The following is a 72,089-nucleotide window of genomic DNA, read 5'->3' as shown; positions in this document are numbered from 1 at the left end:
AAAGTGTACCTGGAAGAAAGACTGGAAGGAAATAAACAAAATCATTCATAGAAATTGACTCAGGGTCTAGTGAGATTAATTCATTTACCAATGCTTTTTTGTACTTTTGGTAATTTCCAAATTTTGAACAATGACCAGTCATTTCCTGACCAGTAAGGAAAATAAAAAATAAAAGGAGGAAAAGCTCTTCCTATCTTAAGCACCCAGTTTTCTTTCTCTCAACCCCCAATGGAAGTGAGAGACCAGCAAGCTCACTTCCAGGAGTAGCTTGGGTTATGGTCTCAGCAGGCCACTTTTACTTAGCCCCACTGAGTGATGAGACAAATGGGTTAAGACCAACAGAAATGAATGCAAACTCCTAACTTGGACCCTACAATTCAATTGCATTAATATAGGATGGGGAAGACCCAGCCAGAGAAAAAAATCATGTAGAAACTGTTTAGCCAGACACAAGCTGACCATAAAACAAACACTGAGAGAGAGCTGCCCCAGTATCTTAGGTCACATCACAAGAAGCATAGTGACCAGAAGGAGGGAGGTGGCAGTCACAGGCAGGCCATATCTGGAATTCAGATTACAAATTTCAGCCCTCCAAGACACTCTATCAGCCCATCCCTTCCCCACTCTGGGAACCAAAGCGACATTTACAGGGGGCCTGGGAAATTCCTTTCTTGCCCTTCCCCAGCTGGTACCAGGGAAGTGGAAAAGGTAGAAAGAGCTCAAAGGAAAAGCTGGCCAGAAGCCAAAAAACTAGTTCCCCTACCACATCGACTGTGTAATTGGGCTAATTCTGCAGTATTTGTATTTCTGGGCTTTTATTTCTCTTTCTCTGTAAAACTTCTGATTGGAACATTTGCTGTGGCTTTTGTGTGGTTCTAAACCCAATCCTCTTTGATGATGTATATGAATGTGTTTGTTTGTTTTTTTAAATTAAATTTATTGGGGTGACAATTGTTAGTAAAATTACATAGATTTCAGGTGTACAATTCTGTATTACATCATCTATAAATCCCATTATGTGTTCATCACCCAAAGTCAGCTCTCCTTCCCTCACCATATATTCGATCCCCCTTACCCTCATCTCCCACCCCCCACCCCCCACCCCCTTTACCCTCTGGCAACCACCAAACCATTGTCTGTGTCTATGAGTTTCTGTTTCTCATTTGTTTGTCTTGTTCTTTTGTTGTTTTTGGTTTATATACCACATATCAGTGAAATCACATGGTTCTCTGCTTTTTCTGTCTGACTTATTTCGCTCAGCATTACACTCTCAAGATCCATCCATGTTGTCACAAATGTTCCTATATCATCTTTTCTTACCAACAAATAGTATTCCATTGTGTATATATACCACAACTTCTTTATCCATTCATCTATCGAAGGACATTTTGGTTGTTTCCAAGTCTTGGCCACCGTAAACAAAGCTGCAATGAACATTGGAACACACGTGTCTTTATCTCTAAATGTTTTCAGATTTTTTGGGTACATACCCAGGAGAGGGATTGCTGGGTCATATGGCAATTCTATCTGTAATTTTTTGACGAACTTCCACACTGCCTTCCATAACGGCTGCACCAGTCTGCATTCCCACCAAGAGTGTATGAGGGTTCCTTTTTCTCCACAGCCTCTCCAACATTTGTTACTATTTGTCTTGTTGATGATCGCCATTCTGACTGGGGTGAGGTGATATCTCATTGTGGTTTTTCTTTGCATTTCTCTGATGATTAGTGATGTTGAGCATTTTTTCATATGTCTATTTGCCATTTGTATGTCCTCTTTGGAGAAATGTCTCTTCAAGTCCTCTGCCCATTTTTCAATTGTGTTCTTTGTCTTTTTGTTGTTGAGTTGCATGAGTTCCTTGTATATTCTGGATACTAGCCCCTTATCGGAGGCACTGTTTGCAAAAATCTTCTCCCATTCAGTTGGTGGCCTCTTTATTTTGTCGATGGTTTCTTTTGCTGTGCAGAAGCTTTTAAGTTTCAAATAGTCCCATTCGTTTATTTTAGCTTTTACTTCCATTGCCTTTGGAGTCAAATTCATAAAATGCTCTTTGAACCCAAGGTCCATAAGATTAGTACCTATGTTTTCTTCTGTGCAGTTTATTGTGTCAGGTCTTATGCTTCAGTCTTTGATCCATTTTGAATTAACTTTGGTACATGGTGACAAATAGCAGTCCAGTTTCATTCTTTTGCACGTGGCTATCCATTTCTACCAGCACCATTTATTGAAGAGGCTGTCTTTGCTCCATTGTATGTTTTTAGCTTCTTTGTCAAAAATTATCTGTCCATATTTATGTGGTTTTATTTCTGGGTTCTCAATTCTATTCCATTGGTCTATGTGTCTGTTTTTCTGCCAATACCATGCTGTTTTGATTATCGTGGCCCTGTAGTACAAGCCAAAGTCAGGAAGTGTGATACCTCCATTATAGTTCTTTTTTCTTAAGATTGCTTTGGCTATTCGGGGTCTTTTGTGGTTCCAAACAAATCTGATGATTTTTTGTTCTATTTCTTTAAAATATGCCATTGGGATTTTGATGGGGATTGCATTGAATCTGTATATTGCTTTGGGTAATATGGCCATTATAACTATGTTGATTCTTCCAATCCATGAGCACGGAATGTATTTCCATTTCTTTGTGTCTTCTTCAATTTCTTTCAAAAAAGTCTTATAGTTTTCAGCATATAGGTCTTTCACATCCTTGGTTAAGTTTATTCCTAGGTGTTTATTCTTTTTGTTGCAATTGCAAAAGGAATTGTTTTTTGTATTTCTTTTTCTGAGATTTCATTGTTAGTATATAGGAAGGCAATGGACTTTTGTACGTTGATTTTGTAGCCAGCAACTTTACTGTATTCGTTGATTGTTTCTAATAGCTTTTTGGTGGAGTCTTTAGGGTTTTCTATATATAGCATCATGTCATCTGCAAAGAGTGATAATTTAACTTCTTCATTCCCAATTTGGATGCCTTTTATTTCTTTCTCTTGCCTGATTGCTCTGGCAAGGACTTCCACCACTATGTTGAAAAGCAGAGGTGATAGGGGACATCCCTGTCGTGTTCCTGAACGAAGAGCAAAGGGCTTTAGTTTTTCTCCATTAATTATGAGATTAGCTGAGGGCTTGTCATATATGGCCTTTATTATGTTAAGGTATTTTCCTTCTATACCTATTTTATTAAGTGTTTTAATCATAAATGGATGTTATATCTTGTCAAATGCTTTTTCTGCATAAATTGATATAATCATATGATTTTTGTCCTTTATTTTGTTAATGTGATGTATCACATTGATGGATTTGCGGATGTTGAACCATTCATGTGCCCTGGGGATGAACCCCACTTGGTCGTGATGAATAATCTTTTTAATGCATTGTTGTATTCGATTTGCTAGAATTTTATTTAGGATTTTTGCATCGGTATTCATCAGAGATATTGGTCTGTAGTTTTCTTTTGTTGTGCTGTCCTTACCAGGTTTTGGTATCAGGATAATGTTGGCCTCATAAAATGAGTTGGGGAGTACTGTTTGTTCTTCAATTTTTTGGAAAAGTTTGTGCAGGATTGGTATTAGATCCTCTTTGAAGGTTTGTTAGAATTCACTAGTGAAGCCATCTGGTCCCGGACTTTTGCTTTTGGGAAGGTTTTGGATGACTGATTCAATTTCGTTACTGGTGATCGGTCTGTTTAGATTTTCCAGTTCTTCATGGTTCAGCCTTGGAAGGCTATATGTTTCTAAGAACTTATCCATTTCTTCTAGGTTGTTGAATTTGGTGGCATATAGTCCTTCATAGTATTCTTGGATGATCCTTTGTATTTCTGTGGTGTCTATGATAACTTCCCCTTTTACGTTTCTGATTTTGTTAATCAGTGTCTTCTCTCTTTTTATCTTAGTAAGTCTAGCCAAGGGTTTGTCAATTTTGTTAATCTTCTCAAAGAACCAGGTCTTTGTCACATTAATTTTTTCTATTGTCTTTTTGTTCTCTATTTCATTTAGTTCTGCTCTAATTTTTGTTATTTCCTTTCTTCTGCTGACCTTGGGTTTTACTTGTTCTTCTTTTTCTAGTTCTTTAAGGTGTAACATGAGGTTATTTATTTGGGAGTTTTCTTGTTTCTTGAGATAGGTCTGTAATGAGATAAATTTCCCTCTGAAAACTGCTTTCGCTGCATCCCAAAAATTTTGGTAGGATGTATTTTCATTGTCGTTTGTTTCTATGTATCTTTTGATCTCTCCTCTAACTTCTTCTTTGACCCAGTCCTTCTTTAAAAGTATGTTGTTTAATCTCCATGTATTTGTGTTTTTTCCCGCTTTCTTTTTACAGTTGATATCCAATTTGAAAGCCTTGTGATCAGAGAATATGCATGGTATGATTTCAATCTTCTTAAATTTGTTGAGACTGATTTTATGTCCCAATGTATGTCTATCCTTGAGAATGTTCCATGTACACTAGAAAAGAATGTATAGTCTGATGTTTTAGGATGAAGTGCTCTATAAATGCCAATTATGTCCATTTCATCTAATGTGTCATTTAGGGCTACTATTTCGTTATTTATTTTCTGTTTGGATGATCTATCCATAGCTGTCAATGATGTATTTAAGCCCCTAGTATAATTGTGTTTTTGTCAATTTCTCCCTTTAGTTCTGTTAGTAGTTGCTTGGTGTATTTCGGTGCTCCCTGATTGGGGGCATAAATATTGATGACTGTTATGTCTTCTTGTTGTACAGTCCCCTTCACCATTATGAAATGTCCATCCTTGTCTCTTGTTATCTTTTTCACCTTGAAGTCTGTTTCATCTGATATCATTATGGCTACACCTGATTTTCTCTGGGTACCATTTGCTTGGAGTGTCAAGTTCCACCCTGTCACTTTGAGTCTATGCTTGTCCTTGTAGCTGAGATGCGTCTCTTGGAGACAGCATGTGGTTGGGTTTAGGTTTTTGGTCCAATCTGCTACTCTGTGCCTTTTTATTGGTGAGTTCAGTCCATTTACATTTAGGGTGATTATTGATATGTGAGGATTTCCTGTCATTCTATCTTTAGTTTTCTGGTAAGGCTGTGTCTCCATTGTTTCTTTGCCTTTTTGTTGTTGTCTATTATTTCTGTGTGGTGGTGTTCTATGATGTTTCCCTCTGTTTCTTCTTTTATTTCAGTATATATTTCAGTTCTGGATTTTTTTTTGAGTGGTTACCCTTAAGTTTATGTAAAAGAAAGTTTGATATTTAGAGTATTCCATTATTTTCAGCACGCTTACTTTCTCCATTCCCATCTTCCGGTTCAGGCCTTTACTCTCTCCCTTTTTGAGTTGTGGTTGCCACAAATTGTCCCTGTTGATGGTGGTCGAATAGCCTCCTTTAGTATTTCTTGTAGTGCAGGTCGTGTATTAGAAAATTCCCTCAGCTTCTGTATGTCTGGAAAGGTCTTTATTCCTCCTTCATATCTAAAGGATATCTTTGCTGGATATATTATTCTTGGCTCATGATTTCTCTCTTTCAATAGTTTGAATATTTGGTTCCACTCCCTCCTGGCTTGTAGAGTTTCTGCTGAAAAATCTGATGATAATCTAATGGGCTTTCCTTTGTACGTTACCGTCTTCTTTTCCCTGGCTCCCTGAGGATTCTTTCTTTTTCGTTGATTTTAGACAGCTTCAATACAATGTGCCTTGGAGAAGGTCTGTTGGGATTGAGGTAACTAGGTGTTCTATTTGCTTCTTGGATTCGAGGGTCCAGTTCTGTCCACAAGTTTGGGAAGTTCTCATTGACAATTTGTTTGAATATATTCTCTGTTCCCTTCTCTCTTTCTTCTCCTTCTGGTATGCCCATTATTCTTATATTGCTCTTTCTGATGGAGTCAGAAAGTTCTTGTAGAGTTCTTTCATTTCTTTTAAGTCTCAAGTCTCTTTCTTCTTCTATCTGTGTCATTTCCAGGTTTCTATCTTCGATGTCACTGTTTCTTTCCTCCATCTGGTCAACTCTACTACCTAAGCTGGTGATTTCACTCTTAATTTCTTCTATTGAGTTCTTAATCTCCAGAAATTCTATTTGGTTCTTTTTTAAGATTTCAATCTCTTTCGTAAAATGCTCATGCTGTTCTTTAATTGAGTTTCTGAGTTCATTTAACTGCCTGTCTGTGTTTTCTTGCATCTTGTTGAGTTTTTTCAGAACTGCAATCTTGAATTCTCTGTCATTTAAGTCACATATTTCTGTATCTTTAAGTGCCTTCTCTGGAGATTTTTCACTTTCTTTCTGAGCTATCTTGTTGCCTTGGTTATTCGTGGCGATTACTGGTTTACTATTTCTCTTCCTAGACATCTACAGGAGTGGCTTCTGCAACAAGTTGATAGGAAGAGGTCTTTCTTTTGTTTTCCAGTACTTGTTGGTAGAATGTTTTACTTTTTCTCTGACTGCAGGCTTTTTTTTTCCTCTCTCACAAGGTAGTGCTATGTTTTCTCTGCACTATTCCAGCTTCTCACACACTGGGGAGATTCTCTGGGAGACGGGCTTCTCCTCTGTTAATAGTTCGTCTAGGTCACAGGGCGCAGTGTCCCGGTGGGTATGTGGAGAGCTTTTGATGTTCCAAAGCTCTTCTAGCTCCTGATTCAGAGCCCGTATGTTTCAGCAGTTCTGTTTACTCCTGCAGGGATCCGCCCAGATAGGTGGGGCCAGGGGCGGGGTGAGCTGTGAGAGGTGGCCCAGAGCAATGGCGGCGACCACCACCACAGCCGGTCCTGCTTCCACAGCTCTCTCCCCTTTGCCGGAACTAGTTGGGCTATGAATTTGTGTCTGTGGGTCACAGTTCTCAAATATAGCAAATTTTCTGTTGTTTTGATCTCGCACTGCTACTGTTTCGCTTCTAGCACCGGGCAGGTGGAGGCAGGGTGAGCTCTGGCAGGGGAGGGAGGGGGCGGCTAGTCTCAGTGCCTAAGGCTCCGTTCTCTGCTCGGCAGTGCGGGCTTAAACCACCGTGTTCAGCCTTTTCCCCTCAGTCTTTTCTCCGAGGTCTCTGCCGTGAGCGTTGGGTTCAGCCGTGTTATATGCTGTCCCCTCAGCCCTGTGGAGCTCTGGTGGAGCCCTAGCAGTCCGAGTTCTTCCCTCTCCCGCAGCTGCGGTAGTTCCGGGAAGCAGCGAGCTCGGCACACTGAGCTAGGTCTGCGTCCTGCGCCCGCGCGGCTCCGTCTCCGCGCACTTCTCCCTTTCCTCCTCCCTCCACTTGCACGAATCTCCCACCTGTAGGTGATTTCAGTCGGTAGTGGGCCTCTTCGTCTTGCCTGTCTGCTGTGCAGGGAGTCCTTTGTGGAGTTTTTGTTGTTTGATTCTTTGTAAATTCCAGGGGAGCTTTACAGAGGCTCACCTCACACCGCCATTTTTCCGGAACTCATGAATGTGTTTTTGATGGATGTTTTCCACAGCTCTTTGTTGCCTCAATTAAGGGATAATGAACAAGAATTGTTCCTATTTGTAAAACAGCCCAGCCATTTCCTGCTTCCCAATTGGTGGGAGAATGTGTCTTAATTAAGCACAAAGACTTGTCACTTCATCTACTGTCAAGATCCCCAGAGAGGCAGTGATGGAGGTGCGGGGAAGGCAAGAAAGACCTGGGAACCTTGGATTGGCCCAGATGGGCCTGGGAAGCACAGTGGGAAACTCCTAGAAGGCAAGGGTTATGGTAGATCAGCTGTGGTGCCAGCAGGGTCCCTAGAAGAGGAGGCAGGGCTGCCTTTCCTGGGTCCCATAGCCCTGGCTTTGCAAGGCTGGGCCGGGCACTCTTTCCCTCCCTTGTGTGGGGTATTTGTCACTAAAAGCACATCTCTGGAAACAAGCTGCCTGGGTTGGATCCTGGCTCCACACTCACTAGCCCTATGTTCCTGGGCAAAGGAGGTAATTCACCTAGAAGATGAGAGTGAAAAAAAATGAGGATGGCCCCACCTCCTGTGGTAAGTGGGCAGCTTGAATGAACTAACACATGGACAGTGCTTAGAACCACTCCAGGCAAGGGTGAGTCCCAATAAATGTGAGCAGTGACAATTTTTTTCTGAAAACACCCCCCTGGTTTTCCTCTGGGACTCCCTCCCCAACCCCCAGTCAGAATTGCTGCTGTGAACTGCTGCCACTCCTGGTCCTTCAGAGGGCTGGACTTGCAGAGGGATCCATGCCAGGTCCATCCTAGTGGCAGGATGGAAACACCAAACATGGCAGGACATTCCTGGAACCTGGAATGTACCTGTCAAAGTAAGCTGCACTGATGGCACCACAGGCAACCTGTGGGTAAGCAGTCCCATGCGGAAAGCCAGGATACATTTTATGGCAGGAGCACTGGCCAACCAGAAGAGACTTGGACCAGTTGCTGGCCTGTGAGCTGTAGGAAGTGGGGAAGCAGAGGGAACCCTGCAGAGGGTCTGGGATGGAGGGACACTCAAGAGCTCAAGGCAGTCACTCTTTCCCACTTTGTGGATGAACTTTAACAACTGGCACAGCCATCCTGGTGCCTGATGATGGGCCCTGATGGAACCCGCATCTATCTGAGTCCTTCCTGCTGCAGGGCAGTCAGTCCCCAGAGCTGAGCTGGAGCTGGATCATGCTCCTTCCCAGCCCAGCTGTGGAGGTCTGGAGCCAGTGCTTCCCAGAACCCCAGATCCCTGAATCCTCAGGTCCACAAATGTAGTAATGTGTGTCCTCAACCAAATCCCAATACTTCAGAAGACCTAATCACATGTGGAGGGTAGACCACAGGGTGTCTTTTGCTTTGGGTGGGAATCCCCTTAACCTGAGGGGTGGCACTGGTGATAGGGGGCTCACACTACTCAGGGGCATACATTGAAGATTGGCTACACGGCTCTGGTTACAAAACTTGTCAGTGTCACCTTTGAAAGAAAAGGTGCATACTTCCTACCAAGCACTGAGCTGAGCTTTTTAATAGACCGTTGCACTGAGTCCTCACAACCATTCTATGAGGTTATCACTGTTACTGTCATTCCCATTTGAAAGATGCTATATGTGCAGCTGAGAGGAGCCTGCCCCAGAGTTCCTGGGAAGTTGTGGAATCAGGATCCAAACTCAGAACTGTCCAACTCAACCCCCATTGGACTGAACCACCGTGCTGTCCTATCATTGTTCAGAATCTCCCACCTTCCATGCCACAGTCACGGCGAGGCTCAGGCCTCCTCCCTGATGGAGCAGGTGCAGGAGCTTCCTGGCCCATCTTCCAGTGTCCAGCCTGCCTCATCCCACCTGACAGAGGAGTTTGGAGTGAAAGACGTTTATCAGAGATGAACCCCTGTGATAAGAGAGCATGACTGGACAGAGGGAGAAGTCAAACTGCAACACAAAACTGGCAGACATCAGCCAACACAGGGAAGCTCTGGAGCAAATGCTGCCCATCAGTGTCCCCAGTCAATAGGAATGGCTGTCTTTTAACCCCCACGTCCCTCAGGGAGGGTGTAGCCTTCGGTGAGGTCTCTCTGCAGCTGAGGCCTACCTTGAAGAAGCTGACAGCTGGAGGCAGTCACCTGCAGCTGGGGTACAAGGGAGCCAGGTGGCACAGCACCATGTCTGCTGTACCTAGTCCCAGACCTAGTTCACAGCCTTGATGATTTCCCATGAAGCAGAACCCAAACAAGCCAGGCCCTCATGGTCCACAGCATCTGGCCTCTCAATCTGCTAGCCTGGCGACCTCTGCCCTCTGCTCCCAAAGCCCTCCGTTCCTCTGGCCACACTCCACCACCAGCAACTTCCTCAATAAGCCTTGGGCTCCCCCACACAGTCTCTTCTCCCATGGGTTAACTCCTACTCACCAGCAGGCCCCATCCTGGGGAACTCCCTGACCACCAGCCTGACTAAGTTATGGGACAAAACTCAGAGCCTCATCCATTTCTCCCCCCACCAGCGGGGAACAAAGTCTGACCCATCACTCTGGCCCCCATGCCCAGCATGGGGCCAGGCACAGAGCAGCAGGGACCCACCAGCTATGGAAAGATGACTAGACAATCAGATCGGCCAGACTCCGATGTCCTTGAAGGCTGCGTGCTTAGAGAGTTGAGAAGGGGGCCAGCAGTGAACAACAGGCACCAGAAGAACTGTCCAGCTCCAACCAACTCTTGCCAGGTGGGGGTGTAAGCATAGCATGGCCAGATCACCCCATTTTTCAAGAGAATTTAGAAATTTAGGTTTTTATGCCAAAGACATTGATTTTCTCGAATGTTGTCATTTACTTTCCAATCAACGGAAAAACGGGGTTATATGGCCCAAACCAAGAATATTGGCTAACTCCATCAGGCCCCAAATGCTGTGGGCTGGAGCGAGTAGCTGGAAGGATGGGTGGATTTCTCCACACCTTCAGTCGCTGGGCTCCTACTTGCTGAGCCGAGAACCCCACCCTCATGAAGCTCACATTTGGGGAAGACAGACAGTACACAACAGCTTTAATAAATGAGTAAAATTATGTGTTAGACAGTATAATGCCTTGGAATACAGAGAACAGGATGTGACTGTCGACAAATATCCAGCCTAGGAGAAAGCTTATAAGAGTTTATTTGAGCCAAACTGACAATTGCTGGGAAGCAAAATCTCAACGGATTGAGAAAATGCTCTTGTGGTTATTTTCAGTCTCCTGACCTTGTCAGGTTTAACCTGTGGCCCCTTTTCCATCCTCAGAATTGTGGGCTTCATTGTGAGTGCAGTGGGTGCCATAGCTCCCTGTGAGTAGGGGAGAGGCCTGTTGTGCCTACGTTTTACAGGCTGCTCGGTGGGAAGCCTGGGAAGCTGTAACAGTCATCCAGTGAGGAAAGGAGGGTGGACATGAACTCCAAGGTCTGGCCTGTAAGGGCACTGCAATCTACTGTGACCCAGGAAGTGGCAGTGAGAACAGCTTTTGGAGGGAAGAGAAGCATTTGCACACACAAAGTGTGTGTAGGGGCCTCCTTGGGAGCTGTCCAACACTTCACGGGTACATGAGGCTGGAGCTCTGATGGGGAGGCCCAAGCTGGACCTTCTGCTGATGGATGGGTGAGTGCTGTTGCACGAGAATTGCCTTCAAAAGACAAGAGGTGGACCAGTTCCCAGGAGGATAGTGCCCCCCCCCCAACCAGGTCATTCAAGAGGTGGGGGCACAGAGCTGCTTCAGACTGGCCACTGCCTTCACCCACGTTGGCATGCAGCCAAGAAAAGGAAATGGTCTTGATGATTATTAGGAGGTAGCCAGGCAGGAATGGGGGAGTGGGGGTGTCTCCCCTGCCCCCTCCCATGCCTAATCAGATTAAGGATCCGCAAGTCACACTGGAGTTGGGCAGAGTCTGCTGGCCCAGTAAGCAATGGAGACCCCGCCTGGACCCTAGGAAGAGCTCTCCTCGTGCATGTGACTGGAGCAGAGAGCCCTAGGTTGCCATGGCAACGGAGCCAAGATGCACCTGAGCCTGTGGAGCAGTGGGTGGTGACCCTCCAGTGACCCCACACACACTGAGAGACAGTGGAATGGGGGCAGGGCCTCCAGGTCAAGCCCACTGGGCAGCTGGTTAATGAGCCTTGTGACTGCTGCAGGGTTTACAAAGGCAGCTGTGCTGGTGACTGGCAAGTGGGTCTCTTTTCCAGTGGGGATAGCAAGCAGTTTGCAGTAATCCGCTGCCTCTGGGCTTCTGAACCCTGGCTCATTAAGGGACCCAAGGATAAACTAGCCAAATGACTCCTGGGAAAGTCACTTAACTTCTGGCCAACTCACCTGGAAAAGGTGTGGGCAGACTTAATGGGATGGTTACTCTCTCCTTAATCTCTCTTAAAGCTTAGCCTGAGTGGGAGTCTCCACGCCTACCACAGCCCCACCAGTTCCTCTGTCCTCTTCCTCCCTCCACCCCACTTCTCCTCAGCAGCCTGTTCTAACAACCTGTCCCAGGAGTCACTGTCCCTTCACTTCTGGGAACAACTGTGTCTACCCACCTTTACAGACCCTTTCAATGCCTGTAAAATGTGGCCTTGACTCATTCCCAGCCAAGGGAAGGGAAAAGAAAGCTGACTTCCTGGAGGAAGAAATCAGTTCACCCCTGGCTGCTTCCCTTCAGCACCTGCAGCTCATTTATCTTGCTCTCCCCTTCCTTCTTCTCTCTCCTCCCTAACTTGCCCCTATCCCCTCTATCTCCCAAAGAACAAGGCGGGCCCTGCAGCTGGCAGCCCAGGTCAGGTGGACCCAGAATGCTTCCACTGCTCCTTCAAGCCTGCAGCCACAGAGACTGTCCATCACCAAATTCAGTAGCCACTGGTAAAAGGAAGAGAAAGGCAGTGCTAGGACATTTCACACAGGATCTTGTCTCATTTGGTCCCCACATTAATATGATCATGTGGGTATATTATTCCCATTTAAGAGATGGGAACAACTGAGGCTCCCAGAGATATTGGACCGCCTTCATGACCGCCAAGGCCACATCGTTAAGGAGTGAGGGAGCCAGGTATATGTGAAAAGGGGTGCTATCCTTTTGGTCCCATTGTAGGGTTTCTCCCTCAACTCTTAATCCTTGCAAATTTCTAATTTTCCTGTTTATTTCTGTCTGGAATATAACTCAGAGCCAAGAGGGCCAAGGGTGTGGCCTCAATTTGGGTGTGGGAAACCAACGAGCTCTGATCCCAGGCTGAGCCTGGACTATGGCTGGCAATTAAGATGTTGGATACTGTCTGAGATTTGCCTTTTTTGCACTCAGATCCCTTCCCCTCCCTTGCCCCTTCCCTACTCTGTATCACAGGGTACTACATGTCCCAGGCTCCCTTGCCCTTGGATTCCTGGTGGGTTCATCCAATGGGAGGCATCGGTGAAGGCTGCAGGGTGGGAGGAGGAGAACAAGCAGAGTATTCCTCCCCCTCTTCATCAGCTGTGGGCAGCATCTCTGGCAATGTTGTGTTTCCTCCGAAGCTCCAGCTTCCATGGTTCCAGCTGCCACTAGGAAGCCACCACTATGGCACGAGATCCTGCCAGGTGCCCCGGCTTCAGGGCTGTGGTGACACTACCTTCTCTCTTTGGGACGGTAGTTGCTAATCTCTGGTACTTGATCACCAGCCACTACGTGGCTTCTTAGCAATTCCATCACTTCTGTAACCAGTTCCTTGGATTAAATCTCCTCTGTTTATAAGACCTAGGGAAGTTTCTGTTAGGGAAGGGATCCCAACTGATACAGTTCTAGACACTCCCCACTATGGAGGAAATAAGAATGCAGTCTTCTCCACTGGGGGAAGGCGTGTCTCTGACCCACAGTGGCATCATGAGGTAGCCAGAACCCACAGCTGATCTGACACCTTCTGCTGTGCAAGACAACAGTGATATTCTTGGTGCCTGCCTTTGTAAGTTAAGCACTGGTTGGTGCTCAGGTAACACAAGGCACTCTCAGGCCTCATGCCCACACCCTCATGCTATCATCTGCATTGTTCTTAGCTGGGGCTGCCTGGCTACAGAGGTGGAAGCATAAGCAGGGATCACACACCTCTGGAGCTTTACTCACTCCAGGTCTTTCAGATAGAAGGCATTTGATACGAGGGATTGGTCATGCGGCTGACAGAGCACTGAACAGCTGAACAACCAGAGATGAGTCCGGTGAAGCTGCTGCCCTCCTGGGACTAGACAGGGGACAAGAGGAGGGGCTGCTGCGGGGGCGGGTAGGCCGGGCTGCCAGCAAAGCACCTGACAAGAGCCTCCAGGGGGAGGCTGGGCCACTACGGGAGATGCCGCAGTGAGACGGAGGTTCTGCCTTTTCTCCTCCTGGAATGCATTCCTCCACTGCAGAGCAGAGTGGGTAACTGGAGCCAACTCATCATGTGGTGGTCCCAAATCCTCAAAAGAGGGGATACAGGCCCAGCTTGAATCACATCCACTCCACAGACAGAGGGGGAATATGAAGCTGATTGGGAAACCCATTGTGGCTGACTTCTCAAGGGGAGGGAGGTCCCCAAAATGGCAATCAGGAACCAGTACAGAATAAGAAAAAGGGATGGGAAGCAGACACAAAGCACAGGCCTCATCTAAATCCACCAGGAACTTAGCTATGGAGCATCCATTTTGTAGATGAAAACTGTGCCTGTGCACACTCCTCTCTCAGACAACTAGGCCTGTCTGGGAACTTCTCCCCTTAGTGCCCACGCTGCCTACTTGGTGGCGGTTTTCATAAAGACTCAAGGAAACTGCCTGGTATGAATGCCAGCTCAGCCCCTGTGCCTCAGTTTCCCCTCTGTAAAATGGGCATAAAGTACATTTGCCCTTCCTTCCAAAGAGTTCATTCAGCATGAAAAGGGAGAGAAATATAACTTCACAAATCAGGAACCTGACAACATGGCCTCAGCCGTGGTCAGGTCAACATTAGCAGTGATGCATCATTTGCTTGCAGGCATCCTTGACATGATGTGATAAAAAAGTCACTTTCCCATTGTATTCTTCTACCCAAAACCTAGAGCCCCATACAACATGTCTTCACATAATGTCATTTCATTATAACATTGATGAGATGCTGCAGGAACTTAACTCTTGTTAATATTAATTAACCTATGGTAAAATTGGTTTCCTTATACGTTGTTTCAATTAAAGTCACAGAACCTATCAATGAAGTTAAGTGGAAATTTACTGTATGATCATGAGAAAACCATCAGACAAATCCTAATTGAGGGGCATTCTACAATATACCTGACCAGTGCTCTTCAAAACTGTCAAGGTCATCAAAAACAGGGACAGTCCAAGAGACTGTCACAATCAAGAGGAGCCTAAGATGTGATGACTGAATGTAATGTGGTATCCTGAGGAGGGTCCTGAGATAGAAGAAGGACAGTTGGTAAAAACTAAGGAAACCTGAATTAACTGTGGACATTTGTTAATAATAATAATGAATCAGTGTTTGCTTATTCACTGTGACAGATGTACAGGGGAAACTGGGGAAGAGGCTCTACTCCTTGCAAGAAGGAACCCCTCTAGTCTCACAACACTGTCCATGCCTTCCCCTGGCCCCAATCTCCTGTACCTCTCTCCTCTTGCCAACAGCCCCAGAAGACCCAAAGACATCTTTATTCTGGGTCATGGGGCTGCTGTCCCTGCCCACAATCGGGACAGCATGGTTCTCCTCCTCCATAGCCAACCTCACCCCATTTGGAGAATCACCCTTCGCATCTACCTGACCTGTGCCCCAAGGACCTGGTGAGAGAGGGGACCACCACTCTCCACCACAAGCTCTTTCCTCAGTATTGGTCTAAGTCCCTGGGGTCCCATCTCCTCTCATTACTCGCTCCTCATTGGGAGGCCCAGCTGTGCAATTAGACTTTTAACTTGCTTCTCTGGCCCACATATAGGGCCAAATTCTGCTGGAACTCTCTTTTCCTTTCCTGTCCTTTCCCTAAATTTCTCCTCCATCCCCTCCTGAAGTCAGTACACAGAAGTCAGTAAGTCTTGAGGCTGGTAATAGTACCCACAGTCTGAAAAAGCCCTGCCCACTCCCATCTCCCCCAGAGGCTCTCCTTCCATATCCAACACCAAAGCCAGGCCTGGAGCTGATCACTGTGGTCCTGTCAGACTTCCCTCTACAGTGTTTCTAATCCCCGCACTGCATGAATCTCCCTGGTATTATGCCGCCTCTGGGCACAGACTTTACCTGTTTCCTCTCCTGCGATCACTATGTCACCTTGAGGTTCACACCTTATTGCACATGTGTGGTCCCACAATGGTCTGGTACCTCTCCCACTGCTCTGCCCTTCATTTCTCTGAAGGCCCATCAGGCCTCTAGAGTCACCAAGGGGTTGTCCCCCCAGTAGCTCTCCTTGGCTCCCAGGCTGCAATGCTATGGCTCCCTGGATTCTGGCCCCTCAGTAAGACTCCTTCTTCGTCACTGTCTAGAGTCACCCCCTCTGCTCCCTGTGCAGTATCCTTGGGCCCTGGGCACCCTCTGCCAGGGAGAATGGTAGCTAACCCCCATTGATGGTTGGTCTGTGCTGGGGCCTGCATACATAGGGTAGTCCTCACACCAGCATTTGAGGTAGGCACGAATTGTATTCCCCTTTCTTATGGAGGAAGAAACAGGCACAGAGAGGCTAAATGACTTGCCAAGGTCAAGTCAATTTGTCCGAAGCCAGTATGTGGTAGAGACAGGATTTGAATCCAAACACTCTGCCTTGAGCTCCCACCTTTAACCCCTACACTGTATGAATTAGTATAAATCTGAGTCATCCAGAGCATTCCAAAGTGGCATGATTCCCTTGCTCTTGTGGAGAGTGGAGGACAGAGGGTGGTGACAAAGTAGGAACTGCCCACCCCCACCAAAGCACACTCCGTAGACTCCACCAGGAACTATTACAAGTAGGTGTGGAAGGGGGTGTTCTGACCGTGTTTCTCACCTCCCCAGAGCCAGGATGATGGGATGAGGGGATTATGGGCAAGGTGACAGCCAGTCATAACCCCATACGTCATTTGAGGTATTCTCTAACTGAAACATTAAACTGCAAGTGAGCATAATTTCTAGGCAGGAAGCAATTTCGCACAGGAATTTTGTGAGCATTACATGTCCTCTTTCCCTGTTGCAATCTGTATAGTTTATTTTCTGAAATAGGGCTAATGACTAAAGAATAAGTCTCACTGGTTGCTGCTCCAAGAAAGGAAAAAATGCATTCCCTAAACAGCAGATATTGAGCTTTCAGACCTATAAAGGGATTTGACTTGAGCAAGGCTCTGGCAGAGCAGTCCCTGTCTTCCCCTACTTCAGTCATGTTTCTTTCCCCTCTTTTTTCACTTTCATCCTTCACTTTCACACTGATTTTAAACCCAGTTCATTCCTACTTGAATTTCTGATGTCTCTATTCCAAAGCTTGGAGCAGTCATCCTGTTTACATACCATATTCTAAAGTGTTCTTTGCTCTCTCCACAGGATTTTCCCAATAGATTGAAACAAAAATGATTTTCAGAATGAGAATGCCCTAGGCTCTGGTCGCCATTCATTTATGCAGCAAACATTTAGCAAGTGCATACTATATTCTCAGCACATTCCAGGTATGGGTATGTAGCAGTGAAAATAAAAAGTCCCTACCCTCAAGTATTGGTACATATTAGTTTAGTGGCTCTTGGCTGCAAGGAACAAAATCCCAACATGCAAAGGCTTAAACTATAAAACTATTTAATTTCTTATTTTCCTACATAATAAAAACTCTGGTGGTAGGACAGGGTCTGATTCAGTGGACCAATGATGGAAAGAACCCAGATTCTTTCCATCTCTCCACTCTTCCATCCTCAGTGGGTTGGCTTTGCTCCTTAAACTAGCTTTCTTCATGATCACAAAATTGCTGCCATAGTTCCAGGTATCAGAACCAGACATAAAAATGTTCAGAAGAAAAGAAGAGTTTCCTCTTTCTGACTCCTATTAAGGACAGTAAAACATCCATGCATAATTAAAAACTTCCTCAACCTGATAAAGGGCATCTATGAAAAACCTCCAGCTGACATCATACTCAGCGGTGAAAGACTGGTTGTTTTCTCTTAAGATCAATAATAAGGCAAGGATATCCACTCTCACTGCTTCTATTCAAAATTGTCTGGGAGGTCACAGCCAATGCAATAAAGCAAAAAACAAAAATTAAATGCATATAGATTGAAAAGATGCAGATGATATAATTATTGATATAGAAAATCCTAAAGAACCTAAAGGGACTGACTACAACTAATGAGTGACCTTAACAACACTATAGGACACATGACCAATGTACAAATATCAATTATATTTTTATATTCTAGAAATGAACAATTTTAAATTGATGTTAAAAAGTACCATTTACAATAGCAAAATTATGAAACACTTAGATATAAATCTTATAAACATGTTCAAAATCTGCATATTGAAAACCAAAAACACTGATGAAAGAAATCAAAGACCTAAAAAAATGGAAACATGTACCATATTCCTAGATTAGAAGATTCAGTATTATTTAAACTGTAAATTCTCCCGTAACTCATCTATCCATATAATGAAATTCCAATCACTTTCCCAGTGGAATTTTTGTAGAAATCAGCAACCTGGTTCTAAAATTGGTATCAGAAGGCAAAGAAACTAGAATGTTAAACAATTTTTTAAAAGAAGAAAGTTGGAGATCAAAATGGCCGCGTAAACCTCTCCATAGCCTCTGTAAAGCTCCCCTGGAATTTACAACTAATCGAACAACAAGAATTCCACAAAGGACTCCCTGCACAGCAGACAGGCAAGACAAAGAGTTCACTACTGAATTCACCTAAAGGTGGGCAAATTACTTGAGCAGGAGAGGAGGGAAGAGAGAAGTACGGTGATGGGGCCAAGCGGGTACAGGACGCAGACCTAGCTCAGTGCTCTGAGCTCGCTGCATCCCATAAATACAGCAGCTGTGGAAGAGGGAAGAACTCGGAATACTAGGGCTCCATTTATGGCCCACAGGGCTGAGGGGACAGCATATAACACGGCTGAACCCAGCGCTCACGGCAGAGAACTTGGAGCAAAGACTGAGAGAAGAAGGCTGAAAACGGTGGTTTAAGCCCTCACTGCCACAGAGAATAGAAGCCTCAGGCACTGAAACTAGCCGCCCCCTCCCTACCCTCCCAGAACTCGCCCCGCCCCAAACTGCCCAGTGCTAGAAACAGAACACTAGCAGTGTCAGATCAAAACAACAGAATATTTGCAGTGCTGAGAAATGTGGTCTACAAACACAGATTCCCAGGAGAACTAGTTCCAGCAATGGGGAGGGAGCTGTGGAAGCAGGACTGCCTGTGGTGGTGGTCGCTGCCATTGCTCTGGTTCACCTCTCAAACCAACCCCGCCCCTGTCCCCTCCTATCTGAGTGGATCCTTGCAGGAGTAAACAGAACTACTAAACACAAGGGCTCTAAATCTGGTGAACGAAGAGCTTTGGAACTACAAAAGCTCTCCGCATCCCCACATGGATGTGGCCCCCTATGACCCAAGTGAACTGTTAGCCCGCCTTCCACGGAATTCCCTCATTGTGTGAGAAGCTGGAATAGTGCAGGAAAAACATAACACTACCGTGTGAAAAGGGAAAAAATGCTGCAGTCAGAGAGAAAATAAAACATTCTACCAAAAAGTAATGGAAAACAAAAGAAAGACCTCTTCCTATCAACCTGTTGCAGAAGCAACTCCTGTAGATGTCCAGGAAGATAAATAATAAATCACTCATTGCCATGAATAACCAAGGCAACAAGACAGTTCAGAAAGAAACTGAAAAGTCTACAGAAAAGGAAATAAAAGATATGCAAATATGTGACTTAAATGACAGAGACTTCAAGATTGTAGTTCTGAAAAAACTCAATGAGATGAAAGAAAACACAGAAAGGCAGTTTAACGAACTCAGACACACAATCAAAGAACAGCATAAGCATTTTACGAAAGAGATTGACATTTTTAAAAAGAACCAAATAAAATTCCTGGAGATTAAGAACTCAATAGAAGAAATTAAGAATGAAATAGCAGGCTAAGGTAGTAGAATTGACCAAATGGAGGAAAGAATCCGTGACATTGAAGATAGGAACCTGGAAATTACACAGATGGAAGAAGAAAGAGACTTGAGACTTAAAAGAAATGAAAGAACTCTACAAGAACTTTCCGACTCCATCAGAAAGAGCAATATAAGAATAATGGGCATACCAGAAGGAGAAGAAAGAGAGAAGGAAACAGAGAATATATTCAAAAAAATTGTCGATGAGAACTTACCAAATTTGTGGACAGACCTGGATCCTCGAATCCAAGAAGCAAATAGAACACCTAATTACCTCAATCCCAACAGGCCTTCTACAGGTCACATTGTATTGAAGCTGTCTAAAATCAACGACAAAGAAAGAATCCTCAAGGCAGCCAGGGAAAAGAAGACGGGAACTTACAAAGGAAAGCCCATTAGATTATCATCAGATTTTTCAGCAGAAACTCTACAACCGAGGAGGGAGTGGAACCAAATATTCAAACTATTGAAAGAGAGAACTCATGAGCCAAGAATAATATATCCAGCAAAGATATACTTTAGATATGAAGGAGGAATAGAGACCTTTCCAGACATACAGAAGCTGAGGGAATTTTCTAATACACGACCTGCACTACAAGAAATACTAAAGGAGGCTATTCGACCACCATCAACAGGGACAATTTGTGGCAACCACAACTCAAAAAGGGGGAGAGTAAAGGCCTGAACCGGAATATGCAAATGGAGAAAGTAAGCGTGCTGAAGAAAATGGAATACTCTAAATATCAAACTTCCTTTTACATAAACTTAAAGGTAACCATCAAAAAAATCCAGAACTGAAATATATACTATAATAAAAGAAGAAACAGAGGGAAACACCATAGAATACCACCACACAGAAATAATAGACAACAACAAAAAGGCAAAAAAACAAGGGAGACACAGGTTTAACAGAAAACTAAAGATAGAATGACAGGAAATCCTCACATATCAATAATCACCCTAAATGTAAATGGACTGAACTCACCAATAAAAAGGCACAGAGTAGCAGATTAGACCAAAAAATTAAACCCAACCATATGCTGTCTCCAAGAGACACATCTCAGCTACAAAGACAAGCATAGACTCAAAGTGAAAGGGTGGAAATTGACACTCTAAGCAAATGGTACCCAGAGAAAATCAGGTGTAGCCATACTGATATCAGAAGAGACAACTTCAGGGTGTAAAAGATAACAAGAGACAAAGATGGACATTTCATAATGGTAAAGGGGACTATACAACAAGAAGACATAACAGTCATCAATATTTGTGCCCCCAATCAGGGAGCACCGAAATACACCAAGCAACTACTAACAGAACTAAAGGGACAAATTGACCAAAACACAAATATACTAGGGGACTTAAGTACATCATTGACAGCTATGGATAAATCATCCAAACAGAAAATAAATAATGAAATAGCAGCCCAAAATGACACATTAGATGAAATTGACATAATTGACATATATAGAGCACTTCATCCTAAAACATCAGACTATACAGTCTTTTCTAGTGTACATGGAACATTCTCAAGGACAGACCATATATTGGGACATAAAATCAGCCTCAGCAAATTTAAGAAGATTGAAATCATACCAAGCGTATTCTCTGATCACAAGGCTTTGAAATTGGACATCAACTGCAAAAAGAAAGCGGGAAAAAACACAAATACATAGAGATTAAACAACATACTTCTAAAGAACGACTGGGTAAAAGAAGAAATTACAGGAGAGATAAAAAGATACATAGAAAGAAATGACAATGAAAATACATCCTACCAAAATTTGGGGGATATAGCGAAAACAGTTTTAAGAGGGAAGTTTATATCATTACAGGCCTATCTCAAGAAACAAGAAAAATCCCAAATAAATAACCTCACGTTACACCTTAAAGAACCAGAAAAAGAAGAACAAGTGAAACCCAAGGTCAGCAGAAGAAAGGGAATAACAAAAATCAGAGCAGAACTAAATGAAATAGAGAACAAAAAGACAATAGAAAACATTAATGTGACAAAGAGCTGATTCTTTCAAAAGATTAACAAAATTGACAAACCCTTGCCTAGACTCACTAAAATGAAAAGAGAGAAGACGCTGATTGATAAAATCAGAAATGAACAGGAGAAGTTATCACGGGCGCCACAGAAATACAAAGGATTATCCAAGAATACTATGAAGGACTATATTCCACCAAATTCAATAACCTAGAAGAAATGGACAAATTCTTAGAAACATATAGCCTTCCAAGCCTGGCCCATGAAGAACTGGAAAATCTAAACAGATCGATCACCAGTAAGGAAATTGAATTAGTCATCCAAAACCTTCCCAAAAGCAAAAGTTTGGGTCCAGATGGCTTCACTAGTGAATTCTACCAAACCTTCAAAGAGGATCTAATACCAATCCTGCTCAAACTCTTCCAAAAAATTGAAGAAGAGACAGTACTCGCTAATTCATTTTATGAGGCCAACATTACCCTGATCCCAAAACCTGGTAAGGACAACACAAAAAAAAGAAAACTACAGACCAATATCTCTGATAAATACAGATGCAAACATCCTAAACAAAATTCTAGCAAATCGAATACAACAATGCAATAAAAAGATTATTCATCACAACCAAGTAGGGTTCATCCCGGGGCACAAGGATGCTTCAACATCCACAAATCCATCAATGTGATACATCACATAAACAAAATAAAGGACAAAAATCATATGATTATATCAATTGATGCAGAAAAAGCATTTGACAAGAGACAACATCCATTTATGATTAAAACACTTAATAAAATAGGTATAGAAGGAAAATACCTTAACATAATAAAGGCCATATATGACAAGCCCTCAGCTAATCGCATAATTAATTGTGAAAAACTGAAGCCCTTGCTCTACGTTCAAGAACACGACAGGGCTGTCCTCTATCACCTCTGCTGTTCAACATAGTGGTGGAAGTCCTTGCCAGAGCAATCAGGCAAGAGAAAGAAATAAACGGCATCCAAATTGGGAATGAAGAAGTTAAATTATCACTCTTTGCAGATGACATGATGCTATATATAGAAAACCCTAAAGATTCTATTAAAAAGCTATTAGAAACAATCAACGAATACAGCAAAGTTGCTGGCTACAAAATCAATGTACAAAAGTCCTTTGCATTCCTATATACTAACAATGAAATCTCAGAAAAAGAAATACAAAAACAACTCCTTTTGCAGTTGCAACAAAAAGAATAAAATACCCAGGAATAAACTTAACCAAGGATGTGAAAGACCTATATGCTGAAAACTATAAGACATTTTTGAAAGAAATTGAAGAAGACACAAAGAAATGGAAAGGCATTCCATGCTCATGGATTGGAAGAATCAACATAGTTAAAATGGTCATATTACCCAAAGCAATATACAGATTCAATGCAATCCCCATCAAAATCCCAAAGGCAGTTTTTGAAAGAAATAGAACAAAAAATCATCAGATTTGTTTGGAACCACAAAAGACCCGAATAGCCAATGCAATCTTAAGAAAAAAGAACAATAATGGAGATATCACATTTTCTGACTTTAACTTGTACTACAGGGCTACAATAATCAAAACAGCATGGTATTGGCAGAAAAGCAGACACATAGACCAATGGAATAGAATTGAGAACCCAGAAATAAAACCACATAAATATGGACAGAAAATTTTTGACAAAGAAGCTAAAAACATATAATGGAGGAAAGACAGCATCTTCAATAAACGGTGCTGGGAGAATAGGATAGCCACATGCAAAAGAATGAACCCGGACTGCTATCTGTCACCATGTATCAAAATTAACTCAAAATGGATCAAAGACCAAGCATAAGACTTGAAACAATAAACTGCATAGAAGAAAACATAGGTACTAAACTTATGGTTCTTGGGTTCAAAGAGCATTTTATGAATTTGACTCCAAAGGCAAGGGAAGTAAAAGCTAAAATAAACCAATGGGACTATATGAAACTTAAAAGCTTCTGCACAGGAAAAGAAACCATCGACAAAATAAAGAGGCCACCAACTGAATGGGAGAAGATTTGCAAACATTGCCTCTGATAAGGGGCTAATATCCAAAATATACAAGGAAGTAATGAAACTCAACAACAAAAAAAACAAACAACCCAATTGAAAAATGGGCAGAGGACCTGAAGAGACATTTCTCTAAAGAGAACATACAAATGGCAAATAGACATATGAAAAAATGCTCAACATCACTAATCATCAGAGAAATGCAAAGAAAAACCACAATGAGATATCACCTCACCCCAGTCAGAATGGCTATCATCAACAAGACAAATAGTAACAAGTGTTGGAGAGGCTGTGGAGAAAAAGGAACCCTCATACACTGTTGGTGGGAATGCAGACTGGTGCAGCCGTTATGGAAGGCAGTGTGGAGGTTCCTCAAAAAATTATGAATAGAATTACCATATGACCCAGCAATCCCTCTCCTGGGGATCTACCCAAAAAATCTGAAAACATTTATACATAAAAACACGTGTGCTCCAATGTTCTTTGCAGCTTTGTTTACATTGCACCTTCCAAGACATGGAAACAACCAAAATGTCCTTCGATAGATGAATGGATAAAGAAGTTGTGGTATATATACACAATGGAATACTATTCGGCAGTAAGAAACGATGATATAGGAACATTTGTGACAACATGGATGGATCTTGAGAGTGTAATGCTGAGCGAAATAAGTCAGACAGAAAAAGCAGAGAACCATGTGATTTCACTGATATGTGGTATATAAACCAAAAACAACAATAGAACAAGACAAACAAATGAGAAATAAAAACTCATAGACAGAGACAATAGTTTAGTGGTTACCAGAGGGTAAGGGGGGTGGGGGGTGGGAGATGAGGGTAAAGGGGATCAAATATATGGTGATGGAAGGAGAACTGACTCTGGGTGGTGAACACACAATGGGATTTATAGATGATGTAATACAGAATTGTACTCCTGAAATCTATGTAATATCACTAAAATTGTCACACCAATAAATTTAAAAAAAAAAGAAAGTTGGAGGACTTGCACTACTTTTTTCAATACTTATGATAAAGCTACCATCATCAAAGAAGTGTGCTATTGGAGAAAGGAAAGACACATAGATCAATGGATCAGAACAGAAAATCCAGAAATACACCCACATATTTATAGTTAATTGGTATTGGACAAAGGTGCTAAAGCAATTCTATGAAGAAAAGATACTCTTTTCAGCAAATGGGGCTGAAACAATTATATATCACATACAAAAAGAAAAAAAGAAGAATGACAACTTCAATCCATATCTTGAACCATATAAAAAAATTAACTCAAAATGGAACATACACCAACATGCAAACTGTTAAACAATAAAACTTCTAAAAGAAAACATAGAAGGCATACAATATTATTCTACTTCAGCTTCAGTTGTACAGCTCATCTTTCAGGCATCTACACAGTCTATGATTGATGTGATCCCCCTGATAAGTCCAGTGCCCATCTGGCACCTTACATAATCTTTACAACATTGTTGATTATCGTCCCCATACTGTATTTCATATCCCCATGACTATATTGTGTCCACTAATTTGCTCTTTCTAATCCCTTCACCTTCTCCATACACACACACACACACACACACACACACACACACACACACACACATTCATGGAAGGTGGAGTATAGCATAAGGAAGATAGTCAATGGTATTATAACAGTCATGTTACAGTTGTAATAATGGTATTGTAAGATGTCAGAGGGGTAGTACCTTGGTGGGGGAGACAGATTATCACTTTGTGAGGGGTGTAAATGTCTAACTATTATCTTGTTTTGTGCACCCGAAGCTACAAAAGAAAGAAAACATAGAAGACAACTTTGTGACCTTCAGTTAAGCAGAGTCCTTAGATTAAATAACAAAATCACAATTCATTTCACAAAAGATAAACTGATAGATTGGATTTGATCAAAATTAAGACCATATACTCTTTAAAAGATACTATTAAGAGAAGGCAAAGACTGAAAGAAAATATGTGCAAATCATGTATCTGATAAAGAGCCTATGCCCAGAATATGTAAAGAACTCTCAAAACTCAATAATTAGGGGAAAAACAATTTCAAAATGGGCACAAGATTTGAACAGATAGTTGATCAAAAAAGATACGCAGATGGCAAATAAAAGATGTTCAGGATCATTTGTCATTACAGAAATGTAAATTAAAATCACAATGATAAGCCACTATCCGGCTATTTCTAGTAGGCTAAAAAAAAGAAGAAAAGAAAAGAAAAGAAAGGAAAGGAAAAGAAAAGAAGAAAATAAAAAGAAACTCACAATACCAAGTGCTCACAAGGATGTGGAGCAACTGAACTCTGTACATTGCTGGGGACATGCAAACTAGAACAGCCACTTTGGAAAACAGTTTGGCAGCTTTTTATAAAATTAAGCATACACTTACCATATGACCCAGGAATCCCACTCCCAGGTATTTACCTGAGTTGACTGGAACATATGTCCACACAAACTCTACAGGAATATTTATGGAAGTTTTATTCCTAATCACCAAAAACTGGTGACAACCAAATGTCCCTTAACTAGGAAATGAATGACAAGCTCTGGTACATCCATACAATGGTATACCATTCGGCAATAGAAAGGAAGAACTACTGATATATAGAGCAATGTGGCTGAATCTCAAATTCCAAGTGAAAGAAGCCAGACTCACAAAGCTACATACTGTCAGATTTCATTTATACATCTTTCAGAAAAAAGGCAAAAATCTATAGGGAAAGAAGTCAGCTCAGTGGCTGCTAGGTGCAGACAGGAATAGTGAGGATGGAGGGCACAGGGAAGTCTGGTGATGGCTGGTCCATAGCTGAACTGCAATGGTGGTTCATGGTTGGGTGAACTTGCCAGTACGCACTGACCTATCCACTAGAAATGGTGATTTTCCTTTGTGTAAGTTATACAGTAGTAAATGAGAGAAAGAAAAATAAGAACAATACAACCTTCCCAAGAGCAGCCTTTCATCTCCTTGACTGGGCTTGGGTCTCCTTCAGGTTCTAAAGCAATCAGTGGGAGGGAATAGGATCATGGGGATTGGTTTAGACCCATCAGGACTTACTGAGAGTGGGAGCATGCAAGAAGATGGGCACTTGTTAGGAAAAAAGGAGATGGGAAAACCCATGTTAAGCAAGCTACTACATGGAAGGAAACAGACAACAGAGGATTGGTAAAGAGAACTGCTCAGGGCAGGGTGTGCACTGCAGAAGGAAACGAGTGCACAGAGAGATGGGGATTGGCTGGTGGCAGGAGAAGGGAGGTAGGGCCTCTCTGAGGAGGTAACCTTGGAGCCCAGACCCACATGAAAGAATGAGTCAAAGCACAGCAAATGCTGAAGAGAAGTGCTTCAGGCAGAATGAGTAGCAAAGCAGAGGCGGGAGTAAGGAGAAAGGACCCACTGCAATGGAAGAACCGAGGGCCAAAGAGGCAAGTGCCAGAAACGCGGCGGAGGAGCAAGCAGCAGGAAATGCCGGCCTAGATTTTGCCCTAAGTGCCACAAAAGCCATTAAAGGCTTTGTGCTCAGGATGATATGATCCCAGTTATATTTTAAGAGGATCACAGCTGTGTAGAAAATGGACTGGAGGACAGCAAAATGAAACTTGAGATGACTATGGTGTCCCAGGCATGAGGTGTCATGAAAAGAAAGATACTGGGTACTGCAGGCCGGGTCTTGGACTTGGGGGCTGGCTGGATGTGGGAGAAGGTGAGAGGAAAAGAGGAGTCCCAGAACGACCCCTGGGGCTCCAGTCTGCTAATCTGGTGCGGGGACAGCTGTTTAGTGCCATCCACAGCAGCGATCACCTTGATGTGGTAGGACCAGGGCTGTACATCAGGAAGTCTGCTCAGGGAGGCCTTGAGACTTCCACCTGGAGGTGTCAGGTAGGCAGTTCACTAATCTGTAGAAAGGGAAAGGGAGCAGTTGACTTATGGGCAAATGGTAAAAGCACTCTCTAGATGGCTTGGACATGCAAATGAGGAATACTAACCTCCTTTCATGACTACCTGCTTCGCGCCTTGCAACTTTGAGAGCCTCACATGAATGACTTTCATAGCCTCCATACAAGGTTATTGGTTTCATTTTATAGATGTGGAAACTGAGTCTCAGAGAGGTTGCATCATTTGCCCAAGGTCACTTGGAGGGTAAATGATGGCACCTGCACCAGAATGAAACCTATGTCTGCAGACCTGAAGAGTTGGGCCCTTCTCTGGGCTGGCCCGGTGGCTCAGGTGGTTAGAGCTCCACGCTCCTAACGCCGAAGGCTGCTGGTTCGATTCCCACATGGGCCAGTGGGCTGTCAACCACAAGGTTGCCCGTTCGATTCCTCGACTCCCGCAAGGGATGGTGGGCAGCGTCCCCTGCAACTAAAATTGAACACGGCACCTTGAGCTGAGCTGCCACTGAGCTCCCGGATGGCTCAGTTGGTTGGAGCATGGGCTCTCAACCACAAGGTTGCCAGTTCGATTCCTCTACTCCCGCAAGGGGTGGTGGGCTGTACCCCTGCAACTAGCAACAGCAACTGGACCTGGAGCTGAGCTGCGCCCTCCACAACTAAGACTGAAAGGACAACAAGTTGACTTGGAAAAAAAGTCCTGGAAGTATACACTCTTCCCTAATAAAGTCCTGTTCCCCTTCCCCAATAAAATCTTAAATAAATAAATAAATAAATAAATAAATAAATAAATAAATAAATAAATAAATAAATAAATGAAAGTTGGGTCCTTCTCGCCTTGCCTCCCAAAGGCAAAGGGTTCTTTTTTTTTCTGTAAAGGAGCTATGTGGGAAACACAGGCCTCCAGCACCACTCCAAGTGGCCAGCCCAGCAGCCTGCTTCCATTCCAGCCTAGAAGTCCAATCTGAGGAAAGAGGCTGCCTAGTTCCACCCTCTAGACAGAGGGAGCAGAAACATTTCTGCAGCTGGGAGTAGTATTTCCAGGAGGCAGAATTAATAGAGGAATTCCCTATGCAGAACTCAGCTGGCTCCTGTGCTAAATTAGCATAGATAAATATTTTTGAGAGACAAAGAAAATAATGTATTTTGTAATAAAGCCAGAGCACAGCCCTCTGCAGCCATCTTGTGAATTTGGATGAAATGAATTTGCACCTGGAGTAATGGAAGGGACCACAGTAATGGCGGCCGGAAGCAGGGCCAGCCAAGTAGATAAATCCCCTCCACTCAAGCAGAGCTAACAGTTATCAAGAGGCTAATCCCTGTGGTGGGCTGGCGTAGGGGTAGGGGGAGTTCCAGGCCTGGAAAGGCAAGGGCCAGTGTTTGGAGGATGGGTAAAGAATAAAGAGAAAGACTGCTCCAAGGTCTAAGAGGGCCGCCCATCAAGGACCCCCAACCTTCCTCTCTCTAGAGGCAGGTGAAGCACCTAGATGGCGCAGTGTGGATGGGTTATTCCCCAGCTAGCTGTCAGAAGGTCTGATGCCCATACCCTACTCCTAGCACCATGGAAAGTGAATTGTGAGGAATTCCTCAGTGAATGACCCAGGAACCCCACTTAATGATCTGGGCCTCCCCTACAAACCTTTGCCCACGTCCTCCAAAAGCAAGGTGTAATCAACCCCCTAAATCACTCTCTGGCCCGAACCCTCCTCTCCATCCCTACTGCCTCCCCCACTTTCACGTTTCATCATCTGTCACATGGATGCCATAATGATCCTCTCAATGGCCTCTCTGCCTACAAGGTCTCCCCCAGAGTGGCCCCCAGCTAGGGGCTCAGAGGACAGAGCTGGTCTTCAGCAATGCATACTAGTATGACTATATCAGCTCTGGAAAATAAGGAAACACTTCACTACTGATCAGCAAATGACCACTGCTCTTTGCCCCTTGAGCACCCTGGCTGCCCCTGAAAGCCTGGGATCTCTGGCCCCTCCAGGAGGCACCAGTGGGCCTACGCAGCACTGAAGGGTCCTGCTCTGGGATGTGGCCCACAAGCTGGGCCCTGGTCCACCAGTTATAAATATTTTTTATATCTCCCCTGGAATGGGAGCTTAGACCATTCTGTGATCTCCATCAATCCCCCAAGCATCCTAGGTAAACATAACACCTAAGGTAGAAGACAGGGGCTACCATCATGTGCCAAGACAAGCCCCTAGCCTCCCTCTAATAACCAAGCTGCCTTCTCCATGCTGCCACCTACATTCCTCTCCCCACACCCACTGGGAGGGGAATTTCCCTAAATCTGGTGGTGTACTATCTGCTCCCCAGGTTCAAGTCGGTCACCATCTGGTCCCTGCTGACCTCTCTGGGTGACAGGCAGAATCATCTGGATTTAGGTCTTGCCTAGGAGACAAATAAGGGAACCTGGCAGAAAACTAAAGAGAGAGGAGCTCAACCAAGAGTGGCCACTGGAAACCCCCAAGCCCTAGGACTGAGGTGCAGCAAAGGGGTTGTCACCTAAGTCCTGTTGTTGAGGCCTGTGGCTAGACCCGACGTCTGATGCAGAGCCCAGGAGATAGGTGGGCAAGGAGCTGGGCATCCACCTGCCTTTGCTAGAACAGGTGCAGCCAAAGCTGCTCAGCGTGGCTCAGGAAGCAGGCGCCCTGCTGAGGCTGCCCCACATCTCCACTCCCACCCTCACCCGTCCTTTCTCTAGGGCATGAGGCTCTTCGCAGGCCTAAGAATTCAGGCGTGTTTGCATCAAAAGTCTTTGCAAATGCTTTTTCTCTAACATCAGTTTTTTTCCATGTCAGTAGCTCTCAATAAGGGAGGAAATATATCAGAATTCCTTGAGGTGCTCTTTTTTTCCAACTACACACTCCAGGCCACTTCCTCAGGATCCTGGAAAGTACTCCCTAGGGAAAATACCAGAATCCCCTGGGTGGAGAAGTGGGGAGAGGATTACAGCCAGTGTAAAAGCTATGTATAAATGTCCTGAAATCCTGATAGCACTCGCCACTCCCTACTACCTCCCTGCTGGGGCTGGGCTAGGGCCGGGGAAGAGCAAGAAGTAGAGGAGCAGGGTTCTTTGCCCTCTGCCTCTGTGAATCACCATCCATCCAATAGCGTGTCTACTCGATGGCCTCCTAACCTCGGGGGCCATTCGGAGGTTGTGGGTATAGTCCACACTTGGGGCTTCCTGCCTGCCCTGTCCAGCTGTAGCTGCTGATCGATTTTGTTGTATCAATCCTCCACAGTGCCAAGCACAGTTCTAAAAGCTCTGTGTATATTAACTCGTGTATTATTTCCCCCCACTTAACAGGTGTGGAAGCTGAGGCACAGAAAGGTGCATAGCCACATAGCTCCCAAGCGACAGAGTCACAGTTGGAAGTCACAGTTGGCTTTGGGGAAGCCCTCACTGCCCATGCGGTGTGAGCCCAGGGACAGGCCCTGGAGCAGCTAGGATTGGAAAACAGGCTTTAATTGTCCCCGGGGCAGTGCAGGACAGCAAGACTTCCTGTCCTTCCCATCCTAAACAGGAGCAGCTGTGCGGGAACTGAACATAGGCCTCTCAGGTCCCTCTGCTCCCAATTTATAGGTACTTCATGGAAATTAGTTGAATATTAAGGAAAAATCCATGTCTTGGCCAGGACATAGCTCATTAATGCACATTTATACAAGTCATGACAATTTTTTCAGAGACTTAAAACGCTTTCTCTGCAGAAGCTGGTCACAAAAATCATCAAAAATAGCAGCCTGCAAAGTAGCTTTGACAACCTGGAGTTTACTTCTCTTCCAGAGCCGCCCCGGTGCTCACAGTGGTTTCCAGGGAGCTGTGAGCTAATGGTCAAGATGCAGAAGGACATCGCTACCAGGCCCTGTACACCCCCAGCACCACTGCACCCTGTTTTTTATGGACTGACTTGGGTTTTTGGAGTGGTTTCATCTAAAAAACAAGCACCTTGACGCACATCCCAGCTCTGCCAGCTGTGAAGTCTTGATCTCTCTGAGCCTCCATTTCACCACCTGCACACTGGGCTCATATTCTCCTCCCTGGTTTGCTGTGGAAGTTATAGGTGGTGTATGAGATGCACATGGCACACAGCAGGAGTATGAAAATCTCATCTACTGTTTTGTTATTTCAAGGAGCAGACAGAAAAGGATACGGTGTGCTGGGGGCTCCAGGAAGGGAAGGGGCTAGGCAAGGTAGGAGATGATGAGTACAATTGAAGATGGGGGCAGACAATGACCGCCATTGCCCACCAAGCATGGCACAAGATTTCCCTTGACCTACCAGGGGGCGTCCCAGAGGGAAAAGGAAAGCACCCTAAGCAGAGAGAGCCAGCAACTCTCTGATGCGAGGGATCCCAGCTGGGATAGATCTACCTGTGACAAGTAGATGGGTGCTGGGTCTGAGAAGCCAAGAGATCCAGCCAGTCCACAGGACTGAGTGGAGGAGGCTGGCCAGCAGGGACAATGCTCAGGTAGGCTCAGGACTGGGCAGGAAATACAGGTAGGTAGAGCCCAGGCAGCTCTCATAAACCAAGGCGCCGAAGGCCCCCCAACCATGCACACATGGTGAAGCTAAACCCCAGAGGAAGGTCTTGTAGCTGGAAACGTAGGGAGCAGGGAGCACAAAGGGCCAGTGTGGGGCCTCCTCTGGTGCCCTTTGAGTCCCAGGAGCTGGGAACAGTTCCTCCTCCCAGCCTGGGTTTCCTAGACAACTGGACAGAACACCTGACCACAAGTGGCCCTTCCCCTATACACCACCATCTGAGGTGAACCTTGATTTCTTCTCCAGGGGTGGGGGCAGAAGGTGGGAGAGCCCCAGGGAATGAGGATTCGGGGGCTGGAAGGCACCCTGCTTACTCGAAGGCACAGCCATTTATTCAGCCGGCCTTGAATGTGGTTGGTTCATTTTAGATCTCAAAATCTCTCTCTCTCTCTCTCTCTCTCTCTCTCTCTCTCTCTCTCTCTCTCTCTCTCTCTTTCTCTCTCTCTTTCCCCCATCTTTTCTCCTTCCCCTCCCCCTCTTTCTACTTTTGAGTATTTCCCAATGTTCTGTAATGAGGAGGTCAGTTTTTAATAGAAACAAAAGAGAATAATCCTGTTTTTTTTTCCTTAGAGAAGCCCCCTTCAACATGTGGAAACAGAGATCACGTATGACCACAGCTCACCCCAATGCAGAAGTCAAGGCTTCCTAGTTATTCTTGATCAGCTCATCACAGTACAGTGGGTCTTGAGGAAGCCAATGACACACAGTATCTTTAATTGCATCTTCTTGACCTTTTCAGTGAAACTGTGGATCTGAGCTCTCCAGCTCAACATAAAACTCTGGGCCCCCAGTGGCCTGACCTTCTAGAAGCGATGAGGAAGTAGACGTCTTTGGACCGTCAGGGCCATTGCTGGGTGCGTGTCTTTTGGACCGCACTCTAGAGCTCTGCTGCCACACACCTCGATCTTAGACTTCTGTCCTCCAAACCTGTGAGAAAATAAACCTGTTGTTTAAGCCACCCACTCTGATATTTTGCTTTGGCAGCCCTGGCAGACTAATACACACACTGTTGTATGTTTACTGCATGATAATGATTATTTACATTGCACTTTGTTTACTTTCCAGATCCCCCCAAACATTTCCTGAGCCTCTACCATGCATCAGGACTTAACCAGGTGCTGGGGACTCTGAGAAAAAAAACAGACCACCCCTTCCCTTAAGGAGCTCAAAGCCTAGAGAAGAAAATGGACAAGGGCATGACTGAACGCAATACAGCAGGTAAATGCTTGAGCTGCAAAGGCTGGGGAGTCAAGGGGGGCTTCCTGGAGACAAATCCTCAGCTGCTTCCTGGAGGGGCTACAGCCGTCCAGAGGCCTGTTTGAGCCTCACCGCCCTCTGCCCCTTCCCTCTCACCACACTCACGTGGTCTCTACACCCCCAAACTCATGGCCTCTGCCCACCTGTCTCTTCTGCCTGGCATGGTCCCTTATCGCTGCTGTCCCTGCAGAGCCAGGTCTTACTCATTCTTCAGATGTTACAGTGTTACTTTGTCTGTGGAGCTTTGCTGACCACAGGCCATTCCAAGGCCCCTAATGGATACTCTCCCAGCACCTTTTCTCTTCCTAGAACCTTTGAAAGTTTGTAATCCTATCATTATGTGAACCAGCCTGTAAATGCTGAGAAGGTAAGGACAGGTCTCCGAAGCTCCTGGATGGGCCCCTGGGCCCGTTGCAGATTGCTAGCATAGTAGGTGCTCAGGGATTATTTGCTGAAGGTAGAAAGAAGGAAGGCACAGAGGAAGAAGGCAGGATGGCAGAAGAGGAGGAGGGAGAAGCCAGGTCCTGAGAGAGGAGGGGGGAGAGGCCTGAGAGTTTGGGGAACACTGGCCTGCCTAGGGGGCTTCCTGTGCCAGGCTGGCTGGGAAGTCATGGGTAGACTTGAGACAACTGAGTGACACATTGGTCTTTGTTTCAGGGAGTTCATGCTGGTATCCAGTGCAGGCAATGGTCTTCGGAGCATCAATCCCCATGGAAAGACACGTGGCCTAAGTCTGCCCACTTTCCTCTGGTAACAACACCTTCCACCTCTGGGGAAATTCTCCCCACTGCCTGTGGCACTGGGGGAGCTGTCCAGATGTGTGCACACATGTGTACACATATGTACACACACACACACCAGACCTGGTGTATGTGTGCAACCTGAGATGGGCCATCCATAAATCACTATCCCACTGGAAACAATGACTGGTCTAAGAGGAGCAAGCTGGGGGTACAGGACCCATTGGGATGCTCGAGCCCTCTCTGGGATTGACCTATGCATACTGAGGTAGAGAAGTTTACTTTCTGCTAAACTGGCAGGAAGTAAATCGGCAACAGCCAACGGCCACATTACTGCTCTTGAGAGTCACAGAAGGAAGATGCCAGCTAGAGATAGATAAAACGAGATACACAGAAGAGTAGCTGCAATCAACTGCCCTGGATCTAGCTGTGCCTAAAGGACTTGCCCTGGCCTTGCCTGGCTGTGCCACTCACAACTGAAAGAGGCTTCGTGAAAACTGACAGTGCTGCCTGGAAATGGGATGTCATGAGACACAGACCCCAAGATATGGAGTTGGCTGAGTGGAGTGAGGAGGCCAGGCAATCATCCAGTCCCTGACTTGTCACGCAGCAGTGAAGCAACGGGCAGTGCTGTCACAGATGTATCTTGAGATCCAGACTGCATACTTCCACAGCTGGGCTGGGGGAGAAAATTCAAAGTGTTGACCACTCCTGCCATCTTCATATGGCACACTGTGGGTAGAGACAGGTCCACCTGAGATACAGAAGGAAGAGCCTGCAACTTTGTTGACAGGTGCCCTTTCTGAGTGCCATATTGAAAACTTCTCAACTCACCTGTGAGGAGGAGGTTGTTAGCGTCTCCATTTCACAGATGAGGAAACTGTGGCTCAGACAGGTGAAAGAATCAGAGCCACTGGGAGCCTTGGTGCTGTTAGGGTTTGAAGTCACAGAACAGAGTGTGGCAAAGGCTGGCTTCAGGGAGCATGGTCCAACCAAGGGAGGCAGGTGCTCAAAGCCCCCAGGAGGTCTGAAGAAGCAGACAGGGCAGCTGAGGCAGGGAGCCATTCCTAAGGGCAGGCAGAGCACCATGATGGGAGAGAGGTATATTGTGCTAGCTGGGCGCAGAGTCTAAGGCGTGGGATTATGGAATCCTACCTGCAGAGGCCATGCAAGCTCAGGGACTGGAAGGGCTGCAATGTGGGGCAGACAGGTGGCAGCTCCAGGCCTCTGCTGAGCAGGTGCAGAGGCAGGGCCAACCCAAGGCCACTTCCTGAATGTTAGCTATCATTGGTTCCTGCTGGGTCCCACAGGCTGGGGTGGGGACAGCGAGGGGCCAGGGGTGGGCTATTCAAGACACCTGGTAGGCTCTAGCTGCATTTGCAGCTTCTACAAGAACCTATCCTGTATCATTATGCTTTACCCCAGCCTGGCCCCGTCTCTGTCATTGCAGCTGCCACTGCCTCTGTCACCACAGGGGACAGGTGGAGCCAGGAGGAGAAATAACAAACAGACCCAATTTCCCCAAATCAACTTGTCACCACAAAGGGAGGAAAATTAAGAGGCCTAGCAAAGTTGACCTTCTGTTTACATTTTCCTTGGTAACGAAGAAATACTTGCTGTTCCTATACAGAGCCATCTTCAGAGGGTCCCCTCCCCCTCCCCTATTTCCAGTCCTATTCAAGAGCAGTCAGAGAAGACACTGACATCTTGAATCAAACTATGTAGTTACTATGGTCTCAGACTGAAATTATGAAACTCCAAGCTGGCCAGCACAGAGGCACAGAGCCAGGAGCACACAATTAAAGCAGAGACCAAGGAGAGAGAAGGCACGTTGAATTTCAATAGCAGCAAAATTGCACTTCCAAGCATGGGAATTAGGAAAAAAAGATGTGCTTAGAAATGCAGTTAGAGGCTGATCAAGGGCCAGGAAAATTCCCAGTTCTGCCACCCATTCATCACCTCCCCGCCAACAATGTCTCCTTCTGCCCTGTGGCCATGGCAAGCTGTGTGGAGCAGGCCTGCCTTGCTCCTCACTCCCAAACATGCTCACTTGTTCTGGCCTGGGGAAACCCTTTCCCACAACAGTGTGGGGACCTGGAACACATCTCTCTTGAGCACCATCCTTGACTCCTCTTTCTCTCGATCCCCATGTGAAACCCCTCCACAACTACTGTCAGCCCTACCTTTAAACATCTGGTATGAGACCTGTTCTCATACCACTACAACTACCACCCTGGTCCCAGCCCCTCATCTGGACTATAGCACCACAAAGAAAAAAAGACAGCTTGAGTGGCCTCCTGCACTTGTTCAGGTCTGCTCTCATTCCTTTATGACTCATCTTCCCCCTCCTCCCCTCTTGGCTCCAGTCACCCTGATCTCCATGCTCCTGGAACATGAAGGACATGCTCCTGCCTCAGGACCTTTGCATTGGCCGTTCCCTCTGCCAGAGGAGCTTCCCCTAGATATCTGTGGCTACAGAAGTCTGTTTTCCTCACTGCTATATTTCCGTACCTAAAATAGCACAAACACGTGGGATTGCTCAGTGAATGAACCAGTGAACCACTCCCCATCTTCTGAGCCCCATTTTCTCCATCTTACCATGAGGGTCTGCACCACATCAGAGGGGCAAACCAGAGCCTCCCATAAGCAAAATGTATTCTGGAATCTTGTTTTGTTCAGCCTATAAGACACGTTGGCCTACAAGACATATATAAACTTGAATTTATTTATGACATAAAAATTGGGAGATTGAACATACAAATCAGGATTTCCAACATAGAAGTTATCTGTTCTTTAAAGGTCTAGTAGAAATTTCCCATAAAAATATTTAGATTTGATGCTTTCTTTTTTGTTTTCTTCTCCTCCCCCTGCCCCCCTTACCTCTTCTTGAATCAATTTTGGTGTGTTAGTCAGAGTTCCTGGTTATAAACCATAATTGGCTAAGTAAGACAGAAAACTGTATACCACAAGGTTTAGAGAGCTTCTTGAACTTCTGTGAGAGTGAGAGACATAGACAAGAGTGAGGAGAAATTCCCAACCCCCCTAAGAAATTATCCTAGTAGAACCCCTACTGCTTCTGCCACCCACCTCTACCTCTACCACAGCTGCACAGCGGAATGGAAACCTTTGCCACAATATCTGTTCTCTCTGCAGACTCCTCCCCACCTGTCATTCTCATCTCTGGAGTCCTGCCTTGGTGCATCTGCTTGGCTGGGTCCAGGTCACATGCTCAATTCTAGCTGGAAGGGAATGTGGGAAATGTAGTTTTTAGCTTTCTCATCTCTGGAGTGGAGAGAGGCATCTAGAAAGGAATGAGATAGAGGTGAGGTGAGGTGAGCCAAGTTGCAGCATCTGCCATTTTGTACATATGTTTGGTGTTTTCTTTTTCCTAAAAACTGTTCATTTTACTTTGGATTATTAAATTTGTTGGCAAAATTTGTATTTTTTTATAATTTAACATATCTGTGTATCTGTAATGTCCCTTCTTCATTTTTATGGTTACTGATATGTTTTCTTGGTCAGACTTGCTAGTTTTGTCTAGTTTATCAATTTTTCCAATGAACTATTTTTCATTTTCAGAGCACCAGTCTACTATTGCTACATTCTATTTCATTAATTTCTGTTTCTTTTCTTCATTAATTTCTTCTTTCTTTAGATTTATTTTGATGTTCATCTTGGAACTTATTGAGGTAAATGCTGTCGACTAAAAAATAATATTGGCTCTCTGCTCCTCCTGTTCAACATGCAGCCACGTCTGCCTGCACAGTGCCAACACAACCCTGAGACACGCTGGTGAAGGTCAGAGTGAACGGATTTGGCCATATTGGGTGCCTGGTCACCAGGGCTGCTTTCAACGCCAGCAAAGTAGATATTGCCACCATCAATGACCCCTTCATTAACCTCAACTACATGGTCTACATGTTCCACTATGATTCCACCCACGGCAAGTTCAAAGGCACAGTCAAAGCTGAGAATGGGAAGCTTGTCATCAATAGAAAGCCCATTACCATCTTCCAGCAGCGAGATCCTGCCAACATCAAATGGGGTGATGCTGGTGCTGAATATGTTGTGGAGTCCACTGATGTCTTCACTATCTTGGAGAAGATAGGGGCTCACTTGAAGGGTGAAGCCAAGAGGGTCATCATCTCTGCCCTCTCTCTGGATGCCCCCATGTGTGTGATGGATGTAAACCATGAGAAGTATGACAAGTCCTTCAGCAATGTCTCCTGTACCACCAACTGCTTGGCCCCCCAGCCAAGGTCATCCATGACAATTTTGGTATCGTGGAGGGACTCATGACCACAGTCCATGCCATCACTGCTACCCAGAAGACTGTGGATAGCCCCTCTGGAAATCTGTGGCATAATGCCCAAGGGGCTCATCATCCCTACTTCTACTGGCACTGCTAAGGCTATGGGCAAAGTCATCCCTGAGCTGAATGCGAAGCTCACTGGCATGGCCTTCCAAGTCCCTACTTCCAACGTGTCAATTGTGGAACTGACCTGCTGCCTAGAAAAAAACTGCCAAATACGATGACATCAAGAAAGTGGTGAAGCAGGCATTGGAGGACCCCCTCAAGGGCATCCTGGGCTGTACTGAGGACCAGGTTATTTCCTGTAACTTTAACAGTGATACCTACTCTTCCACCTTTGGTGCTGGGGCTGGCATTTCCCTCAACGACCACTTTGTCAAGCTCATTTCCTGGTATGACAATGAATTTGGCTACAGCAACAAGGTAGTGGGCCTCATGGTCTACATGGCCTCTAAGGAGTAAAAGCCCCCAGGGAAAGGAAGAGAGGCCCTCAGCTACTGGAGATTCTTTCCCCAAATTGATCCCCCAACACATTGAGAATCTCCTGACCTCCAGTTTCCATCCCAAATCACCTGAAGAAGGGGAAAGGCTAAGGGTGCCCTACTTTGTCATGCACCGTCAATAAAATTCACTGTACCTAGCCAAAAAAGAAAGCAAGAAAGAGAAAGGAAGGAAGGAAGGAAGGAAGGAAGGAAGGAAGGACGGAAGGAAGGAAGGAAGGAAGGAAGGAAGGAAGGAAGGAAGGAAGGAAGGAAGGAAGGAGAGAAGGAAGGAGAGAAGGAAGGAAGGAAAGAAAGAAAAAAATATTGACTAGGTGTTTCATCACCAAAAAAGGATTTATTTGGGAAAAAGAAAGGGTTGCAACCCACTGCAGGCAGACATGGCAAGCCATGTTCATACTCTGGCCTGCCTGCCAGGACGGAGGGGTATTTATATAAGGGAAAAGGAAGAAAAGGGCAGGGGAAGTTAGAACCATGGAGCTTTATTATAAACATAGACTTCTCCCATAAGGTTCTCACATGTAGGGTTCTTGCGATTACCTAGAGCTCAAGAACTTCCAGAAGCCCCAGCTTCTCGTATAGACCCTCCTGACTGATTGTTTGCATAAAATTCAAGTTCATCTTTATCAATACTGAGTTCCCTTATCTTTTCAATTTTTCCTCTAATGACTGTATTTAGAGCTATTCATTTTCCTGTAAGTACAAGTCTTGGGTGTTATCCTGTGGGTTTTATATACAGTGCCTTTACTACTGTTCATTTCTAGATAGTCGGTAACTCAGTTCGGATTTATTGTTTAATTCACATTGTTTAGATTTGTTTTCAAATTTCCAAGAAGATAGATTTTGGGATGCTATCCTCTTATTAATTTTCAGCTTTATTTGCATTGTCTTGGGAAAATGTGGATGGCACGATCTTTTTAATTTTTAAAAAATTGGTTTTAAAAAGCAAAGGCAATATAAAAACATATTCTACCTTTTAAAAGAGTCAATACAGAAGTTTATAGAATCAAACATAAAATAAAGCTTTCCCTTTGTAATTATTCTCATTCTCTCCAACTTCATTCTCCTACTTATAGCTAACCTTTATGAATAGTTTGGAGTGTAGTTTTCAGTTCTGTTTTTTAAAATTTATATGTATATTTATGTATTCATCTCTAGAGTTTTTTAAAAAAATTACTTCTACTTTAAAGTGTGGCTTGGAGAACTCTCAGCTAACTCTTAGTTATTTTCGATCATTTTTATTTCCAAATATATGAATTTTTGTTTTCAAATAAATGTCTGCTTTGATTTAGCAACAGCCCGTAAATTCTGATACATTATGCTCTCATTGTTGTTCATTTTTAAGTATTTTTCAGTTTTTTATTTACTTTTTCATTCAAAAATTGTTTATAAAAGAAAGTTTAAAAAATTTTCCAGTTGTATACGTAGGTTTGAAAGCATCAAGGAAAATGGTAAACTCCGGTTCTTTCTAAGAGAACTAAGCAAGGATGTTTTAAAAATATAAATATATAAACCCATATCACACTTTAAAATTTCCTAAAAATCGAAATAAAACATTAATAAATTATAGCCATACTATAATCAAAAGGTTAATAGTTCATGATCAAATAGGTTGTAATCCATGAGTTGAAGGACAACTCAACATTATGAATGTAATATTATCCACTATGTTAATGGATTAAATAGAAAATTCATATGATCAGTTATATGGATACCCCCAAAGAAGCACTGGATAAAATTTGACATTCATTTCTTACCTGTAAAACCATTCATAAGCTAGGTCCAGAAGGGAAATTTCTTATTAATAAAGATTGTCTAGTAGAATCTTTTAGCAAACTTGATACTTAACAGCAGAACTTGAGAAGGGTTCTCATCAGAATCAGGACCAAAACAAGGATACCCACTTCCACCCCACTCCCCAACCTCAGAGATCCCGCGCATGCAGTGCCCAGAGAGCACACCAGGTCTCATCCCATTCACCTTGGGGCTGTGCTGGCTGTGATGCCTCAAGCTGGATCCTCAGATGCCCTGCAACAAGAGCAAGAAAGAAGAGTCTCTGAAAAGAAAAAAATTAAACTGTCATTGTTTGCAAATCATATAGTTGCCCACCTAATAGGAAAACTATGAAACCAGGTAAGAGAGTTCAGCAGGTGGCTGAACACAACATAATTCCAAGTCAATAGCCATGACCAATTAGAAACTATTTTGGGGAGACGGGGGCAAATTATCCCATTCACAAAATAACAAAAACTAGAAAATCATTAGTAATAATTGCAACAGGACCCACATGAAAAGAATGATCAAACTTTAAAGGAAAACTTAAATAAGTAGAGGAACATACTAGGTTCTTGGACACAGAGATCAGTTCTGCCCACAAGGAATCTATAAATTCAGTGCAAACAAGACACCAAGCACAAACTGCTGGCTCCCTGCCTGAAACCCAACACTGGTGATGCCACAGAACAGAAAGGGAGGCATGAGAAAGTGGTTGAGTTCTGTGGTGTGCGTATCTGAGTGTGTGTGGTGTGTGTTTGTGTGAGAGTGTATGAGGGGTGTCGTATGTGAGTGTGGGGGGGGGGAGAGAGGGAAGGATGGCAATCCATAGTGGAAAAGAGACAGCCATTATGGGAGCAGATGAGGTGAGTGGGATGCTCTTTTCTCTCCCTGGCATACTCGGGGCTGTTGTCAATCCCATCATTTCTATAAAGCAGGAAAAAACAGCAGCACCAGGCCCAGGTAAAACAACACAGGAGAGGTTCTCGTCTTGGCCGCTGCGTAGAGCAAATAAAAAGAGGGGTCAGTCCTGGACATTCCTCCTGCCCATCCCCCTCTTCATACATGAGCACAAGGTCATTGTAAAAGGGTTGATTTTTTTTTTTCATTAAGGATAAAAAGGGTTGATTTTTGATAGTACTTGTACTGTTATCTAATGCTGTGTACTAAACCATCCTAAAACTCAGTGCCTTAAAATAACAATTTACTGATAGTTATCATGGTTCCATTGGCTGATTGAGCTCAGCTGAGTGGTTCTCACTGGGTTCCTCATGCAATTGGACACACATGGTGGCTGGGACCACAGAAGACTGAACTGGACATCCAAAGTGACTTGCTTACATGCTGACAGTTAACACTGGCTGTAAGATGGCAGATCAGCTGCGCAGGTAGTCACAGTGCCTGAACATGGCCTCTCCATGTGTGGCTTGGCTTCTTACTACAGTACTGCAGGACAATTAGGACATGTCAATGAACAAGTTACTTTAAAACAGCAATGTACCTAATAGGACTTATATAGGGAACAAAAGGATGGTTTTGTTACCAGGAGAGGCGGTGTTCCTCAGCTCTTGTCTTCTTGAAGGAAATAATTCAGTCAAGAGACAGAGTCAGGTAGGCAAAAGCGGCAAAAAGTTTTATTAGCAAGGCAAGTACACTCTGAGACATGGAGCAGGCTGACCGAGGGTGGGTAGCAGCCTCTCCTTACATTGGGTGATGGCTTTCATTCTTGTGGGTAGGATATTTCTCCTCCCTCTCTGACACCTCCCCTTTTTCTAACCAACACATCTCCTGTTTCTAGGGTGCAAACACAAGCCCGCCAATGCCCCACAATCCATTTGAAAGCCTACTAAGTGGCCAAACCGCAATGCAGATGTACTCGCAGGCTTGGCCTCTATGCCCGTGCACATGCTCTGAGGTGTGGAAATGGGCGGTCTCCAACGGCAGTGTCAGTGGGGGCTAGTTCCTCCTCCTCCTGTTCATCTTTACCTTCCTGCCTACTCTATCAGTTTAATATTTGAAAATCTATCAGTGAAATCCACCCATTAATAGCCTAAGGGGAAGGTCACGCAATTATCTCACTAGACTTAGAAACGGCGTTTATTAATGTCCAATATCTATTTTTGCATAATAACAACTCCAAGAAAAGCAATAACAGATGGGAACTTTCTCAGCCTGATAAAGGCTGTACACTCAAACCCACAGACCATCATCCTTCCTACACAAACATGTTAGATATATTCTCTTCAAGATCAGAAATCAGTCAAGTATGTACATGTGAAGTCTAAAACTCAAACAAACAAATAAAACCAAAAAACAAACTCATAGAAAAAAAGATCAGACTTGTGACCAGAGGCAGAGGGTAGGATGAGGAGAAACTGGAGGAAGGTGGTTAAAAGGTACAAACCTCCAGTTATGAGATGAATAAGTACTAGGGAAGTAATGTACTAGGGAAGAATGACTGCAGCTAATACTGCTGTATGGTACATGGGAAAGTTGTTAACAGAGTAAATCCTTAGAGTTCTCATCACAAGAAAAAACATTTTGCCTTCTTTTCTTTCTTTTTTCTTTATAATTTCTGTATGAGAAGACGGATGTTAGCTGAACCTATTTTGGTAATCATTTCGCAATATGTGTAAATCAAATCATCATGCTGTATGCCTTAAACTTATATGGTGATGAATGTCAATTATTTCTCAATAAAGTTGGGGGGGAAAATTGAAAAAAGGAAAGAAAAGAAATCAGTCAATGATACCTGCCCAAGCACTTCTGTTCAATATGCTACTGGAGACAGTAGTGGGGAAATGGGCTCATTATATGCAGCAAAACAAAGTTGACTCTTTACCTTTGGCTATATACTAAAGGGCACTTCAACTTCACAGTATACATTGATCATCTTAAGGTGAGCCTGAATACGAAAGAGAAAGCTACAAAGCTAACAGAAAACAAAACAAAAAAAAACCAACGTAAGAGAATACATTTGTGACCTAAGGATGAAGTAAGAGTTCTTAAACAAGACATAAAAGCATAAATCATGATAAAGTAGAAAATAAGTGGATTGGACTCTATCAAAATGAAGCATTTTGTTCAATAAAGTCATTTAGTCTAAGATACAGCCAAGTGATAGACTGAGGAATATCTAAGATCCAAGAATATTAACAACAAATTAACAACAAAATAACAAATTAATCAACCTAACAGCAAAAGGATAAGTGATATGATTAGGCAACTATTAGCAGGGAAAACCCAAAGAGTTCTTAAGTACGTGGAGAGATGCTTAACTTCGTTAGTAATCAGAAAATGCACATTCAAACAATTATCCCATCACAGGCAAAAATTAGGAAGTCAGAAAATATCCTGCACTGGCAAAGGAATCAGGAAGACCCAGGCACTGGGTGGGAATGAAAATGGGCACAGCCAGTATGAAGAGCAATCAGACAGCGTTTAATAAAAATTAAGTGATGCAGCAAGCACATTCCTGGTGCAGGCCCTTGAGAAACATGAACAGCCGCAATCCACAGGAGAACCGTGCAAGGAGGTTCAAGTGTTGTTTATGGAATCACATGGCTGGAGGCATCCTTGATACCTGTCACCAGGGGACTGTGTAAGAAAACTGATAGATGCTGCCAAAGAGATGCTATGCACCTGCTAGAAGCAGCAAATTAGATACTCATATAGCTACATGGGTGTATTTTAAAACATCATGATGATTGGAAAATACTTTGTATATAGACAGAAAACAATACTAAATACTAAATATTTTATAAGAGTTAATGACTGCCCAAAGACACTTATGAAATAAATTAGTACGTACCTACATAGGACTGGAGATCAGGGAGAAAAGGGAAAAAATAATTAATATAAAATAAGAAAAAGACATTGCATGGATGATGATAGTGAGCCAGGAAACAAGGAGAAATAATTAATTCAATGTTTTACTTCTAGTGTCCAATAAGTAAATACAGTCATTAAATTAATGCAGTGTAACAGTAGTCAAAAACCCCATGGAATTTTTCTGAAGAACTTGAAAAACTGGAAGGCACAAGAATAGAATACAAACATTAATAACAATAACAACAACATCAGTAGTAATGAAACAGCACAGAAATTTCAAAAACAGTTAGTGAATATATAGGAATCTTGAACACCATAAAATTGGCATTCTACTTCAGCATATATAACCATAAATTTCAGACAGATCAAAATCTGAACATAAAGAATATATAAAAGCATGAGGGGAAAAATGTGGCACAAATTGTCTGATCTTGGGGCAGGAAAAGCCTTTCTAAGCAGAACCAGAGACTGAGACACCATAAAGGAAGCCTTTTTGAGTACATCTGATGTAAACTCTGTGATGCAGGGAACACCGTAAACAGATTTCAAACACAAATGACAGGCTGAGAGACAGTGCTTACAGCATTTATTAGAGGAAGTGCACTGCTATCAACAAGAGATAAAGAACTCTTAACACAATAAGCAAAAGACAAACAACCCCGCAGAAACAATGGCAAAGAACATAAACAGGAAATTCACACAGAGAAAAACAAACAATCCATAAACATATGAAAAGAAGCTCAGTCTCACTCATCAGGAAACTACAAATTAAATTTTTTAAAAATCTAGAGAAAAAAATGTAATTCCAGGTTTTGCCCATTAGATTGGTAAAAATTAAAAGAATTCATTATATCTCTTATTGGAAAGGCTGTGAGACGAGCACTCCCATTAACTTCTGAGAGTACTGATTATATTTTGTTTGACATTTTTTACAATTTTTTTACAATTGTTCACATATATTACATTTCCAATTAATTTTAAACAATAAAATGATGAATATATTTTTTCAATTTGCAAACATAATGCATACTTATTTCAGGTAATTTGGGAAGATATTCAGCAAGCAAAAGTCACACCACCCAGAAAAATCACTCACTGTCATTTTTCTGAGCATGGCCCCCAGACCTCTCCCTAGAGATACATGAACAGATGGATGCATAGGGGATGTATGTGTTTGTGTGTACACTCGCAGGCAGTGCACTCACATACCCCTGTGTGTTATATTTCATTTCACTGTTGAGGTCTCTGGGCAGCTGGACCCCTCCCTCAACTCAATTCAGGGCTCAATGCCAAAGTGAGCTCCAGCTCTTCCAATAGCTCCAGGATGTGGTGATAGGCAGCTGGAAGAATCAGCTACCAAGAGGCTGAGCCATTTCAGGAGACAGGTCAGAGCAAGGGGCAGATAAAGCAGGAAGCTGGATCTGAGATAGTTGACTGGAAGATTCTTTTTAATTGTGTTCCACCTCTTAGTAGCTGGAGCTAGAGTTGAAATTGGAATGTGTTAAGCTATCAAAATGGCTTATGCAAGAAGGTAAGGTAGAGGGAGAAGGATGAGGAGGGAGGGGGGAAGGAGGAAGGGGAGAAAAGGAGCGGGGAGGAGGGGGAGGGGGAGAAAAGGAAGAAAAAGAGTTTAATAATTTACAGGTAAATAACTTAAAAGTTCAAGGGAGGTCTTCTTCAGGCATGGTTGAATTGAGTTTCCTCACTTCCTCCCACGCATTCTCCATCCCTTGGCTCTGTTTCCCCAAAGTGCTGGCTTCACTCTCCATATGATGGCCTCTGTCAGTCAACTAGAAAGAGATTTTTCCCAACTCTTGAAACTGAAGTCCCAGAATTAAACCTCAGGGGCAGGCTCATGTCACATGCCCATCCCTGATCTAATCACTATGCTGGAGGGATGAAGTAGACTCTAAAGGGTCAAGGCTGGGTCAGCTCAACCAGAATTGCACTGAGTGAGGAGAGGTGGTTTCCTAAAGGACAATCAAAATATTGTTACCAGAATACAGGAGTGAATGCTGGTGATGTAGGTGATGTAGGTGATGCTGAATCTGCCGGCAGTTTCTGATTGTGGGCCGGGATCTTGTCTCGTGAAGCAAAGAATGGAAACACGGACCAGGAGAGGCAAAAAGATTTTTAAAAAGGATAGTTTATTAGAGGCAGGAAAAGAGGTTGCAGCTCCTGAGCAGGAGGGGGTCCTGAATGCGGGGTGCCCCATGACTGAGGCAAAAGCTCTTACTTTTATACCTTCCCTTGCCTGCTTGGGGAAGGGCAGCTTTTTGAAGAAGGGAACTGGAGCCTTCTAATGAAATTCGTCTACCAGGTTTGTTCTGCTTGCCCATCTTAAAGGAATTAGCAAAGTAACCCACTCTTTATCTATCAGATCTGCTCCATTTGTCGGGCCAAAATGAATTTTATGATTAACCTCAAGGCCTTGTTACATTATGTCCTGGAGCAAAGGGGTGATTTCAAAACCTGAACTTTTAGGATAGGACTGTCTTTTCTTTATTTTACCAGGGACTTACCTATCTACCTAGCGACATGCTAGCTCTCCTATATCACTGGGTGGGCCCAAACTGCAGATGTCACCACCATGACCACTGAGGTCAGGCATATCCTGACCCCACACTTAGCATCTATATGGCCCTCAACACACATCTTAATTTTCTGATTTGGTTTTATAGCTCTAACACAGGGATTTAAAATTCCATTTTGTGTTATTAAATTAAACGTGTGGGAAGCCCCAAGTTAAATGTCCAGCACATAGTATGTCCTCAATTCCTCTGTGCTTCGTCCCACTTCTCTCTAGCCTGTTTCCCCTGCTCTCAGGGTGGAGAGCAGAGGCAGAACCCCAATGGAAGGCAGCTCTTCCCAATGGCCTTGTCTCAGAGGAATGTAAACTCTGTGATCAAGGGACATGCTCAGAAATGGTAATATTTCTGAGCAGAAATGGTAATATTTCTGAGCTTTAACTAAAATTAATAGTATGCCTTATCTAAGCAGAAAGCTCCATCCTGCACTTGTAGAAGAATCCATTTAACCAATCAACTGAGTCAAACTTGACTGTCTAGCCTTCAGCAAAGCCTTCCACACTCCCTCTTGGCCCAGAGTTGCTGCTACTGCCATGTGCAATAGACTGGTGACCCGACTAAACAGGTGACCAATAATATGACAAGGTGGAATTTCAGGCGAGAGTTAGGAGGAGAGGATGGGCTGCTGTGCCGCTACTAGACCACCTTGGTACGAATGCTCCATGAGCATGGGTGGAATACTGAAGACTTGTTCCACCACTCACCACCTGTGCAACCTTGGGCAGATTGCTTACCCTCTCTGGACTGGATGTTTCACTTCACACAACTATAGAGAAGTTTGGAGTGAGAGGCATACAGTGAACACAGGAAAATTTGTTTGCCATAGGCTGAATCTGGCCAATTTTCCTTGTTTGCATTTCCCACCTGAATTTGCTCAGTGTTTTAAAATTTTCCTATTCTCATTTCCCAACAATCAAAATGGCAAAAATTCCAAAATATGGTAATACACTCTGTTGGCAAAGCTGTGAGAAAATAAACACTTTCATGCATTGCTCGTGGGAGTATAAATTGATGCAATCCTAATGGAAGGAAATTTGGCATTATCAAAACTACAAATTTTGATCGTTGACCTAATAATGCCACTTTAAAGAATTTATCCTATAGATATACTTGCACATGAACAAAATGAGATATACAATAACATTCACTGTTACACTGTTTGTAATAGCCAAAGGCAAGAAACAAACTATGTCTCCATCAGTTGGGGATAGATTTAGGGTTGCCAGATAAACTACAGGATACTCATTTAAATTTGAATTTCAGGTAAACAATAAATGCATTTTTAGTGTAAGTACACATTCAGGCAGTATTGTCACGTAGGCAGAAAGAACGGAGCGAGAGGGGGGAGAAAAAGGGGGGGAGAGGAAGGGACCGTTTGAGACTGCCAGGCTCCTGCTTGGTCTGAGGTCTTGCCTCAACGAAATCCCTAGAATGGCCTCAGCCACTACCAGAGGGGCCACTTGAATCTGTACGCCTCAGGAATACCCCAGCCACCCTTGGAGAGGGAAGCCATGGCCCCGCAGGCAATTGAGATTATGCTCTTTAATTCCTTTATGGTTGCCAGAGAAGATTTACAGAAAAAGAGGGTTCTTGTCTTCATGTAGGAAAGAATTCAAATGTGAGCCAATACAGAGTTTAAAGTAAAAGTAAGTTTATTTAACAGAGAGTAAGAAAACAAAGGCCGTGGCTATCTCTAATCCCTAGTGGAAGAGAGACTCTCTCCATCCCCTGGGCTAGGGTTTATATGTGTTTTCTGGGTTCATGGATAATTCATTAGTATGGGGGGAAGGAGGATAAAAGAACAATGGTAAGATTATCTCTAACTTCAGTAAAATACAAAAATAGGGGCAGGTTTGTCTTTAACTCTTGTAAAAAGTATAACCTGTGTTTTCTTTCTGTGGGGTTAATTACAGGGACGGTCATAATGGAATCTCTAGTTTGTTCTGTATTAACGTCTGCCTGAGTTCTATGTCTTGGAGCTTGTAGGCAGCGGGATTGGAATCCAACCTCCTACCGTGTGTCTGCGAAAATAAATCTAGCCAGACCATGAGCTCTAATGCATCTTTTGGAGCAAAAATTAATGAACAACTGGGTATTAAATTATATTATATTATATAAGACCCAGTCTTATATTAAATAAGACCAAGTATTATATTGCATTATATTATATTATATTATATTATATTATATTATATTATATTATATTATATTATATTATATTTATAATAAGACTGGGTCTTATATTAATTTTTGCTCCAAAAGACGCATTAGAACTGATGGTCCGGCTAGGTCTTATTTTCAGGGAAACACGCTAGTTCCTTCTTCTGCAAAAATAGTTCTCATGCCCCTTCCCTATATTAGTATGTCCTATAATCTCATTTGCTAAATACGGCAACTCTAAATGAGTTAAATCAGTGTTTCTCAACCTCAGCATTATGCACACTTTGGACAGGATAATGCTTTGTTGTGGGTACTGTCCTGAGCACTGCAGGATGTTCAGCAGCATCCCTGACTTCTAGTCGCTAGGTGACAGTAACACTCACAGACATACACAAACACCACATACACATGCATATATACATACGTACACACACACACACACACACACACACACACACACACACACACACCCCTGCTGACAATTAAAACTGTCCTGGATGAGAACCACTGAGTTAAATCAACTGTGGTGCATCCACATGATAGGATACTATGCAGGCATCTGGGAAAAAAGAAAAGCAGCAGCTCTCCCTGTACGGACAGAACACGGGCACCAGCCTGTTCCTGGATAAGGTAAGTAAGCTCACAGCAGCACACATAACTCCAATTTTGTGTCATAAAAGAGGACTAGAAACCTATGTCTGTGCACTTACGCTAACAACATTCTGAAAGGAGACGTAGAAGCTAATGACCAAGGTTGCCCTGGGCTGGGGAGGTGGACACTGGGCCCGTAGGCCAGGGCCAGGTGGGGACTCTTCCCTGGGAAGGTTTACAAGAGTCAACAAATTAAGTGTTAAATTGACTTAGTAGTTGTTAATGTTCAACAATTGGGAGATTTCACATGAAACATTCAGACTTCTAGTTTTTTTTAAAAGTCCAAGTCTGAAACACTGGAACTGTCTAGTTCTTGCCTGGAATCAGTTGGCAGAAGCTGAGAAGCGGTGCCCCCTGCAGACAGGGCACCCATGTCACCTTGCCAGAGAAGAGAGAGGTTTGTCTTCCTAGCCCTGCAGTGTTGGAATTCACAGCCCCAGGTAATTCATTTAAGGGGCCCTGCAAAGAGAATGGCCTGCCTAGCAGCAACCCAGCTGAGGGCTATGGTCCCAATCCCCCTTGTCCCCTCCCCTGGAGGGCCACTGTCCTAGACCTGGGCATAGACCCATGTAAGAAGAGGCCAAAATGCCTGCTCTCATGGAGGGAGAAATAATAAAACATAAACATTAAAATGCACAGTATGACAATGGAAATTGTAGAGCATACCCAGCAAGTCCAGGCCACGTCCTGACTGATTCAGCCAGTAAAGGCACACCAGGCCACTTTCAGATTCAGGAAATCAGTGACCTACACAGACAAAGAAAGGAAAAGATGCTGCAAATGCCAGGTCCCCAGGAACTTGCCCTGTGCACCAAGAGTGACGTCACCAAAACCAAAGACCCAACAGCAGCAGTGTGAGCTGTGGGACACCAGTGGCTGAGGAGCCTTCACTGCAGCTGAGAGCTTTCGCATTCTGCAGATCTGTTCTGATGATAGCACCATGTGTCCTAGGAACCAGGAGGTGATGCAAAGCTGCCCCATCACTGCCTCCCAGAGGAGTGGGCCTCACAGCAGCTCTCCTGGCCTCATCCTGTCAGGTTCCAGGAGAACCACAAAGGGATTCTTCCCACACACAGAGAAGGTGTGGTGGGGGCCTGGGCCCGCATGGCCTCTATGGACACACACTATGGCAGAGCCAATCCCCTGTGCTGGGGCCACATAGGAAGGGTATCATTTTACATAGGATAATCAGCAAAGGCCTCACTGACAGGGTGACATCTGAGTAAAGGCCTGCATGAGGTGAAAAAGCAAGTTATACAACTATCTGGAGGTAGAGGATCCCACCTCAGGCAAAGGTCTAAAGTGGGCGTGAACTAGGGTATTTGTGGAAAAGGAAGAAGCCAAAGTGGCTGAGGTGGGTCAGGAGGGAGAGACAGGTGTGAGCACACCAGGTAATAACAGGGCTCAGGCATGTTGGGTTTTGGGAGCCAGTATCAAGACTGGCCTTTACTCTCAGCGAGTGAAGATTCATTGTGGAGTTTGGAACAGAGGAGGGAAGTGCGATGAATAGAGTAAGCAAAAAGAAGACTTCTCAGGAGGCTGTCACCACAGTCCAGGCAAAGCACAATGTTGCCTGCTCCAGAGCAGAGGTCCAGAAGTGTCACATTCTTTCAGTATTATTTAAGTGGAGGTGGTAGATTTTAGTGTGGGATTGCCAAAATGAAGCATAAAGGACACCAAGTGTTTGGCCTCAGCTGCAGTGGACAGGGAAGGCTGCAGAAGGAGCAGGGTGAGGCAAGGTCGGAGCTGGGTTTGAGCCTGGTGAGTCTGAAGCTCCCAACAGACCTCCAAGTGGAACTGTCTGAGGAGCAGAGGCAGGACTACTGAAAAATGGGGACACAGACTCAGCTCTACTGGGGGCCAGCACATAGTAAGCACTCAGCAAGCTGAGTTAGTTCTCTTGTTGACCTCTGCTTTCTTACGTACTAGCTCTGTCTTCACTTTTCTCTCTTCCCTGCTTACACTCCAGGATCAATCATTTCAGCCCCTGTCTTGCCCTGCCTGTCATCGAGCCATTGTTCCCCTAGCTGGTAAACCCTCGTTACACTAGATTCATCTGTCTGCCTTCTCTATGCCAGTATCCAGGCTGCTGGAAACTGCTGGAAAACATCGGACAACGGGCAGACTGGTGCCGCCATGCGTGCCCTGGGAAACACTAGGCTATCCCTAACCACCCACATCCAAGCTCCCATTGAGTCCTGGCCACTCCTTGATGTCTTTCTGATCCACTGTTGCTCTCCATCCCCACTCCCCCCTTGGTGATTGAATAAGAGCCCCCAAGATGTCCATGTCTTCATCTCCAGAACCTGGCTATGTGTCACCATACATTGCAGATGTGATTAGGTTAAGGATCTTTTTTTTTGGTTAACATTCAGTATTCTTTTATATTAATTTTGTTTGTACAGCATTATGTTTAGACATTTACATAATTTATGAAGTGATTCCCCTGACTAGTACCCACCTGGCACTGTACATAATTATTATTATTATTATTATTTTTTTTTTTTTTAGGAAAACTACTTATTCTTTTAGGCCACTGAAAAAGTACAGTAGTAATTGAATTCACCACCATGGTAATTTGGAAAGCATAACCTGAATGACCTTAAAGAGTTATACACCCCATGGGAATAAGTTAGTCAACAGAAACATTTGGCAACATTTAAAAACATTAAAAGTATTAGTAATACTGGCGCTTGCTGTATAATGAAGGATACACTTTCCAAGCTCAGGCTCTTACACTACATTACTCACTTGTAACACCTTCATTTCCATCTGCTTTTTTTTCATGTACTCTGTTGTATTTATTTTAATGTTTATAATTTTTTTATTAGTTTCCGATGCACTAAACAATGTAATAGTTGGATATTTATCATTTATATCCCTCACACTGTGTCAACCAGCCTCCCCCCACCACTATCACTCTGACATCCCACACAGCAATTACATTTCCACTGTCTCTATTCCTAATGCTATACTCCGCTTCTTGTAGGTATATATTTGTAGTTGACATTCATTATTGTTCAGCTTCAGCACAGTGTACAGCACAGGTGTACAGCACAGTGATCAGGCATCTACATCTTCCCTGAGGTGATCTCCCTAATGAGACAAGTGTCCATCAGATACCCTACAAAATCTTTACAACATTATTGATCACATTCCCCAAATTGACTTTCATTTCCCCATGGCAATCTTGTGGTTACCGATTGTGCTTTCTAATCCCCTCACCTTCCCCCTTATCCTCACCCGCCCTCTCATCTAGCAACCCTCAGTTTTTCCTCTATGTTTCTGAGACTGTTTCTGATTAGTTCAGTCATTTATTCTTTTCTTTAGATTCCACATATAAGTGAGATCATATGGAATTTGTCTTTCTCTGCCAGACTTATTTCACTTAACATAATTTTCTCTAGATCCATCCATGTTGTTGCAAATGGTAATATTTCTTTCTTCTTTATGGTTGCGTAATACTCCATTGTATAAATGTACCACCGTTTCTTAATCCAGTCGTCTACCTATGGGCATTTCGGTTGTTTCCATGTCTTAGCTATTGTATGTAGTGCTGCAATAAACATAGGGGGGCATATATTTTTTTGGATTAGAGTTTTGGATTTCTCCGGATAGATACCTAGGAGTGGAATTGCTGGGTCATAAGGTAGTTCCATTTTCAGATTTTTGAGATACCCCTTACTCTTTTCCATAGTGGCTGCACCAATCTGCAATCCCAACAGTGCACAAGGGTTCCCTTTTCTCCACATCCTCACTAGGACTTGTTGTTTGTTGATTTATTGATGATAGCCATTTTGACTGGGGTGAGGTGGTATCTCATTGTGGTTTTTATTTGTATTTCTCTGACAGTTAGTGAGATTGAGCATTTTTTCATATGTCTGTTTGCCATCTAAATGTCCTTTTTAGAAAAATGTCTCTTCATGTCCTCTGCCCATTTTTTAATTGGGTTGTTTGTTTTTTTGGAGTTAAATTGAGTGAGTTTTTTAAATAAATTTGTTATATTAACCCCTTATCGGATATATCATTAGCAAATATCTTTTCCCATTCAGAAGGATCCCTTTTTGTTTTATTGATGGTTTCCTTTGCTGTGAAAAAATTGTTTAGTTTGATGTAATCCCACATGTTTATGTTTTCTCTTACTTCCCTTGCCCAGGGGGATATATCAATAAAAATCTTACTCCAGGTAATGTCTGTGAAGTTTCTTCCTATATTTTCTTCTAGGAATTTTATGGTTTCAGATCATACACTTAAGTCTTTAAACCATTTTGAATTTATTCTTGTATATGATGTAAGGAGGTAGTCCAGATTCATTTTTTTGCATGTGTCTGTCCAAGTTTCCCAGTACCATTTATTGAATAGACTGTCTTTACCCCACTGTACATTCTTGCTTACATTATCGTAGATTAAATGACCATATAGGCATGGATTTATTTCTGGACTCTCTATTCTGTCCCACTGATCTATGCGTCTGTTTTTATGCCAGTACCATGCTGTTTTGATTACTGTAGCCTTGTAGTATAATTTGATGTCAGGTATTGTTGTACCTCCCACTTTGTTCTTATTTCTCAAGATTGCTGAGGCTATCTGGGGTCTTTTATGGTCCCGTATAAATTTTAGGATTATATGTTCTATTTCTGTGAAAAACGTTGTTGGTAATTTGATAGGAATTGGGTTGAATATGTATACTGCCTTAGGCAGTATGGACATTTTAACTATATTAATTCTTCCTATCCATGAACATGGTATGTGTTTCCATCTATTTGTATCTTCTTTTATTTCTTTCTTCAGTGTCTTATAATTTTCTGAGTACAGATCTTTTACTTCTTTAGTTAAATTTATTCCCAGGTATTTTATAGTCTTTGAAGCAATTGTAAATGGATAGTTGTCTTAATTTCTCCTTCTGATGTTTTATTATTGGTATATACAAATGCAACTGATTTCTGAATATTAATTTTGTATCCTGCTACTTTACTAAATAAATTTATCAGCTCTAATAGTTTTTTGGTGGAGTCTTTAGGTTTCTCTGTATAGGTTTCTCTGTACCATGTCATCTGCATATGATGAAAATTTTACTTCCTCCTTACTAATTTGGATGCATTTTGTTTCTTTTTCTTGTCTGATTGCTGTGGCTAGAACTTTCAGTGCTATGTTGAATAGAAGTGGAGAAAGAGGACAACCTTGCCTTGTTCCTGATCTTAGGGGGAATGGTTTTAGCTTTTCTCCATTGAGTATGATGTCAGCTGTGGGTTTATCATATACGGCCTTTATTATATTGAGATACGATCCCTCTATTACCACTTTCTTAAAGGTTTTTATCATAAATCGCTGCTGGATTTTGTCAAATGCTTTTTCTGCATCTATTGATATGATCATATAATTTTTATTTTTCATTTTGTTAATGTGGTGTATCACATTAATTGATTTGTGGATGTTGAACCACCCTTGCACACCAGAGATGAATCTCACTTGATCATGCTATATGATCTTTTTAATGTGTTGCTGAATTCTATTCACTAATATTTTGTTGAGAGTTTTTGCATCTATGTTCATTAGAGATATCGGCCTGTAGTTTTCTTTTTTTGTAGTGTCTTTATTTGATTTTGGGATCAGGGTGATAGTGGCCTCATAAAAAGTGTTTCGAAGCCTTCCCTCCTTCTGGATTTTTTGGAAGAGTTTGAGGAGAATAGGTGATAATTCTTTTTTGAATGTTTTGTAAAATTCACCTGTAAAGCCATCTGGTCCAGGGCTTTTGTTTGTTGGGAGATTGTTGATTACTGATTCAATTTCCCTGGTGCTAATCAGTCTATTCAGGTTTTCTGTTTCTTCTTGAGTTAGCCTTGGAAGGCTGTATGCTTCTAGAAAATTGTCCATTTCTTCCAGATTATCTAATTTGTTGGCATATAGTTGCTCAAAGTAATTTCTTAAAATTTTTTGTATTTCTGTAGTATCTCTTGTCACTCTCCTCTTTGATTTCTGTTTTATTAATTTGGGTCTTCGCTATCTTTTTTTTAGTGAGTCTGGTTAAAGGTTTGTCTATTTTGTTTATCTTCTCTAAAAACCAACTCTTGGATTCATTGATCTTTCATATTGTTTTTCTGGTTTCTATATCATTTATTTCCAATCTGATCTTTATTATCTCCTTCCTTGTACTCCCTTTGGGCTTGTTTTGCTGTTCTTTTTCCAGATCCCGTAAGTGTGAAGATAAACTGTCGATTAGTGACGTTTCTTGTCTCTTCAGGTAGGCCTGCAATGCTATGAATTTCCCTCTTACAACTGCTTTCGCTGCATCCCATAGATTTCGGGTCATCATGTTTTCATTTTCGTTTGTCTCAAGATATCTTTTGATTTCTTCCTTGATCTCATGGTTGATCCATTCATTATTTAGTAATATCTTATTCAATCTCTATGAATTGGTGTGTCTTCCAGTTTTTTTCCTGTAGTTCATTTCTAATTTCATAGCACTGTGGTCAGAGAAGACAATTGGTATGATTTCAATTTTCTTAAATTTATCAAGACTTGTTTTGTGGCCTAACATGTGGTCTATGTTGGAAAATGTTCCATGTGCGCTTGAGAAGAACGTGTATTATGCAGCTTTGGGGTGAAATGCACTAAAAATATCGATTAAATCGAAGTGGCCCAATGTGTCATTTAAGGCCGTTGTTTCTATATTTATTTTCTGTCTGGAAGACCTGTCGTTTGTTGTCAGAGGTGTGTTGAAATCCTCTACTATGATAGTGTTACTGTTGATCTCTGTCTTTATTTGTTCAATCAATATTCAGTCAATATTTGTTTTATATATTTAGGTGTTCCTATGTTGGGTGCATAGATGTTTACTAGGGTTATGTCCTTTTGTTGGATCGATCCCTTTATTATTATATAGTGCCCATCTTTGACTTTTAATATATTCTTCATTTTAAAGCCTATTTTGTCAGATATAAGTATTGCAACTCCAAAATTTTTCTTGTTTCCATTTGCATGAAATATCTTACACCAACCCTTCACTTTCAACCTGTGTGTGTCTTTTGATCTGAGGTGAGTCTCTTGTATACACCATATACAAGGGTCTTGCTTTCTTATCAACTCAGCCAGTCTATGTGTTTTGATTGGAGCATTTAATCCATTTACATTTAAAGTGATTATTGACAGGTACATAGTTATTGCCATTTTAAAATTTGCAGTTAGATTGTTTTTATCTTTCTTCTATTTACAGAAACGCTTTTAATATTTCCTGCAATGCTGGCTTGGTGGTAATAAATTCCTTTAGCTTATTCTTTTCTGGGAAGCTCTTTAGCTCTCCTTCAATTTTAAATGAGAACCTTGCTGGATAAAGCAGTGTAGGTTGTAGGCCTTTGTTTTCCATCACTTTGAGTATCTCCTGCCACTCCCTCCTGGCCTGCAATGTTTTTGTAGAAAAGTAATTTGATAGTCTTATAGGAGTTCCCTAGTATGTAACCCTCTGTGTTTCTCTTGCTGCTTTTAGGATTCTCTCTTTGTCTTTAACCTTTGCCATTTTAACTATAATGTGTCTTGGTGTGGACCTGTTTGGGTTTATATTGGTTGGAACTCTCTGCACTTCCTGCGCTTGTATGTTGGTTTCCTGCACCAGGTTAGGGAAGTTTCGGACATTATTACTTCCAATATGTTCTCAATCCCTTGCTCCCTCTCTTGACCTTCTGGTATTCCTATGATGCACATGTTGTTGCGCTTGATGTTATCCCAGAGGTCTCTTAAACCATCTTCATTGTTTTTTATTCTTTTATCTTTCTGTTGTTCCACTTGGGTAATCTCTGCTAACTAGTCTCCTAAATCACTGATTCGATCCTCTGCTTCATCTAACTTTCTGGTAATTCCTTCAAGTGTGTTCTTTATTTCAGTTATGTATTCTTTAGTTCTAACTTCCTGTTCATTATGATATCTCTCTCCTTCTTTATGTCATCCCTAATCTCCTTAAACATTCTTATCATCAGTGTTCTGAACTCTGTCTCTGATGGGTTGGTTACCTCTATTTCTTTTGGTTCCAATTCAGGAGGTTTCTTCTGTTTGTTTTATTTGGGATATGTTTCTTTGTTTCCCCATTCTGGCTGACTCTCTGTGTTTGCTTCGATGTATTAGGTAGATCCCCTAGGGTTCTTAGTTCTTGCTGGGTTATCTTATGTAGTATGTGTCCTTTATATTTGACTTGCACCACTTCCTTCTTCTCCTCTGCGTGTGCTCCAAAGGTGACTCTTTTGTTGTGTGTATTGTCCTGTTAAAGTTGATCTTTAATTACTTTTAGCTTATGAGTAGGTGGGATTGACTCCTAACCTGACTAGTTGTGAGATTTGGCTCTGCTCACAGCAGGATATTCTGCTTTGTGAGGGTTGACCGCTTAAATGTGATTTGGCCTCTATGGGCTCTTGTGCCTGTAGAGAATTCCCTCTGGGTGTGTCACTTGTAGATCAGACCCAGTAATACTCTGGTTTGTTCTGGAGTTGGCCCCTGGGTGTGTTGAATCTTGTGCCTCTTAAGCTGGGCCCAGGTGTAGGGAAATTTCAGAACAAAGCAAATCACCAAGCATTACAACAACAACAAAGAAAAAAATCAAATACATTCACATGTAAAAACAATCGATAATCCACACTCGACACAAGCAAAGATATCAAAGATATAAAGACAAAACAAAACAAAACAAAAAAGCAGCGCCAGTCTTGGCTCAAGCCCACCAAGTAATCTCCAGGTTGTCCACTGCTGTACCAAAGAGTCCTCTGCATCTTGTGCAGGCAGAGCCAGTCACCTGGTGCCCAGAGTGACCCTGGAACTGCAGTTCTAGATTAGTGGGGCTATGGGGTCTGGATGGTAGTTTCTACAAAGTCAGTGCAGTTTCTGCCCTTGCCTCCTGCACATATGCACACTGAGAGTAACACCACCAGCCCTGTGCCCAGGTCGCCTGAGTCTTAGGGCACTTCCTCCGTGTGTGTGTGTGTGTGTGTGTGTGTGTGTGTGTGTGGAGGGCGGGAGATTTCTGAGCTGCTGAAAGCCCAGAGCTGCATCTGCCACTTACTGCTGATCCCTGGGAGTGCCTCCGCAGTTGTAATTGCCCTGCCCTAGGCAGGCCAGAAAGGGTGGGGGCTGGGGATGGTGGGGTCTTCTCTCTCCCAGTCCAGCCATGTCACACTCTTCCTGAACGCCAGAAAAGGTGGTGGCTATGGTTGGAGGGGTTCATCTCTCCCAAACCAGCAATGTCACACTTTTCCCAGTCTCTTCCCTCGGTCAGAACTGCATGCTGGTCTTCCCAGATCCTGAGCACTACAGCTCCTCTGTAATCTGACATGACTCCTCAGTTCAGAGGCCAGCTTAAGTCTCTGGAAGGGCAGGAGTTAGGATTGGGAGAGTGGGGGGAGGGGCCCAGGTATGGAGTTTATGTCCTTTGTCTGACTTAGGGCCCAGCTGGAGGTCTCAGCTTAGGTTACTGCCTCAAATGCTGGATATGCTGCCCTCTCGGTGGGAGAGATCAGCTGTGGGACACAGGGAAAGAGCCCACCTCCTGGCTTTTGTGGTGTCTGTTCTGTCCTGGATGCAGCCGCGTCTCCACTCCGCTCCCTACCCTCTTCCCCTGCTCGCCCAATTTGCCCACCTTCAAGTAATCCTCTTAGGAGTCTCTTAGCTTGTCTGTGTGATGAGCACAGAGTCCTTTGATGGGTTATAGAAGTTCGGTTTGTGGTATAAGATCTGGAGAACTCAAGAAGTCTGCCTCACTGCCGCCATTCCTATGACGTTACTCCCTCCATCTGCTTTTATTTCTACTTTTCTTTTCACAGCTGATAGGAATTCTGAAGTTCAGATGCCCTCCTCAGAAAGTTCAAGGTTCAAACTCCAACTATGGTATCACAGACAACATCCAATGGAAGATGGCGCAGAGATCAATTCTGTAGCAGCCAACTTCACAGCCTGAAGGAGCAGACCTATACATAATTATTAACCATATTATTGATTACATTCCCTATGCTTCACTTTATATCCCCATGACTATTTTATAACTACCAATTTGTACTTCTTAATCCCTTCTCCTTTTTCAACTACCCCAAAACCTCCTCCCATTTGGCAACCATCAAAATGGTTTGTATCTATGAGTTTGTTTCTGTTTCATTTGTTTATTTATTTTGTTCTTTAGATTCCACTTACAAGTTAAATCATATGACATTCGTCTTTCACAGTCTGACTTACTACACTCAGCACAATATCCTCTAGGTCCATTCATGTTGTCACAGATGGCAAGATTTCATTCTTTTTTATGGCCGAGTAATATGCCATTGTATGTATGTACCAACTCTTCTTTATCCATTCACCCATGCAGGGAAACCGAGCTTGCCTTCATATCTTGGCTATTGTAAATAATGCTGCAATGAACATATAGATGAACATGTCCCCTCGAAGTAGTGATTTGGGATTCTTCAGATAAGTACCCAAAAGTGGGATTACTAGGTTGTTCTTTGTCTCTTGTTTAGCCTTTTTTGCCTGGTGTAAGTAATGCTACTTCAGTTTTTATATTTTATATATTCATTTTCATGAAATATCTTTTTTCCATCCCTTTACTTAGAGTCTGTGCATGTCTTTCAATGTGAAGTGAGTCTCTGGTTGGCAGAATATACATGGGTCTTGTTTTCTTATCTAGTCAGCCACTCTATCTTTTTATTGGAGCATTTAATCCATTTACATTGAAAACAATTATTGATAGAATGATGTCATAAAAATGGCGGCATAAGGTGAGCCTCTGGAAATCTCTCCTGGAATTTACAACAATTTGAACAACTATAACTCCACAAAGGACTTCCGGTACAGCAGAAAGGCAAAAATAAGAGGAGCACCTAAAGGTGGGCAAATTGCGCAAGCAGGGGAGGAGGGATGGGAGAAGTGTGGTGACGCAGACCTAGCTAGGTGCTCCGAGTTCGCTGCATTCCAGAACTACCTCATCTGCAGGAGAGGGAAGAACTCAGACTGCTATGGCTCCGCTTATGGCCCACAGGGCTGAGGGGAGAGCATAAAATATGGCTGAAGTCAACACTCACAGCAGAGACCGTGTAATAAAGACTGAGGGAAGAAGGCTGAAAACGGTGGTTCAAGCCCTCACTGCCTCAGAGAATGGAAGCCTTAGGCACTGAGACTAGCCGCCTCCTCCCTACCCTCCCAGAGTTCGACCGGCCCCCACCTGCCCAGTGCAAGAAGCGGAACAGTAGCAGTGTCAAATCAAAAGAACAGAATATTTGCAGTTCTGAGATATGTGGTCCAAAGACACAGATTTGCAGCCCAACTAGTTCCAGCAAAGGGGAGGGAGCTGTGGAAGCAGGACTAGCTGTGGTGGTGGTAGCTGCCACTGCTCTGGGCCACCTCTCACAACCCACCATGCCCCTGTCCCAACCTATCTTGGTGGATCCCTGCAGGAGTAAACAGAACTGCTGAAACACACAGGATCTGAATCTGGTGCAGGAAGAGCTTTGGAACTTCAGAAGCTCTCCACATCCCCGCACGGAGGCAGTGCCCTATGACCCACACGAACTGTTCACAGAGGAGATGCCTGCCTTTCAGGGACTCACCCCATTGTGTGATAAGCCGGAATAGTGCAGAGAAAACATAACACTACAGTGTGAGAGAGAATAAAAGACTGCAGTCGGAGAGAAAATAAAATATTCAACCAACACCTACTGGAAAAAAAAAAAGAGACCTCTTTCTATCAACCTGTTGCAGAAGCCACTCCTGTACATGTCTAGGAAGAGAAATAATAAATCATTAATTGCCATGAATAACCAAGGCAACAAGGCAGCTCAGAAGAAAATGAAAAGTGTCCAGAAAATGAAGTTAAAGATATGGAAATACGTGACTTAAATGACAGAGAATTCAAGATTGCAGTTCTGAAAAAACTCAATGAGATGCAAGAAAACACAGACAGGCACTTTAATGAACTCAGAAACACAATCAAAGAACAAGATGAACATTTTACCACAGATTTGAAATTTTTAAAAATAACAAAACAAAATAGAATTTCCAGAGATTAAGAACTCAATAAAAGAAATGAAGAATGAAATAGCCAGCTTAGGTAGTGGAGTTGACCAGATGGAGGAAAGAATCAGTGACATCAAAGATAGAAAACTGCAAATGACATGCATGGAAGAAGAAAGAGACTTGAGACTTAAAAGAAATGGAAGAACTCTACAAGGACTTTCTGACTCCATCTGAAACAGCAATATAAGAATAATGGGCATACCAGAAGGAGAAGAAAGAGAGAAGCGAACAGAGAATATAGTCAAACAAATTGTTGATGAGAACTTCCCAAACTTGTGAACAGAACTGGATCCTCGAATCCAAGAAGCAAATAGAACACCTAATTACCTCAATCCCAATAGGCCTTCTCCAAGGCACATTGTATTGAAGCTGTGTAAAATCAACGACAAAATCAAAGAAAGAATCCTCAAGGCAGTCAGGGGAAAGAAGACGGTAACCTACAATGGAAAGTCCATTAGATTATCATCAGATTTTTCAGCAGAGATTCTACAAGCCAGAAGGGAGTAAAACCAAATATTCAAACAATTGAAAGAGAGAAATTATGAGCCAAGAATAATATATCCAGCAAAGATATCCTTTAGATATGAAGGACGAATAAAGACTTTTCCAGACATACAGAAGCTGAGGGAATTTTCTAACACATGACCTGCACTACAAGAAATACTGAAGGAGGCTATTCAACCAGTATCGATAGGGATAATCTGTTGCAACCAAAACATAAAAGGGGGGAGAGTAAAGTCCTCAAGCAGAATATGGGAATGGAGAAAGTAAGCGTGCTGAATAAAATGGAATACTCTAAATATGAAATTTTCTTTTACATAAACTTAATGGTAACCACTCAAAAACAACCCAGAACTGAAATATATAATGTAATAAGAGAAGAAACAGAGGGGAAAATCATAGAATACCACCACACAGAAATAATAGACAACAAGAAAAAAAGCAAAGAAACAAAGGACACAGTCTTAAAAGAAAACCAAAGATAGAATGATAGGAAATCCTCATATATCAACAATCACCCTAAATGTAAAGGACTGAACTCACCAATAAAAAGGTACAGAGTAGCAGATTGAATGAAAAAACTAAACCCAACCATATGTTGTCTCCAAGAGACACATCTCAGCTACAAGGACAAGCATAGACTCAAAGTGAAAGGGTGGAAATTGACATTCCAAGCAAATGGTACCCAGAGAAAATCAGGTGTAGCCATAATGATATCAGATGAAACAGACTTCAGGATATAAAAGGTAATAAGAGGCAAAGATGGACATTTCATAATGATAAAGGGGACTATACAACAAGAAGACATAACAGTCATCAATATTTATGCCCCCAATCAGGGAGCACCGAAATATAGCAAGCAACTACTAACAGAACTAAAGGGAGAAATTGACCAAAACACAATTTTAGCAGAAGATATAAATACATTATTGACAGCTATGGATAGATCATCCGAACAGAAAATAAATAAAGAAATGGCAGCACTAAATGACACATTAGATGAAATGGACATAATTGATATTTATAGAGCACTTCATCCTAGAACATCAGATTATACATTTTTTTCTAGTGTCCATGGAACATTCTTAAGGCTAGACCACATATTGGGACATAGTCTCAGCAAATTTAAGAAGATTGAAATCATACCAAGCATATTATCTCAGGGGCTGACCCCATGGAGCAGGATTTGCTTTAGTAGGGCTTTGGTGCCTGCTCAATCTGCTCTTTAGGTGTATCATCCTTGGAGGCAGCAGGGCAATGCTCTAGTTCAGTTTGAAGCGGGCCACTGGGTGTGTCAGCCCTAGGGATACCTGTGAACGGAACTGCTGCAGGCCAAGTTCAGCCACACCCTGAGCCCTGCCCAATACCACCTTGCATGAACCACAAAACAACCCACAGATGGCCACCATCCATGCTGTGTTTGAGGTGCTTTAAGAGGCCAAGCCATGAACCAAGGCCAGCCACTATGAGTGCTGAGCTTAGGGAGGCTCAGCCAGAGGTATAGGACATGCTGAAGCCAGGTGTTGCTTATTTGGGTTTTGTGAACCTTTGAGAGACCTTAGGAAATTCTGCAGCATGAACCAAGGCAGGGGGTTTGTACAAAAAAAAAAAAAAAAAAAAAGCCACTGAAAGTGGCTTGGATGTGCCTGAAAGTTGGGTGTGGCAGGGTCTCAGAATCATCAAGATGGAGGAAATGAATGGCATTATCCAGATTGATGGAGACTCAGATATGGGGGCTGCCTGCATCTGCATTCTGGGAATGGAGAGGGCTCAACAAATGAACAATGGCTTTGGCCAACCCCTCCATCCAGGGGAAAGCTGACCCTGCAGCCCTCACTTTGAAGCCAGACAACTCAGTTTTTCCCTGTACCAGGTCTGACAAATAAATTCATGAACTTGTTGCAAAGATGTTGCTAAACTTTTTTATATCAGAGGGATTATTCACTATGAATTTGTACCAGCTGGGCAAACAGTCAACCAAGTTTACTATTTGGAAGTGCTGAAAAGGCTGCATGAAAAAGTTAGGCGACCTGGACTTTTCACCAACAATTCATGGCTCTTGCATCATGACAATGCACCAGCTCACACAGCACTGTCTGTGAGGAAGTTTTTAGCCAGAAAATAAATAACTATATTGGAATACTCTCCTGTCTCACCTGATCTGGCCCCCAATGACTTCTTTCTTTACCCAAAGATAAAGAAAATATTGAAAGGAAGACATGTTGGTGACGTTCAGGACATCAAGGGTAATACGATGACAGCTCTGATGGTCATTCCAGAAAAAGAGTTCCAAAATTGCTTTGAAGGGTGGACTAGGCACTGGCATGAGTGCATAGCTTCCCAAGGGGAGTACTTCAAAGGTCACCATAGTGATATTCAGCAGTGAGGTATGTAGCACTTTTCCTAGCATGAGTTCTTGAACTTAATTGTCTGACCTCACATGTCCTTGTCACCTTTCCAGCTGCTGCCCCAGTGCTGAAGCTCAGAGTCAGTGAGTCTGTAAGCAAGTAAGTCCATGTGCAGGCTCTTTAAGAGGATCACCTGGGACTGCAGCTGTCCTCCATCTCATTCAGCCACAATCTACGCAGGTTTTCACAACCAGAAATTATGGGGACTTCTCTCCCTGGCACTGGAACCCTGGGCTGGGGAACCTGGTGTGGCCCTGGGACCTCTTGCTCCTTCAGGGGAGACATCCACAGCTGAGATATCCATCCTGATTTTTAATGGTCATATGCGGGGGCTGGACCAGCCCATTCCACATCTCTGCCCCTACTACCAGTCTTAAAGTGGCTTCTTCTGTATGTCCTTAGTTGTACTACTTTGGTTCAGCAAGGCGTCAAGCCATTCTTGATGATGGTTGTTTTTATAGTTTAGTTATAATTTTCATGTGCTCATGAGAGAAGGTAAGCACAGCATTGACCTACTTTGCCATCTTGACCAGAGATCCTAAATTAAGTATCTTGAGGTGGAAGATTATCCTGCATTATCTAGATAGGCTCAATGTAATCACAAGGGTCCTTTAAGAGAGAGGCAAGAGGGTCAGAGTCAGATGAGAAGGTTATGTGGTGACTGAAGCAGAGGTTGGAGTGATGAGCTGTGAAGGTGGAGGGGCCACAATCCAAGGAATATAAGCAGCTCTAGTAGCTGGGAAAGGAAACCGATTCTCCCTCAGAGCCTCCAGAAGGAACACTACCCAGCTGACACCTTGATTTGGGCCTGTGAAACCCGTTTCAGACTTCTGACCTCAAGACCTGTGAGAGAATAAATGTGTATTATTTTAAGCTGCTGAACGTGTGGTGATTTGTTACAGCAAAAGTAAGAAACTAACACATCCTGCCTAGGGCAGACCCATGTCCTCCCCATGGCCTACCACACCAGCCCCTCATTTGTCTCGGGTAAGTCACTTTGGTACACTCCTGGCAGAGGGTCTTTCAAAAGTCCAGACTGTCATATCAACACTTTACCTGTGATCAAGGGTTCTAATCACTTTCAAGTTTCAGTTCTTTTTTTTTTTTCTTTTTTTTTAAATTAAATTTATTGGGGTGACAATTCTTAGTAAAATTACATAGATTTCAGGTGTACAATTCTGTATTACATCATCTATAAATCCCATTGTGTGTTCACCACCCAGAGTCAGTTCTCCTTCCATCACCATATATTCGATCCCCCTTACCCTCATCTCCCACCCCCCACCCCCCGCCCCCGTTTCAGTTCTTAAGTATGGCATTTAGGACCTTGTGACCTGGTACCTGCTATCCTCTCAGCCCACGGCTTGTCACTCCTTTTATATTAAAAAGGGATCATGTAATTGTAAAAGGCACAGTCCCATTTCATACAGGCATAATTAAATAAGGAGATCTATTGGTTCACATGCCAGGAAAGCATTGGGACTCCAGGCACAGGTAGATCTGGGAACACTGCCAGGAATCCATCTTTTGCTATTTCTAAACTCCACTTTCCTCTGTGTTGGCTTCATTCTCAAGCAGGCTCTCTCCTCTTGGTTGCAAACAGCCCCCAGCCTGTTCAGGCTTTCATTCTACCAGCTTCACTATTCCTGGTAGGTGAAAGTAGTCTTTTTCCTCATTGCTCCAGCAAAAATCTCAGGACTGACATGTATTGACTGTGACTGGCTCTGCTTGAACCATGTGCCCACCTTCCAACAAATTACTATAGCTATAGAGCTGCAGGTCTCTCATTAGCTAGGACTAAGTCATGTGCCCATAAATGGCAGAGTCAGCCCCTGAAGAACTGCACAGATGGAGAATGGAAGAACAATGAGCTTCAAAAGGAAAACTGGAAAGAGGAATAGATACTGAGTGGGCAAGAACAAGTGCCCACTAGTCTCTTCCCAATGTACCACATACCCTCCTTCCGCCCTGCCAACCTCTCTGCCTCAAATGTCCATACACTCCCCTCAGCATGCCTCCTCCCAGAAGCCCCTCTAACCCTGAGTCCTGGTCAGCTGCAACCTTTGCGCTCCCACAGCCCCTGGCTTTTTCCCATCTCTCCAGTGAACACTGACACCATGTGCCAATGCTGAATCTCACTCATCTGTCTTCCTCCCCCATGGCAAATCTGACAGTTACTGATATTGAGTACTGACCATGTGCCAGGTACTACCCCAAGTGCTTCACAGGTTTTTATCTCATTTAATCCATTCAACATTCCACCCAAGAGGTAGACACTATGTGTAATCCCTTGTTCAGGGCTGAAGACCAAGGCACAGATGAGATGGGAAAGGGCACCCAGTCTGTTGGCTGCAGACCTGTGCTCTCAATCTCAATGCCACAGCCCTGTCTATAGACCACGGGAGAGTTTGGTTCACCTCTGGGTCCCTAGTGTGAGCTGTGAGTGCCAATCTCCCATTGCAGAATGCTGAAGACCACAGCTCCAGGGATCAAGCAAATGTACGCTCCATTCTAGGGACTCTGACTCTTTGAGCCATTGAGCAAGGTTTATAGTATCCCCATGGCTCAATTTCCTCATCTGTAAAGTGGGATGACAGTAGTACCTACCTATAGAATTGAAGCCAAGATGAAAAGAAAGGATGCTCTACCACTTAGCACAAAGCCTGGCACATAGTAGAGTTTAAAAAAATGTTAGCCATGGTGATGCTGAGGGCAAGGGAGCAAGTGATTTGTATCTCTGATATACTGGAAAAGAGGAGGGCTTCTCTCCCTTCCCTCAAATAAAACACCACTAGAGAAATGAGGGGTCAGGGGCACTCGAGCCCTTTCTAGTTCTGTTTAAAACCTTTGCCACATTCTTAAAGAGCTGAGGTTTTGATACCTTGCTCTTCTCAGAAGATTGTGCCCCAAGAGCAGGAGAAGCTGGTCCAGCACAGTGGTTGCCATGGAAACCATTGAATGTAAATTTCATTTTCTGCCTTGCCCAGCTAAGCTATTGATTCAGCAAGAGGGAGAGAAATTGGGAGCAGTTTCCTTTCCAAAATGAAACAGAAAGTGCAGACCCAAAGAGAAAATGCAAGGAAATGTGGTCAGGTGAAGCAAAACCTAGATGTGAAGAAGATTGAACAGGGACAGACTGTGCTCACATTCCAGGGGATGGCAGTGTGGGGGGTGGGAGGTGTGGGGTACACTGGAGGATCTCTCTACTCCCATTAATCTACTGGCACAGGTAAGCAGCACTCGAGGCATCAGACCCTAGCTCCCAAGACAGGTTCTAGACTACAAGCTGTGTGATCCACGGCAAGTGGCTGAATGTCTCCGAGGCTGTTTCTTCATATGTAAAACAAAGTGGATAAAAATATATCTCTGAGCCTGTTTCTTCATGTGTAAAATAAAGTGGATAAAATCCACAACCTGATAAATTTGTCCTGCGGATGTCATCATCCCTGCAATCCCACAATGTCTTCTGGGATGCTCTTTTCCTCTCTAGCCTGAAATTCCCTCCATTGTTGTCACCGATGACATCAGAATCCAAGGAGTTGTTCCAGAAGTTGCTGTGGAAAAGTTTGAGGTCACCCATGATAAAGGTGACTAAAGAGAAGAAAGACTGAGAAGCAGGAGGAAGACTGAGGAGAAGGGACACAGGGTAGGTAAGTTTTGATGGAGCAATCTGAAGTAGAAATCTGGAGCCAAGAATGCCACAGGTGAAATGGACCATAGAAGGGCCAGGATAGGGGGACAGACTCTGCAGACCAAACAAGGGTCCACTGCAGGTGCCTGGAGCAGCTGTCCCTCCCTCACACCAGGCATTGGGGCCTGCATGGTCCTGGTTCTCTTAGAGACTAACCATGCAGGCTGCTGCAGTGAGGCAGGGAGGTACACTGCCTTCTCAAGTCCTGGGGCTGCCAATACTGCTCCCTTGAGCTGATCGGGGCTGCCCAGGCCTCACAACATGCCAGGGGCACCCTGTCACACGTAGTCCTGGTGGCTGCACCAGCACAAACTCTAATTGGGAAGCGAGATATGCAGAGTACCTCTAATGAGCTACCTTGTTGTAACTCTTAACTGGTTGGTGTTATTTACAGAGATTCCACTAATGAGGTGACTGTCAGGGGGCTCCCACGATGGGGGCAGGAGAAAGGAGAGCAGACCAGCCTCCCCCAGCAAGGAAGAGGCAAGATTCAAAGGGAAGAGGGAAAGAAGCTCACCTTTTCTGAGCTCCCAGTGGGCCTGAGGCCCTTCTTCCATATGATCTCACACATCATTCACAGCCCTGGGAAATATGGGTGAGGTGTAGGGGCAAAGAAACCTGCCAAAGTCACACAGGGAGTCCAGTCCGAGCTGCTCAGACAACTAACCCCTCAGGGACCTGCCGCAGGAAGTCAGCAGGTCTGCCCAGAACCACCCTGGCAGGAGCATGTGTTTGTGGGGGAAAGCACCAACTGAGAAGGAGGCCACCTCTACCCTGTACTCTGTGTGCACCCAGAAACACGGGATCCACTCAAGAGGGTGATCCCCTCAGCACTTCTACAACCCCCACTCACTGGGTGGATTCTGGATGGGCCAGGGTTCTCCCAGTCACCCCTCAGAGCCCTCCTCCCCTAAGGCCCATGGCCCAGAACCTTGAGCTCTGCCACCAGCAGGAGAGGGGTGTGCTCTGGTTCATCCACACTCTCACAGTTCACCCACTTTAGATCCAGGGGAATGGATTTAGCTGGAGCTTAACTGGGCTCAGCCTGGTCAGGGGCGGGGCTCAGGCTAGGCGGGAGCCAGGCTTAACCTGGGTTAGGGGTGGAGCCAAGTAAGGGCTCTGACCATTGGTCTTAGTTTTTCCACTTGCAAAATGGAACAGGGATTTCTATCTGACTTTCTACCTGCCTTTCTGGAATATCGTGGGTTCCTGAGAGAGATCATTAAAGTGCCTTGCAAACTGTAAGGTGCCCAACCCTGTCTTTATTATTATCAGTGGTTGTCTGGGCGCAGACGCTGAAATCAAGCTCTCCACCCTGATGGGAACACTTCGCTGGCTTATCCTCTCATCCCACCAAGCCCTGAGCTCCCTTCTCCCCTCTCCATTCTCATTGTCACATATCCTTTCCTCTCCTGCTCCCTGTTAAGATTGGCATCTCTTTAATTATAATGTTTGTGTGTTTCTTTAGGAGCTATGTAATTCCTCCTGACAGTAACCTATTTAAAATGAAAGTCAAATACTCAGAACTTTGTCTAAGAGTTGAGTCTTGGGGGGAAACGCATTAATTGCTAAATGTTGCTAATTTCACTGTGATGTGGTAGCAAAAAGAATGAAAAAAAATACACACACACACACACACACACACACACACACACACACCAGGGTGCCAAAAAAATGTATATACATGACTTGTACTCATCTTCGGTTATTGGTATATATTGAGCATCACAATTTTAATACAGAGTTTTCCTTTCTTAATATGTGTATACTTTTTTTGGCACCGTGTGTGTGTATTTTTTCACCCTAGAGAATCAGTGAAAGCAGCGTGAATGCAAGGTTGGCATCAGAATGTCAGAGCCAAAAGCTCTCAGAGCTTATGCAGCCAAGCTCCTCCCTCATTTCAGAGACAAAGACACTGAGGCTCAGAGAGGGTAAGTAACTTAGTGAAGGCCACCCTGGGCAGAAGATCCCAGGCTAACTAATGCCCACAGGCTCATGTGGCCTCCAGGCAGCAGCTGGTTGATCCGGGGAACAAACGCCTTGCATTTCTTCCCCCTATCCGCATTCAGGCCATCTGGGGTGCCGCCTGCCCCACAGGGCTGCTGTATTTGCAAATGCTGCCTGCCAGGAGGCCTTGTCCTGGACAAGGGGCCTGCAGAGACCCTCATCTGAGGCTGGAAATCTATTCCTCAGTAACCAGGACGGTGGGCACAGTCCCACTGAGCAGCCATCTGCGGCAGCTGAGCTATGAGGCGCAGGCGCCAAGTGCTGGTGGCATCCAAGACTGCTGTCCAAGGGCCAGAGCGGGAAGAGCGCCAGGTGGGGCAGGCAGGGAAGCTTGCAGATGGACATGTTTCCACAGCCTCTCAGTGAGAAAAGGCAGGTTGGAGGGAAGCCACTGTAAGTGGATGAAGCATTGTTTCTGAATTCAAGACAGCCATCAGCTCAAATCCCAGCCCGAGCCCTCCTTTGCCAGGCAACGTTGGTGAACTGTTGAACCTCTCTGTTTCCAATTCTTCATCTGGCCATGTTATCAATAGTATTGATCACACAGAGTTGGTCAACAGTTTAATGAGTGAACATATGCCATGTGCCAGCCCAAGGCTGGTCTGTACACCAAAAAGGCAACAGAAGCCTAGACCAACAAGCACAACACAGGAGCTCAAGAGTAAAAGATGTGTTTGCAGGCCTGCTTGTGCTGTTATAAAAATGTAACTTGAAGGCCCTCTGGACAGGACCTGAGCTCCTAGCATGTCTCATACCATGGCTCTCTGTGGGCTCATCCTAGCCATTTGATTTGTGTTCCTCTCCTGACTTTGCAACCTAGGGGGGACCCCTTGCACAGCTCCAAAAGGTGAAAGACTGCTTGCCCCACCCCCTCCCACTCCTGGCCCAAATCCCATGTGCCTCCTTCTTTGCCCCAACTCTGATGACATAGCTAATACACATCTCGTTCCCTACTCAACTGGGAGCACCTGGAGGATGCGGCCCTCTCATATCCCTACATGAGAAGAGGAAGGCTCTTGGCAGACACATTTAATCATTCAGCAAACAGGGGTTGAGTCGAGGCTCTGAGGACACAGTTGTGAACAATTTTGACAAGGGCCAAATTTTCTTGGACCTTACCGTCTAGTGGCAGAGATGGACAATTAACACTTCAATCAACAAGAAAGCTTAAGATGGAGAAGATAAAACAAAGTGATGTGCTAGACCAGTGAGTGAGTAGCAAATGAATGAATCAATCAGCAAATAGTAAGACTGTAAGTTTCAGTTCAACAACACAGGAAAATTATACAGCTTCAAACAAGAACAAAGTGAGCAAAACTCAACGAGAAGCCGAATCTTCAAGCTCAATGGTTCAACTAATTCATTTTATCTAGAACTCGGCTCCTTCCTCCCACCCCAACTTCCACAATCATAGACCAAGCCCTAATCATCTCTCACCTGCATTATTGTAATAGCCTCCTGGCTGTGTTCCCCAATTCTGCCCTTGATTCCCCTCTACAGTCAATTCTCAACACAGTAGCCACAATGATGCTTGTAAAATGTAATTTCGAACACACCATTTCTCTCCTCAAAACCCTAATGACCTTCATGCCACTCTGAATAAAAACCAATGTCTTCCTAGGACTTAGAAGGCCCTGGATGACCTGATGCTCATCACCCACCTCTGTCGTCATCTCCTAGTCCTCTCTCCCTCACTCATTCT

General features: G+C 43.7%; 1 long non-coding RNA gene and 1 pseudogene across 2 annotated transcripts; one reads left to right on the top strand and one right to left on the bottom strand.

The window, feature by feature from the left end:
* Positions 1 to 35,870: 35,870 nt before the first annotated feature.
* LOC141573176 (uncharacterized) lies at positions 35,871 to 49,468 on the bottom strand. Of its 2 annotated transcripts, XR_016021120.1 has the most exons (4): positions 46,339 to 49,468; positions 41,853 to 45,821; positions 40,719 to 40,766; positions 35,871 to 37,227 (listed from the first exon to the last, which is right to left on the bottom strand). It is a non-coding gene; the product is annotated as an uncharacterized LOC141573176 (long non-coding RNA). The 2 variants fall into 2 exon arrangements; XR_012498836.2 differs by having other exon boundaries at positions 41,853 to 49,468.
* On the top strand, positions 37,777 to 38,700 carry LOC109438610 (glyceraldehyde-3-phosphate dehydrogenase pseudogene; annotated as a pseudogene).
* Positions 49,469 to 72,089: the final 22,621 nt, after the last annotated feature.

This window comes from Rhinolophus sinicus, chromosome 4 (assembly GCF_057876585.1).
Source record: "Rhinolophus sinicus isolate RSI-liver-muscle chromosome 4, RSI-T2T, whole genome shotgun sequence".
NCBI classification, from domain to species: Eukaryota; Metazoa; Chordata; class Mammalia; order Chiroptera; family Rhinolophidae; genus Rhinolophus; species Rhinolophus sinicus.
Note: the sequence above shows the minus strand (reverse complement) of the source record. Positions and strands in the feature narration are given on the sequence as shown.